General features: G+C 48.9%; 1 protein-coding gene across 1 annotated transcript; it reads left to right on the top strand.

Annotated features, from left to right (window-relative positions):
- The first annotated feature begins 16,773 nt into the window (after window positions 1-16,773).
- Window positions 16,774-56,150, top strand: DMBT1 (deleted in malignant brain tumors 1). Its single transcript, XM_036828173.1, is given in 27 exon segments — window positions 16,774-16,834; window positions 24,928-24,990; window positions 26,054-26,083; window positions 28,071-28,100; window positions 30,249-30,424; window positions 30,426-30,491; window positions 30,493-30,565; window positions 32,621-32,650; window positions 32,876-32,883; window positions 34,311-34,662; window positions 35,439-35,468; window positions 36,072-36,101; window positions 37,161-37,484; window positions 38,261-38,290; window positions 38,894-38,923; window positions 39,979-40,302; window positions 41,079-41,108; window positions 41,712-41,741; window positions 42,797-43,120; window positions 44,189-44,215; window positions 44,845-44,874; window positions 45,136-45,286; window positions 47,309-47,517; window positions 48,377-48,561; window positions 52,870-53,258; window positions 53,841-54,112; window positions 55,607-56,150. Coding segments are annotated over 27 exon segments (3,405 nt in total). The 3' UTR covers window positions 55,708-56,150.
- The last annotated feature ends 15,124 nt before the right edge of the window (window positions 56,151-71,274 follow it).

The raw sequence follows: 71,274 nt of genomic DNA, 5'->3' as shown, positions 1-71,274 counted from the left end.
TCATATATTTAAACTTATTTTAAACATCTTCTTTTATGATTTGTGCTTACCATCCTTTTTGTTTGCATTTTTTTCCAGTCCTGCCTTCGATCAGATTGATGAAATTTTTTCATGTTCCCTTTTCCTCCTTTGCTGATGTGGAAGCTATAAATTCTGCATTTCTTATTTTATTCCTACCCCTAAATTTCTAAACTTAATACATAATTCTAACTTTTTTTAGAAAAATATAAAGGTATTCAGTTTCTACCATCTACCATCTTAATGTAATAGCTATTGGCATTTTGTTACCTTCTGTTCAGTGTATTTATTATGTTTAAATGTGTCTTCAGGCAGTGCTGTTGTCATAGCTCACTACACCTATGTGCAGACTTATGAATACTTTATTGTGGATGTCTATTGTCTTGAGTGTTTTGTCTTTGATTCTTTTGAGGGTAGCTTTCTTTTTGCTTTGGGAAACTGCTTCATCCACTGGAGCAGGAGTTGCCATGTTCTCAGAGACTCCAGCAACTGACCTTTGCTGATTGGCTCAGGGGTGAGCACTGAACTTAAATTAGGCCAATCAGAGTCCTTCCCTGATTTTTTTGAATTGGAACAGAAAAAAGAGGGCCTGTCCTTTCTAGTCACAGACACTGTGATGGCTTGTGTATGGCACAAGCACTGCCAGCACGATTCCTACAATCCAGAAGTGGCCCAATTAGAACAAGGAAAGGAACCATGAAATATTCTAGGTGGTAGGAGAAATTCATATAACATGTGGACCTGAGAAAAGACGCCATCTATAATGCACAAAATGAATTTAAAAAAAATTCTGAATGACAGGTTTAATTTAATATCCAGCTGAATCTCCTTTTCTTCTTTGCCTGTGTTTGTGCCTGTACACCTGTGCACACATGCTTATTCAGGGCAAGGGTGCTTCTCAGCCAGGCTGACATGGGCCATTCCATCCCATTCCTGTTTCTGCTGGTCTCAGAGGAAGGCAGAGAGAACCTTGCCCTAGCAGGACTGGGACAAAGGGACACTTCCTTATTTTGGACAGTGTTTAACAACTTTTATTCTCATGACTCTTGTGTTTTATTTCCCACAAAATGAGATGGCTGAGAGTAGTGGAGACTTGTTTTTTGAATTTTTTCAAAGCAAGAAATTTTCGCCATCTGGGGTTGGTTCAAAGAGATAGTCTAACCTGAAGACTGTGGTGTGGATATGTTGGCTTCTCAGTGAAACACTTCTTGTCCAAAGATCCCCAGATATTACACATATGTGTTCTGTGATGAACACGGTGTGGCCGGCAAGCCCTAGCCCGGTGCCCTGACAGAGGCCCCTGAAATGCACAACCTGAAGCTTTGAGCATTAGTTCCTGAGCTCATGATGACAGTTGGCGGCAACACTGTGGACACCGCGCAAGGCGAAGAAAAACAGAGTGGGGCAGGAATAGGAAGGCTGTGAAAGAGCCACGTGGGGAGAGACGCCTCTTCCAGGCACAGGGCAACAGGACAATAATCAGGCTGGAGACAGGCAGGTACCAGTGGGGTGGGTGGTCTCAGGCCTGGCTCTGTGGCAGGACCACGCTTGAATTCTGAGATGGGGCTGCCCAGACATGGAGTCAGGTGGTGAGAGGGAGAGGGTGAAGGCCCCGAAAGCCAGCAGGCAAAGGGGAGGCTAGGAAACCCACTGTCTGGCTCCGGAAGAGCAGGTCAAAAAGAAAGGGAGACAGACTAGGAAGAGGTCAGAGAAGATTGAGGCCCCGCAATGTGGAAGGACAGGCCGTGGGCGCTGACTGAGGTGACGGAGGGGAGTTGGGAAGTCTGTGTTGGCAGTGGGCACAGGAAGCTGTCCCCCACTCCTGTGCAACCTTTGCCGTAGTCACCGCCACACAAAGAGCACTCAGATGATCTGCCCCTTGTCCTGGGGCTTCTGGGGCATGGCGGGGGCTGCGGGGGCTTCTCACTGCTAGGGCGGCTCAGTCCTTCTGGAACACACTTACCTGAGCGGCCCCTGCACAGCTCGGAAGCTGGGTGAGATGCTTCCCTTTTCCCCACAGTGGCTTTGTGCGGCCTGTCCTTCCCATCACACACGTCCCCCAGCTGAACCGTCTGGAGGGCAAACAGCTCTGTCCAGCCTGCAGCAGCCCCTTCCGAGGGGGGGGACTTCCCAGAGGCAGGGTGACCAGTGGGAAGCAGGAGGGGTTGGACCCACTCCCTTGAATTTGGATGTGTGCTTTGACTTCCCTGGAACCCTGTTTTCTCATCTCTAGAACAGGGGCAGGAGAAGAATTGGATGTGAACGTTCGCTGAGGTCCCTGCTAGTTCTGGGATCCTGCGACTTAAGGGGACCTGGAACTGCAGGTGGGCGGTTTCCAAACAGGGAAGCCAAGGGGTCCTGAAAACTTAGGCGAAGGAGCCGTGCCTTCCCATGGGTTTAAGGCTGGGTGCTCCTGCTCTCCGGTTATAAGGATGACTGATTTGCCTTTTGAATTTCCGTTTCTCAGCCAAAATGGAAAGAACAGTTTAACTAACCTAGAAAAGTAAAGTAAACTAAACCTTTGAGCAAGCTGATGCTTCAGAAGCCTGATTTACCCCCAAATCACTAGCAAATGATTTTTCAATGTACAAGTAGGGTCCTGATGGATTCCTTTAAATGGCCAGTTTCCCTACTTTCCATACAAATAAAGTTCCATTCACACAATGTTACTCATGAAGTTTCAAGGACATTTCTTCTGTGTAAAGAAAATATACTTAAAATCCTTCTGGGGCCATTTTGGGTCTCATAAATCCTTTACGGGAATAGGTGGGAGTCTGTGTTATGATAGGAAGCCATTCATTTTATTATTTTGTAACTTATTTTAAAAATCATACTTGTCCTTTAGAAATTTGCTTGTGTAACTGATACACTGAAAAACCGCAGTCCGTGGTGTAATCGAAACACAAATTTATTTTTTGTTTTTGTCCCTTAAAAATTTAGTATCACCCCCTGTTGCAGAAAGAAAACTTAGGCTGGTGTTCTTCAGAAGCGCTGGAGAGCACTGTGGTTGCTTTAAATCACAAACCAGAGCTTCGGGGCTGCCAGCCTGGGGCCCTGGGCACTAAGCCCAGGGGCTTGGACACTAGGGTCACCCACCACTGAGTAAGCCAGCTGGCCTGGGCAGGATGCAGGTCAAGCAAGACTTGCTTCTACAAAGTTATAGTGATGGATGGGCGAGGAGGATGAGGATTAACCTAGTATCAGTCAAGCAAAGGGCGGGGATGAGAGGTGGAGTGGGGTGGTGGGGACTTGAGACCACCCAGGAAGAACCTGGGGCCTCGGTACCACCCTAGAAGGCAGGAGAATCCCTGAGGAATGATGGGTGTTGGCCTTCTCATCAGCACTGGTGAATGGGGTACTTCCTTGGCGGTCCAGTGTTTAAGAGTTCAAGCTTCCACTGCTGGGGCCCGGGTTCAATCCCTGGTCGGGGAACCAAGATCCTGGAACAAGCTGTGCGGCACAGCCAAAAAAAAAATTGGTGAATGGGAGGCTTGTGGCAGGATTTGATTGGATTAAGAAAAATTAATGTGGTGTTTATTCCATCTGAAAATTGTGGAGCAGTGTTCACCATGGCTTGTGATAAAGATACAAACGTATTCTTCTTCTTAAAAAACATTTATTTGGAAGAGGCATTTATACAAATGTAAAGTGAAAGAGTTTATTTTCATATATTTTGCCCTTTTTCATAAAATGAAACATTTTACCTTTTTTTAAAAAAAAGTTGCACTTTTTCTTCCATTACAAAATTGTATATGACCTGGAAATTAAATTTTGATAGCTTGTTGCAGCAATTTGTCAATGAGACTGTTTTAAATCTAAGCACAAATGGTAACTCATGACTCAAATTACAGCTTATTTCAACTCCCTCTGGCTGCTGTTCTGTCAATACATTAGAATTTTCTAAAGCGGTTCGTGATCAGATACTTACAAGATCTGGGGACACATCTCCCAGAAATGTCAAGGATTTTGACAGCATCCACAAGGTCCAGCTGAAGCCCTAAACTGTTCTAAGTCTCCTTGCATCCCTCGAATCCATGGAAGCTGGCTTCACAGGCCACCTGGTGCATTCACCTACCAGACACAGCACAGGTGGCCTGTGTACTGCTGGTGATTTCATTTTTACCTTTTAAATAAAAAATATTTACGCAAATAATAATTCAAAACACCCAGTGATTTTCTAGCTATAAAAAAAGTGAATACATAATGTAGATGAAGATTTGAATTTACACATGCCTAGGCAGTGCCAGGTACCATCTCACAAATCTTTCCCTATTTGATATCTGACTCTTATCTGTTCCCCAGATTCAAGCTTTTAAAGGAATTAGAGTTCATCTAAGCTTTTTTCTTAAAGTCAAAATCTTCTATGGTCTCTAAGGTCTTAGAGAGGCCGAAAAGTTTCCATCTGTTATTTTCTGATGAGCCAGTGATTTTTCTGTCCAGCTGGATTGTACGTTTCTTCAGGCAGGGATTATTTTATTCTTCCTGGTAGTTTTCCAGACTCCTGCACAATATGACGGGTATGGCTGTGCTCGATAAATGTGTGTGTGCCTCCATGCCTCCCGACACAGACACACTGTCATTTCTTGTTCTATTGTCTGTCTTTATAAAAGACGCATCCCACCACTCTCCTCCTCAAAACCCTGCCGGTGAATTAAATGCAGAGTCCTCCGTAAGCTGTCTGAAACCACATCCTTGCAGCCCAAAGCTCCTTTCTGCTGTTCTCAAATGAATCTGCCACTGGCCCAGTGTGAATTTCCTTCCGTGTTTGCAGCCAGGAGGTCCTGCTCAGAGCTGGCTTCTCTCAGTTCCCACACCCTGGTGTATATCAGAATCATCTGGGAAATTTAAGCAGCAAGAGCTCCAGGTCCAACCCCAAACTTAGTGTATCAGACTCTCGAGGGCATGGGACCCAGGCATCTGTATTTTAAACCGATGCCCCTGATACCCCTGATGATTCCATTCCCCCCATTCCACCCCAACCCCCGCCAGAAGAGCTCAGTGGCCTCTGATTTTGGAATCAGTCTGGAGCAAACTCATCAGCTTCCCATTGCAGGTCGCCCTATTGAAAAACAAAAGGGAAATTTAATGAGCCCCTGCCCTGTGTAAGTTTCCACGGTTCTATGAGGACAGCTTCCAGGAGGACCTGGAGAAAGTTGCTCCGTCCCCCAGGGAGGGTCCTCCTCACCTTGGGCCACAGGACAAGGGAGGCAAGGTATTTCTGGTTCAACCAGGAAGCCAGCTTCAAAAATTCTGGCTCTCTTATCTCCACTTATCTCGAAGTTATCATTGCAGTTTGCTACTGGAGAGGCAGTGGTTATCAAGGAGTTGTAGGTTCTTAGTTTTATTAGAAATCTGTAAAGAGCAGGTGGAACGGAAAAGACCTTTGACCAGGGAGGGGTCGGGAGATTTAGGGAGGATACATAACCTTTAGGGGAATTGAGTAGATGACGTCTAAGCTCTCTTTTTTGTACTGCGAGGAACTATCAGAAAAAAATCTTTTCTAATCAAACTATTTTGTTGATTCACACATACACGTTTTGTGTTCGGTTTTTAACAGTTCTGAAATTGGGAATTGTCTCAGTTGAGACACTTTTACTGTACTGTTTCTTCCTTCTTCCTCTTCCAACATAGTTATTAACCCAGGACAAGACTTCTATATAATCCACGCCATATTATAATCAAGGACATTCTGTATATTTTAAGAGGGGGACACAGCCCTTCTCTCTCTGCTGAGTGTGGAGTGTTTTTCCCTTTTCCCTCCTTTCGAGGAGAGAAGAGGCAAAAGCTCTACTGGAGAATTCTTGAGAGAATAATAAGGTAAAGAGAAAAACCACCTCCAAGGGGGTTTGTCAGCTCAGGAAAGGCACTGAGGGCTCCTAGCAGTGAAGAGGAGGAGGAGAGGAGAAAGGGACAGGGGGTCCAGATTGCAGGGCTCCTTGCACGGGACTGAGATCCTTGTATGTCTGTTTGCATAGAAAAATGAAAGCCTCCTGGGAGTTTTGGGTGCTAGAAAATAGGGTAAGATGGAAGATTTTAATAAAGTCAAAGTCAAAATTCCTGATGGCCGTGAATTGACACGCAGGAGCTGCTTATCTCTAGGCTTCACAGGCCACCATAGCATTCTAAGTGTAATCTCTGCTCTGCTGGAGCTGAGGTTGGTGGGGAGGAGGTGGGTGCAGGAGCAGAGCTAGCTTCCTCGCCCTTCTCTTCATCACACCCATGGCACCCCAGGGATGTGGGAATATGATTTGAAAGCTGCCGTGTTTCACCCAGGTAATCTGTCCGTGAGACCATTTGGGAGACATTTTTTCAGGGCTTGGGAACAAGAAAACTAATGCCTCTAAGAACAAAGATGAGTTAAATTTTATACTGATCTTGTTTCCTTCTTTGCTTTGGCCGCTAGGAAGCTTAGAGCCACAATTCCAATTGCTCTCTAGCAACTAAGTTCCTTTGGTGGAGGACCTTACAGTATTTCTCAATTTTGTGTTGAAAATTTCCCCTGGCTTTGTTTTCTAAACTACCATTAGTTTTCATGGCCTTGTTAAACATTTCTCTCCTTGCTATTACACCATATGTGGCTTTGAAAATTGCATCAAACTGTTTTGGAGCAAGGCAGGTGCACACAAACTATGGGAGAAATATCACATCCCATCAGGGAATCTCAGCCAAGAACAGTATCATCAGGGAGCTTGTAGGATCTGAGTCAGGCAGTCGTGGGCTTGTGTCCTGAGTTCTCCCCACTCTGTTCACTTATTAAACTTGATCATGGGAGTAGGTACTTCACCTCTGCGAGCCTCAGTTTTCCTCATCTGTGAAGTGGGCTGAGTCTCACCTGAAGAGTGTATGTGAGGCTTTGTGGTTAAGTACAGGGTGCTGAGAGCATGACAGCTTTTGCAACTTGTCCTCAAGTGCTGTTTGAGATCTTGCTGGGTATGCAGTGCTGGCGGAGTAGAAGCTGTGGTTCCTGATTTCACAAGGAGGACCCAGATTGTGATACGCAGAATAATTAGGGCCCCGTCCAATGTTGCATGTGAGCCAGAGGAAGACAGGGAGTGAGTGGGGCCACTGACTCCATGAGTGTGGAGAGAAAAGGCTTCGTGGAGAGAGGCAAGAGGGGTTAATCCGGTTTTCTGAGAATGTGTGAGGCAACCCCAGAGGAGGAGAGAGAATTCTGAATAAGTCTTTTGGCTGAATGAGAAAGGGGTAAAGCCCTCCCTATGCCCTGGCACTTTCGGCAACAGGAAAGGGTTAGGCACCGGCTCACCTACCAGTCCAGAGCCCCTCTTCAGAGCCCAGGCCGCCAATGGCTCGGAAGTGACCCCAGAGGTGGTGCAGGTCATGCAGATCTCCCCCAACCTTGGGTAAAGCCAGGCTGGCACTCTTGGCCTGAGGTCAGCTCCCTCCTGGACTGGACTCCCTGGTGCTCAATTCTCAGCCGGATCAAAGGCTACGGCAAAAACGTGTTCGTTCCATTAAATCCACCCAGATGGTCGGTCAGGCATCTCCTGGGGGATACCGCCCATGCGTGTGTGAAGCACGCACACACACATACGCACATGTGCACTGGCTCTCTGAGTCTTGTGTTGTAACAAGGAAGAAGGAAACATGAACGAAACATTTCTAACTCAAGGAACTAGCTGAGACCCAGTGAGAGCTTTGTGGAGGCCATCAATCACGTTGCCTTCTTCGCTGGCCGTGCATAAGAACTCCATTATGGCTGTGCTGTTTTTAAGGCACTTTGTTTTCTTTGGTTTGGCTGAGTGTTGTGTGCTTGTCATTGCCCTGTCCCCATTTAAGACTCTTCTTTTGTTCCAATTTCCTTGGAGTTTTATAGTAGGTGTTGTGGTTTTCAACACCACCTGTCAAGGCCACAACGAAGACTAACTTGAGGGTTGTTGATGAACAAAGCAGTGGATTTGAACCACTGCCTCAACCTCAATGTGAACCAGCCCTCTGGAGCCGAGCGGCCGTGGCCACAGCTTCCTGGTCCCTGGGGCCACACCTGCCACCTGAGCTCACTTTGGGACTACAGTGGGCTCTTCAGCCAATGTGGGCAACAGATGATCCTCCTTTTTTAAATAAAAAGCTTTCCTCTTCGGTGATAAGGGTCCTTTGGGATGTTCTTCTTTTTCCACTTTGATTGCTGTTTGGAGCCACTGCCCTCTATCCTCAGAATCAGAATGAAAGGTTGGATACAGGCCTCATCTCCAAGACTGAGAGTGGTGGCTTGGGTCTGATGCCCTTCCCAGGGGTCTGATGGTGGTCCTGCTGGGCTCCTGCTAAGAGCTGGGCTCCCCTCATATTTCCCCTCCAACTCTGGGGCCCAGAGAAGTGTGAAGATCCACAGTATTGGGGATGGTCAGTCTGGGTTTGAATGTGGATCATTCATCACCAGTGTCACGCCCTCCTGTGATGCCCACATGGCTTTCCTCTTCTGCTTTGGTGTTGTTTCACTGGCTTGAAAGGCCCACACTCCCTGTTGAAGGAGAGAGAAGGATGTGATCCGAGAGTTCCAGATCCTGAGGGGAAAGGGCACGTGGTGTGGCTGAGGACCGGAAGGAAGGCCAGCCGGGCTGGCGGCCAGAGAGCAGGGGCCAGATGCGGGAGGGCGCGGGGGCCATGTCAACTCGTCCCAGCCAGGACACTGGTGTCAGTGGACGGATGCTCCAGCAATCATGGCTCTGGGATAGGAAGTAAGAAGTGGGGCTGTCCGGGGGAGACTGGACGGCCCCGGTCCCTCTCAGGCAGGCATGCTCCCCTGGCATCTGCCGCTGGCCCCCAGATGCTGGCGTGTGGACAGCGCCACTAGGATGAAGAGGGACTGATCTGTGGCAAAATGAGGCAACAGGTCTCTTCTCAGGAAGGATGGTCCTTGAATCTGATCTTCTGTCATCCCCGATTCTTTTTGTTTAAACATCTGTTAGTTTGTGAAACAATGGTGATGAAAACTGGGCTTTAAAAGCATCTTCATTTACCAAATAAAACATGGCAGGCTTGTGGGGACAAAAATGACCCCAAATAACGTTTATCTGAAAATTGATAGGGCTGTGAAAGCAAATGTCTGGGAACAGCAGGTCGGGGTCACGCTGAAGTGCAGAGTCCAGCAGCGCCTCGGTTCTTGGACCCCTTCTGCCCAGTGACCTTCCTTTATCCCATGGCCACACCAGACCTTAGCAACTTGCAGAACCTCAGCCGGATGTGCTGCTGCCAGACACCACTGCCGGCCACGAGCCTCCACCCTCCCTGTCCTCAGTGCCTCCACACGGATGATGACAGGTCCAGACCTCATTTCACAGGTGACCCCCAAGTTCATCTGCTCCACCCCCAGCCTTACTGCTCCTTTTCATCACGCCTTCCAGACCCCCACCCTTGGAACCTCCCAACATTTTCCCCGTCCCACCCTGGGTGGAGAGGACACCACAGTCCAGGGGTCTGGGCTGCTGTCATCTGTGGCTCAGTCTCGGCCACCCCTGCTGCTTGTCCTTCAGTGTAGTATCTTATCTTGGGGGCCCCTCTCCCATCCCCTCCAGGGCTGCATCGACTGAAGGTGCAGGTGGAGGTGACCAGAGGGAAGTTCGAAGAGGGAGGGGGAAGCAGGGACTGGGGAGAAAGGACTGGGGTGAGTGCGTGTCCCAGGTCCATGAAGCCGGGGGAACAGATGGAGTCCGTCAAGAGGGAAGACAAGAGGGGGGCAGAGCCCCCCAAAGCGTTCATCGTCCCCAGTGCCCACCCTTCCTCCTGGGCTCCCTGTCCCATGTGGTGCCTCTTTCACCTGGAAGCCCAGAGACTTGAAGTAGAACTGGTTTTCCTGGGCTCCCTCGTCCCCTTTGTCCCTACGCCCTTGCCATCCAGTCGGCCCCCAGCTTACATTCCTGACTTCAGCTACCATCATCTCTACAATCTCCTTCCCCACCACCACTGGCCCTGCTTTGTCCCTGCAGTTCAGGGCCCTGCTTTACTCACCTGCGCGTCCCTGGCTGGGCAAGTGAGCCCGCCGCGTAGGCAGCGTTCCCTGCAGGTTTGTGTAGTGCAGGGTGAGCCTCGGAGCCCCCGCAGGTTGCTGGGGCCCACCCTGCAGCCTGAGACTCTGCAGTTCTAACAGGTGCCCAGGTGATGCCGGTGCTGGTGGTCCAGGGACCACACTGTGAGCTCCAGTGGTTTAGTGCATCAAATGGCCGGACGAACCTGAGCTAGTACTTGAGGTATGGTCTGTTTCATCCAGAGGGAAGTGGGTTCTTCCTCATTCAGGCCCACCCCATGCCTGAGCAGCAATTAAGATGCCCTGAGACCGATTCACTTTTGGTGGCGCCTTTTCCCACTGCACTCCTATTATGTTTCCGGTCGATTCTAACGTTACAGTGGTTTTTACACATGTAAAAACCCACCACCCACCCCCACCATCCAGGACTGGTGCAGTTGATTTTTAGACTCAAAGACAAGTGTGATTTGGGTACATTTAATCATGGTTGGCTTGGCCGGTGGTTCAGTCTTTCTAGATTGTCATGCGTACGGGTGGCAACTTCTGTTTCTGTTTCATCCCTCCCTCTATGTTGTTGCCCAGTCATGTGTAAAGGTGTTGAAGGAGCTGGGGGTGAAGGATTCTCCTGCAACTCAGGAAACCCTTCAGTAGACCCATCATCAGCCCCTTTGGACCACAAGACTTCACCTAAAGTAACTGAACTCTAGTCCCTTAATTTAACAAGAAGACTGTCACATGCCACCCTTCTGAAGCAACTGAATCGAACTTGAAAAATTATGAAACGAACCAACTTGGCTGTGGCCCAAGTTCGCCCATGCTCTGGTTGGAGGTGGTCTATCTGAGTCTCCTGTGTCTCTTACTTACCAGGGACCCCATGTCGGGGATTTGGAAGGGCAGACAGGATGACAAGCATTTAGAGGAACCCAAAACGGTTCTTTATGCTGAGACTTCCAAAATGGGGTAATGACAGGCTCCATTATCTTGATAAGAGTTTCTTTTGGACACTATCCAGTTTCCTTGTTCTTATTCTTTGTTCCCCAAGCAAACTGCTGGCATATAATTTGATCTCTCAAGCAGAATAATTCTTTAGTCAAAGTATACTCCAATTGCAAATGAATGAATTGGTCTCCTGGCTCACCAATTCGTGTCTGGCGAGTGTAATTAATGTAACTGGATTTCCTAGAATCTGATCACACTGGAGCGAGTTGAACTTGAAAAGGCTAACACTCCATGATGCTGCCACCCCGTCTACAGCCCCGCCGGAAGCAGCCACCCCCACTGTCCCCCACTGCCCTGCGCTTCCTTCACTTTGCTGTTAGACCTTCACTCTTGAGGCTTCCCTGCTCAGTTGCAATAACCCCCTTGGAAGGGCAGTGCGCTGGGCTCCACCAACCTCATGTACCTTAAGGGAAAGTGTTAAGGAGTAAATAACTCCAGGGAGATGGTCACATCTCTGATGTTTTATTTTCCCACTTTGCTGTGAGCCTATTGGGCACTGCAATTTTGCCGATACCACTTCCAACCATGTTGGTCTAGATCTAGTGTTGCCTTTAAAGATATTCTCCTTTTACTCTTTCAGGGAGAAGCCACTTAACATCTTTTGTGGGGCATATGTCAAAAAATTCTGTGCTTGTTCTGATGACATCAGAGCCAGTTTTCCTTCTCTACCCATTCCTTTGAGTGTTTCTGAATAGCAAGGCATCCTTCGGTGGGGGGCACTTAGACACAAGGCCTGCCATTTGAATGGAAACACAGTCTTCTTGGGGGAAGGGGAAGGCTTTGGAGTCTAGTGGAAAAATACCAGGCTTTGGAGTTAGACTTCAGTTCAAGCTCTGGCTCTGCCACTTTCTAGCTGTGTGACTTTCATAAGTTACTTAACTTCTCTGAGCCTCAGATGAGGAATCTCTGAAGGAGTTATTGAGCCAGTGTGAGATTTTGACCACCCTATCCAAATAGCCCTCCCTACCACAGATACTTGCTAGTCTATCACCTTGTTCATTTCCTTCATAATTCTTATCCCAATCTGAAATGTTTCTCCCTATGTATTTCTCTCTTGCCTATTGTCTGTGTTGCCCTAGTTTATAAAGCCCAGGAAGGCAGGGGTCATGTCTATCTGGCTTTGAACTTCAGCCCTATTACCTACAGCAGTTCCTGGAACATCGTAGGTGCTCAGCACTTATTTGTTGACTGAACAGAGGTATGGATAACATAATCCTCAGCACGTTGTTGGCACCCAGTTAATGTAGAACTCACTCAAACCATCTGGGTAAAGAGCCCTGGTCCTCCTCTTCCGATCTGCCCACACTCATTCAGTCAACTCATTCTACACATATTTCCTGAGTACCTACTATGTGCTAAGTATTGTTCTAGATTCTGGGGATACAGCAGTAAACAAAACAGACACAAATTCCTGCCTCGTGAAGCTTAAGTTTTAGTGGGCAGACAGGCAAAAGAATAAAGAAGGAAAATATAAGGAGGCCAGATGGTGAGAAGGGCTGTGGAGGGGGTAGGGAGTGCTGGGGAGGGATGGTCAGGAAAGTCTGTCCGGAGGAGATGATATGTCAGAAAAGTCCTGAAGGAGGGGAGGGGTGAACTCACAGATCTCTGGGGGAGAAGTCTTCCAGGCAGAGAAAACAGCAAGTGCAAAGGTCCTGGGGCTGGATGATTGCCAGAGTGGGCTGCGGGGAGAGAGGTCATGGGGGTTGGTTGAGCGGGCCCTTGTAATCCATGGTGAGGGCTTTCCGCGTTGCTCTGAGAAAGATGAGAAGAATGTGGTGAGCCTTCTATTTTCAAGGGTCATTAGAGGGCTGTGTTTGTTGCTGGAAGATTCTGCAGTTGGACTGCACCCTGGTGAGCAGAGAGCTGTGTCAGGCCTCTACTCTCCATCCTTCTCATGGGAGGCAGTTTCTGCCGCCCTGGACACTGGCCTGGCTCTGCGTGTCACTTCCTGTCCCTGGATTGTCCCCTGCTCGAGGCTGTAGGTTACCCTGGAAGGCAGGGGCAGGGGGCGGTGCTGCTGTTGACAGCCACCTTCAACAACCAATGCCGACTGAACACCTGCTCGGCTTGAAGCTCCCAGTTACAGAGGAGCAGCAGGAAAGGATGAGACTCAGCTCGGTCCTCAGGCTGGGGGCTGGGTGGGTGGGGTGCGGGTCCCTGGTAACCTGGTTGGGAAGACAGGCTCTCTGAGGGCAAAGCTGAGTGATGTTGCAACATTGTGCGTATCACATACACAGTGCCCAGAGGGTTGTTACAATGGTAACAATGGCTAACAATTATGTCAGGCTACTCAGCGACAGTAATATTAGATTTTAGAGGTCAAGCTGACACCCTAAGGGGATCCATGGTCACACAGACCCCTGGGACCCAGTACCTGGAAGCATACGGTGATGCCTGAGAGGCCACAGCCCCCGATTCTTCCCACCTAGGTCTGTCCCAGGTCACGGGGCTCCCGGGCTCAGAGATCAGAGACCTCACAGGGTGGGAGGACCCAGGTGGCCTAAAGGGTGTAGAGCCAACCTCTGGGGAAAGGGGCTTAGATAACCCAAGTTGAGGGCCGGTGCCTGCTCTGCGGTGTCTACTTGGGACCCAGCTCAGTATCAGGGCAGAGCCTCTGGCAACCCCAGGAGGCTCGCTGGGCCTCCAGTTCCTGGTCTGGAAAGGGAGGGGCTGGCTTCCATCAGGGAACCCCCAGCTCTGCCACAGGCTGCCCTCTAGGAGGACAGGGGCTGGTGGCATTGGCTGAGCTCGCAGGGACTCCCCTGCCACACTCAGAGTGGTCCCGCTGATTTGTTAATGTTAATATTTGGAGCTTCCCCATGACTTTCAATTTAGGAAAGTGTTCTGCCTCTTAAAAAAAGCCGTGAGGGACCCCTATAGAGGATTCTCCCCAGTGAAGGCCATGCCTCCCGGGTTGAGGCCCAGCGCTTGGTTCTGCCTTCTGGAGTTTTCAAGAGCAGGTGGTCATCAGGACCATAATCACCTGAGGAAGGTCCTTGCGAAATGGGGTCTGAGGGCCGAGTCCTGGAGTTTTAATGAGCTTTTCCTTCTTCCTGCTGTTCTTTTTTAAACTCTCCTGGAATCATGCTTGGGCATATTATTTTGTCTTTTTTTTTTTAAATTTATTAATTAATTTATTTATTTTTGGCTGTGTTGGGTCTTCGTTTCTGTGCGAGGGCTTTCTCTAGTTGTGGCAAGCGGGGGCCACTCTTCATCGCAGTGCGCGGGCCTCTCACTATCGCGGCCTCTCTTGTTGCGGAGCACAGGCTCCAGATGCGCAGGCTCAGTAGTTGTGGCTCACGGGCCCAGTTGCTCCGTGGCATGTGGGATCTTCCCAGACCAGGGCTCGAACCCGTGTCCCCTGCATTGGCAGGCAGATTCTCAACCACTGCGCCACCAGGGAAGCCCCCTTTCCTGCTGTTCTTAATGTTAGGTTTCATTAGGAAATGGAGTTCTGTAGCTCTGGTCTTCTACCCAGACATGCTGTTGACATAGAAGCTTCTAACCAGTGGGCAGGGGAAAGGCTGGCCCTCTGAGAGGGGTGGGTCTCTCCAGTACCCTCCTCTCTACACAAGAGGAAGACCACTCTGAACGGGGTCTGATAAAAGGCCGTGGGACACAAAGGGCCTTGGGTCAGGGTGGGGTCCTGGTGATGAAGGACCCACACTGTTGTGGCAGGTGGCCTGCGGCCCCATTGTGCTCTTCCCGCACCTCCAGGACCCCACCTCCTTCCTGCTCCAGTGACATCGCCCATTTTCCCACCTGGACCCCTCTCCAGCTGGCTTTGAAATGACAGGTAGGTTCCCTCCTCTTCCTTCTTCCTGGTATCTTCTGAACAAAAAGCTCACAATCCCTTGTTGTGTTAGGATCTTTACGCTAACCACAGGGCGGAAAGGACAGGGTCATCACAGTGACAAAAATGAGGAAGTGGTGCTGTTCTTTCTGCTCTGAGCTGAGCTATTGATGGAGTTTCCTCCACAGTCTCCTGGCAGGATCCCTACCACCCACTCTACTCTCACGCAGTCCTGGAAGGTCACTCCTGTTCCGCATCTGGTCTTCCCACCCTTGTTTGCCCGATGACTCCTGCTTATATTTCAAGTCTCACTTCCTTAGAGAAACTGCTTCTGCCATCTGATTTACATGTTTTATTCCCTGTATTCTCCCATAGCAACTTGTATTAATACTCATGCCCTGTTGTAATTGTCACCATGCAAGTCTGTCTCTAAGACCAGACAGTGTGCTTCTGTGGGGGAGGGACACTTTGTACCCCCTCCTCCCTCGTGGATATTTTGTACTCCTTCCTCTATTTTTCTCTGCTGTGCTCAGGGCAGGCATTACGAATCAATCACAGCACTCTTTTTCGATGATCCCAAACTCAGCACTTCACAATCATTCTCAGCCCAGCACTTCAAGATCCGAACAATCATAACCCCCGTAAGAGGAATCACAGTGCTGTCCGGTCTGAGGCATTCCCTAGCAGATGTGTATCCTGGTTCTCTAGTCACCTGACTCTCATCAATTGTTGGACTGAAAGTAGGAGAATGAAAAAGAGTGGGGTTATCCTGCGGAAATTTGCCTATTCTCATCAAGGGGAGAGGAGGAACTTGGGAACGATGGGAAGAGCTATAGGATTAAAAAAGAAATCCAAGGTTGAAAGTAACTTTCATCTGGATGAAGCCAAATGCAGACATCCAGCCCTAAATCCCGCTTGGTGGCTGATACAAGGCATGGGCTCCTGGTATCCTTCCAGAATGAAGCACCAGGAGACTAGGGGTTAACAGCTCGTGGCAAGGAAACCAAGGTGTCATCTCATAGCCTCCACATCTCAGCTGAAAGACGGGACATGGCTCACTCAGGCCACGATAACAGAGGCAAGTCCTACAAAGCCATATGCTTCTAACCAAGAGTTACCAACCACCAATAGAGTTTTGATAAAAAATAAACGACAGGAAACCTTCTTGGTAGATTGTCGGGGTAAAACCAGAGTCTGGTGATAAAGAAAGACTGTGGGTCCCAAAGCGATACCTACGTAAGAGAGGGATTGCAGGCAAGGCTGGGGGCAGGTGTGGTGGGTTTGCAAAGCTCCAAGGGTCAGACAATGTGAATGCCAAGGGCAAGAAATCAAAGACTGTGAATGGTTGGAGGTGGTTCAGTTTGAGGTCCCATGTTCTCAGCTCCTGGGTTATGGAATCCGTGTCAGAGGCAGAAGGTGACGGCTAAAGCTAGTATAAGCCCGTGGAATCCATGGGTATCACTCACGTCTTCTGCTCTCCAGTCATGTCTGCACTGACGCCATCCTCATTTCGCCAAGGCAAAGGGCCAACAGGAGACCGCCGTGCCAGGGCAAATCGTCCCCAAGAGATGCTTTTCCCCTTTGGCACCAGGTCCTGTATTTGCTCAGCAGTCCACATCCTGCTCTGCCCTGAATCTTGGAGCAGTCTTCCCACAAATTCATTCACATTCTCCAAGATTAAAATCAAGCCCATATTCAGGGAGCACTCGAGAGACTTAGAGGTTCACCTAGAAGGAAGTGGAAATTGCATCGCTAATGTCAGTGCTTTTGCAGTTGGGGAATAGCCAGACTCTTCATATGACAATCAATCTAACACACCTAAATTGTTCCCACAGATTAACCATCGATTGTTAGAAAAGTCACTTACTTCCTTTATCTTTACGGCAGCAGTAGCAATAGAGTACCCCAGAAGACACGCCTCCTTTTAGCTAGGAACTTATAAATATCAAGGCATTTTTATTCAAATTGAGAAGAACCCAGAAAAATGGGGATCTCCACAGTCATCCTTGAAATATGTCTTTTATGGGGTCAAGTTCTATCTACAGGTATTATATCTAATTGCTACATTTGTTAATTTCACTGCTCTAAATCCAAATCATGGCAAATTATATCTGTTTCTTGGTGCTAGACTTTCCATCTCAAGGGGAGTTTTCTATCAAGGGTGGGGGCAATTCTTTGCTGATCATTGTAATTGCAAGTATTTTTATTTTGTTTCTGGCTGAGAAATGCCGTGGTTGTAGTTAGAAAAAGTCAATCATTATGTCAGTGTCTACAGTGAGTCACTCAACTAAGGAAATGATTGATTGGTCTTAGAAAAATTCCTGAAATTAAGGAAAAGTGTGCACTATTAAGAGACCCTAAAACTTTGTCATCATTGGTTAAGCCCTCAGTTTGTGTACTGATGAAAATGGGCAGAAAAGATTGCCCTGGAAATGCTCATAATGTGACTTCTTTCTGCAGGTGTGTCTGGCTTGTTAATTAATATTTACCGAGCAGAATCAGATCAAGTGGCTGAGCACAGATAAGATCATGAAGATTGCAAGTTTGTGTGTGTCACTACTTTAGAGAAATAATTTTTTTAATAAGATGCAGTTAAATTCTCTCTTTTTTAAAAATAATTAATTTATTTATTTTTGGCTGCATTGGGTCTTCGTTGCTGCGCACGGGCTTTCTCTAGCTGTGGTGAGCAGGGGTTATTCTTCGTTGGAGTGCGCAGTCTTCTCCTTGCGGTGGCTTCTCTTGTTGCGGAGCACGGGCTCTAGGCGCGTGGGCTTCAGTAGCTGTGGCACGTGGGCTCAGTAGTTGTGGTTCGCAGGCTCTAGAGTGCAGGCTAAGTAGTTGTGGCGCACAGGCTTAGTTGCTCCACGACACGTGGGATCTTCCCGGACCAGGGATTGAACCCGTATCCCCTGCATCGGCAGGCGGATTCTTAACCACTGCACCACCAGGGAAGTCCTAGAGAAATGATCTGAAGCTTAGTTAGTCAAGCATATCTTTGTGTTCTTAGAGTGTCGTGATAAAATGGACACGAAAGAGCCCTGGACAAATCAGTGAGACCTTGAATCTCAATGTCATTTTACTAAGATGCTAAGTGAACAGGACGATTAGCCAGTCTGTCTATTAGCTCTCTCTTTTTTTCTCTCTGTCTCTCTCTTTCTCTGTCTCTCTCTCTCTCTGTCTCTGACCAGGAACACGCTGACAGGTGACACCCACCTTCCCTTCTTGTCAGGAGGACCTCAGGGGGTACTGGCTCTGGACAATCTGGGGGCTGGAGTTTGTGCCTCCATCAAAATATTTGAAAATGGAAGGCAGTGTTCTTAGCTCCAGCTTTTATGAGTACGAAGTTAATCCCTGGACTTGCACTGGCTCTGAAAAGTGACAGGGGATTCATGTCAGCCCCTAAAGGACAGGGAGCGGATTGCCATGTCCTTATCTACAAAGGGGCTTAAGGCAGCCTCTATGCGTGGCTTGAGGGAACTTGTGGTTTGACATGATGTTATGTGCACATATATGCCCAGACACACACATACATGTGTGCCTGCATTTGTATTTTAGACGTAAGAATTAACCCTCTGCAAAGTGCTGGCTCTGTACCAGGCGCTCTGTGAGACAGGGTACCTATCTTCCCTTGTCTAAATCTGCTAACAAGTTAGGTATTCACATTGCAGATGAGGAAACTGAGGCTCAGAAAGGTTCTGTGTCCCGTCCAAAGTCAGCAGTTGTTGCAGGCGGTGGGCCGGGATTTGAACCAGAAGGAGGTCTGCTGGCATTCGGGTAGCGGGTAGCGGCTTTGGCCCATTAACCCCTGCTTTTCCTTGCAGAGAGCTGAGGAGTGCTGGAGCCCCCCGGGGGAGCTTTGTGCTGGGGGAACCCATGCAGCAGACACTCTTCTCAGTTCCGGTCTTTGCACAAATTCTTGAGAAAGAGTCAGTGAGCTCAGGTTTGTGCTGGGCTCTAGGATCCTGGCAATGTCTTTGGTTCTGCCATTTACCAGCTCTGGAGCCTCTGCAAGCCTCATTTTATTCACTGGTAAATTGGGGTTGTGTTCCAGCTTCACAGGGTTGTATAGCCCTGAGGTCACCCACGCGGTGTCTGGCACCTGGAAGGTGTGAGGGGGCCTGGGTGCCGTCCACTGTTACTCTCCTAGGCATTTTCCTCACATAACTTCCTAAATGCAAAGTGGTATCTTGGACTGGATCCTAGAAAAAGGAAAAACTGGTGAAATCCAAATAAAGTCTGGAGTTTAGTTAGTAGGAATGTACCATTGTTGATTTGGTAATTGTGACAAATGTACCTCAGTCATGTGAGATGTTAGCATGAGGGGAAATTGGGTAAGAGTATATGGGAACTCTCTGTATTTTCTGCAACTTTTCTATAACTCTGTAAAGTTATTGCGAAAGAATTTATTTTAACTCAACTTCCCTTGGTCCCATTTCTTCAAGGTCAATGTTTTGCAAAATAAGAAAGTAATAATTGCTTACAAACTAATTCCTAGCAAAGTGTTAATGCCTGTACTTCCCCTTTTCACAGTTTATCAGGGGTTTTGGCAATGATTAACGCCATGAAAAGAAGGAGGAAATGCAATGGAAGGACTTTAAGGCACTGTGAGATGTCCTTATGCCGGTGACATTGGACTGGGGGAGGCGCTTCTGTTATCACTTAAACAGACCCCACAGACGTCTAATTACTCCTTCGCCAGTTCTCTTGGCTGCAACTCATCTTTACTGTGCAAAATCCCCCCTGGGCATTATGTCACTCAGTCCAGGCTAGGTGTGGAATGTTACAGAAAGAAGATAAAGTCCAAGGCCATGCCCCTGGACCGAGTCCCAAAGCGTCACAGCCTGGCACCGGGACCCTGCGTTCCCGCCCGGCCATCCTCTCCAGCCTCCTGTGTCTCCAGACCCCGACCTGGGTTTCAGTTCCCACTTGTTCCCTGCTGTTTTCCACCCCATGATTTTATTTGTTCCACCTGTTTTCCAGGATACTTGGTAGCGGGATGTCTACAGTACAAAGCAACCTGTCCTGCCCACCTCAGGCCCGGCAGTAATGCTGCCTCTTGCCATGGTGACTGCGCTCATGCTGTTCCCTCCACCTGGAACGCAGTCTTATTCTTCCCCTCCTCCCTCCCCTCCCCTGGCTAAATCTAGCCGCTATTTTTAAATACGATGGACACTGTCCCATCCAGGAACCCTGACATGTACTCTCAACACACACACACACACACGCACACACACACACACACACGCACGCACGCACACACACACACACACACACACATGCAGTGTGTCACCCTATGGTTACCACTCTTATTCTCCCATAACATCTTAACTCTTACACTAGATCATCTGTGGATTTTTCTAGAGATCCTGCCGTGCCGGGAGTCCCTGGAGGGCAGGGACCACATCTTGCTCACTTAGTACAACACAGTGCATCACCAAGAGCCTAACAAAGGCTCCCGCTGATGGTAATGGAAGGGCAGGCGAGAGGGTGCTTGTGCCCTGAGACATCCCCTCTGTGCCCTGTGCCAGGTCCCGTGAAGTATTTCTCTTCCCTTATGTATAGTTTATGGGGAGCCAGACACCGTATCAGGAACAATACTGACCACAGCCTCTCCATTACTAAATATTATTATTTCACAATGTCTTGCTTTCTGACAAGTTGAAGTGGAATCTCAGTGTTTTCACTTGAATTTTGGGAAGCAGTGGAGCTGAGCTGTCAGCACACTTGCTCTGGGGTCAGTGCACTCGACTTCCGCCATCAGTTTCACTCTGTCTCACCTGTGTGACCTCTGACAAGTTGTTTTCCTTCCCTAAGCCTTGGATTTCTCTTTTATAGAATAGATGGTGTAATAATTCTACCATAAAGGATATTGTGAAGATAAAATGAGATACTACAGGTAGAGCACTTAGCTTAATGCCGGAATGTCCTAATTGCTAAAAGATATGAGCATCTCCTCCCCTTCCTAACTCTCCCCTCCCTACCTCTCCCCTCTCCCTTCCTTCTTTTTCTCTCCTCTTCCTCCCTCTCTGTTTTATCCTTAGCTTCATTTTTTCCTGATCTTCTTTCTCTTTTTCATCCTTGTTCTTTTCTTTTAGGCTACAACCCCAATTCCCTGCGAACCTAAAAGAATCTGCCTCCTACCTTACCTACCACCTCATTTCATGCCTTCAGCCTCAAACCACAGCTTTTAATGCATAGTTAGTGTGGGAAATGTAGGAGCTAGAGAAAAACAGAGAGAAGGTGAAAACTCTCATCGTCCTATCACCCGAGATTGCCTTTGTTAAAATATGTATTTCTTTCAAATTATGTGTGTATGTAGTGATATCATTTTTTCTGGCCGCACTGTGTGGCATGAGGGATCTTAGTTCCCCGACCAGGGACCGAACCTGTGTCCCCTGCAGTGGAAGCTTGGAGTCTGAGCCACTGGACCACCAGGGAAGTCCCTAAGTGATATCTTTTCATATACAGTTTTTCTATAGTTTATATTCTGAACATTTTAACATGCAATCATGATTTTTGGAGAAAAGTTTTTTCAGGTTTTCTCCTTTTTTTTTTTTTTTTAAAATTTCAGCTTTATTGAGATACAATTGACCAAGAAATTTATAGGATATTTAAAGAGTACCTCGTGGTGATTTGATATGTATATGCATTGTGAAAAGATTCTCCCCCACCTAGTTAATGAACATATCCATCTCCTCACATTTTTATATTTTATTTTGGTGAGAGCATTTAAGTTCTACTCTCTTAACAAATTCCAATTGTACAGTAAATACAGAGTTATCAACTATAGTCCCCATATTTTACATTAGATCCTGAGAACTTATTCATGGTATCAGTGAAAGTTTGTACCCTTTTACCAACCTCTCCCTATTTCTTCCACCCCCTTTCAGGTTCTTTCTGTAATTATAATGGCTAATACTGTGAAGATCATGTTTGCTCATGCATCTTTGTCCACATTAAGTAAATTATGATTTCCTTTGGCTAGGTTCTTAGAAGTGGAATTACTAAGTCAAAGAGTTGATCATTTTAAGACTTTTAAAACATATTGATAAATTATTTTCTAGCAATATACCAATTCTTTCTCCAATCAGTAAAAAAACAAGAGTGGCAATTTTCTACACCTTCACTGGATCTGAATATTATCAGTCAAAAATCTTGGCTGAATTGTTGGGTGAAAAATGGTGTACAGTTCTTTTAATTTGCATTTCTTTGCTTACAGTGAAGGTGAATGTTTTTAAGCCATTTACATTCCTTTTCCTTGAAGTGTCTGTTTATATCCTTTATCCATTTATTTTGTGCGTGTGAAAGCTAGTATCATCTTTGTTGATTTATATAAACTCTCTCTATAATTTGGATGTTAATACTTTGTCCATTACATTGATGACAAATATTTTCCCAGTTTGTTGTTTGCCTTTTAATTCTGATTTTCTTCCACACAAATATTTTATATTTTTACAAGATTAAATTTATTGCTATTTTCCTTTGTGATTTCCTGTTGATTTAACACCTAGAAATTTCACAGAAATCAGATAAACATTTAATGAGTTTCCTGTTTTGGTGTGTTTTTAAAAAAATCTAGTTCTTCTGTTCTGAAAATTATTTTGCTTTCTGGTGTGAAATAGGTATCTAAAATAATTTTTAAATTATTTAAATTTTTAAACTTTGTTTTAATTTTATAGCTTTATTTTGAATATTTTGGAGCTAATAATAATTTTTTGAATGCTGACTACATGGCAAACACTATATTAAGCACGTGATATATTTTTCTGATTTTGTCTTCACAATAACCTTGTGAAGTAGGTTAGTGTAACTACCTTTTTGCAGATACGGAAACTAGGACTGAGTGAGAATTAATGACTTGCCCAAGTTTAGAGACCAAATAAGCAGCAGAGCTAGAATTTGAACCTAAGTCGCCTGTCTCCCAGGTTCATAGGTGGACAAGACCTCCCAGCCCCACTCTCACTGCCCCTATGCCCCATCAGTATTTTTTTCTTTTTCAAGAACTTCTCAGTCATTTTTAGCCTATTTATTTTTCCTGATAAACTTCAGAATCATTTTTTAAGGAACCAATCAATCCAAGAAAAACCTTTGGATGGAAATTATATCAAACCTATGCATTAGTTCAGAATGACTGATTTTCCTATATTCAGTCCTTCCATCCAGAAACCCGATTCATCTCTTCATCTGCCAGGAGACAGCCAAGAAGCTTCACATAGAGTTTGTAGTTTTATTCTCATGAGTTTATTTCGAAAGGAAAGTTTACTCATAATGTCTTTACTTCCTCGGAGCCCATTTTCACCCACATCTTCCCCTCTGCCTGACGCACATCCTCTTGGACGTCCAGGTCCCATTCCAGGAAATCTCGCGTGATCTTCTGCCGGACTCCCGGACGTCCAGCAATCGGAGCCCTCAGTCCCCTGTCCTGTAATTGCTTACCTGCAGGTCTCGACAACTAGAGCCAATTACCAGAGGCGGCATCGTGTAATCTCAACATTCCCCCTGCCTACTGGAGTCTAGCGCGCAGGAGGTGCCAGTAAATGATTGTGGAATGAATTATTCGCTCTCACTGTGTGGAAACGCTCTTGCTGCAGGACAGCGAGCGGTTTTCAAACCTTAGTGTGTATCAGAATCACCTCGAACGCCTGTTAAAAACACATATTGTTGGGCACCACCTCCAGGGTAAATGCTTAAGTCTGGGGGAGGCCTAAAAATGTGCATTTTGTACAAATTCCCGCATGCTGGCTGGTGCTGCTGATTCATGGAACCGTTTTAAGAGCCGTTGTTCTAAAGGAACCCTTTTCTAACGTGACTGGGTCCGGTAGTTGGTTGGTTTTTCAAAAATGTTGTTTAAAATGGGGAAATCATAAAATAGGATACAGACACATTTTAAATGTTTCATTTTATCTTAAAACATATAAACACACTTTGATTTGCCAATTTGTTGCTGTAGGCTTCTCTCTCAGTAGGGATCTTCTGCAATTCTGCAATGTCTTTCTTATATAAACTACGCCCATCTGGCATTATCTATAATTTCTAATTTTAGTTTCTCTAAAGTAGAGCATGAAATGAAAGACATTTGCGAAGCAGTATGAGGGCAGAAGTTCTGTTGCTTTACATATCCTTCTACTTTTTGCTGTTTAACCCACTTGCTTTCTTTTAGCAACTTGATTTTATTTTATTTCCAAAGCATTCAGCCTTATTTTTTTTAAAAGACATCTTTCTTTTTGTACCCATATTTGATCAATTTACTTAATATTTAATTTAATCTAATGCCAGGTACAACCAGCATAAACAGGTTCAGGACTCACACCTGCCTTTAATCGATCACACAGCTTGGTTGGAGTGAAAGATGCCAAGTGTACTAGATATTAGCGTACCAGCCCTAGTGTTCAGTAGGTTTACAGAGAGGATGGAGAGCCTCAGTGGATCTGGCTAGGGGGTTACATATAGGGTAGTTAAGACAACTTCTTGTCTACTGCCACCTATGGGATGCCTTTCATCTAGAGTAGCCGGATATTGTAAATAACAATACAATGCACCCAGTTAAATTCGAATTTCAGATAAATTTTTTTCTTAAGTATACATATATCCCATGTAATATTGTGGACATACTTATATTAAAGCAGTATTCATTGTTTATCTGAAATTCAAATTTAACTGGGCATCCTGTGTTTCATCTGGCAACTCGACTTCCACCCTGTTTTTTCCTGATGTATGTCTATGTCTTCTTCTAAGCCTTGTTGAAATCTCCTCTCCTCTCTGGATTCCTCCTGCCCTTCTCCCAAGCCTAGGAATTGCTTCTTTTGAGATTCCCATTCCCGTTCCACTGTGTTCCTCATTGGCCAAGATGGAGAGTCACCGGTTAGCAAGTCTGGCTGCCAGGTGGCCTCTGAGCTCCAGAGGACTACACCTTACCCTCTGTGATGGATCCCTACTGTCCTGTGTCCCCTGTGCGGTCAGAGACTGGTCCATATTCCCTGAGTGAATCAATTAATGAATGATGGGTCCAGCTACCCTCCAAGGCAAAGAGTAATGCAACGTTCTCCCCTGCTTGAATTAGCGGGTGGGAGGGTGGGTCCGGATTTAATTCTTGTTTTCGGAAGACCTCTCATTTGGCTATTTTTCCTTGTATTTTCAGCAACATCAACAGTGAGCGACACCAGAGAAACTGCTTTTCGGGAGACACAGACACTCAGCTCTGGTAACTCTATCACACTCGGGAGCTGGGCGATTGTGGTGCCCAAGGCCACCCCCAAGAACTCAGGAGGGACTGCTGCAGAGAGTCCTGCTGGGTTTTAGATGTAGGACAGGTCCTCTGAGGGGGTCCACTTGGACCCTTAGCTCCTTCCTTGTGAGGTTCCATACTGACCATAAGATAGGCCCCAAGTTTCCATGCAAGTCTCTCTCCAGCCACACTTCTTTCCTAAGGTCTCTGTCCCCCAGACTGCCCCACTGGGTGTCCAGCAGGGGTTACAGACAGCAGGGCAGCAGGGGCAGACAGGGACAGCAGCTTCTAACTGAGCCTCTCTGGATAGAATCACATTTCTCTTCTTTTCTAGAATTGTTAACAGGTCTTGGGGAAATAATGAATACCCCTGCCTCAGTCAATGCTTTAAAGGCTAACTTCTTCTGCTTCCTAATTCCTCTTTTATTCTAGTCCTGTGCACGCATGAGCATACCTGTCTGTGCAAAACCGCAGACCATGATTTGGGCCCAATAATACAAACGTTAAAAATATATATACTGGAAGGCAGAATAGTGAAATGGTTAAGAGCAACTGTCTGAGTACAAATCCTGCCCCTGTCACTTACTAGTCAGTTGATTTGGGTCACCTACCCGAGCCTCAGTTTCCCTATGGGGTTGTATGAGGATTAACTAAGATGACACATATAAAACTCTTGAATATGACCCCAGGTCCCCAGGTTAGAAAATGTACAAAATCTTCTGCCATGATTAAGCTTTTAAAAATCAGCACCCTTGGGTGTGTGAAGGAGGAGAAGAGACGACACAAGTGTGGACTTTTGAGGCATTTTAGAAGCAAGCCTAGACCTCTCGTTGCACTAGAGCCTGAAGAAAACTTTTCGATTTGAATTAAGTTTCAAAAACAGATTCCAGATTTGTTGCTGTTGAGTTACATGCAGTTGTTACATCTTTAGTTCAGAGTCAACTGTAAGAAAAGCAATGGCTCAAAGGTGGATTTCTTGGTTAGGGTTCCCTGTGCATGAAACATGCGTGCGTCTGATTTTTCTTTTATTCCTTTATAGTTTCTGAATCAGATCTTCCCAGAACACGTGGTAAGTACTTTGAAAACAGCATCCTGTATTTGGTTTAAAATTTATTTATCCTTCTATACAGTTATTTATATCAAAAAGAATAAACACTGCCTCACTGGACTTTAATGAATGGTATGAGGGTTGCATAAGAATATGATTTGTGTCCTGTATGGAAATACAAGGGCAAGAGAAACTTCTTTCAGCTACAGCATAAATGGACCATGTGGTTATACAATTAGGTTCTTCTTCAGTTTTAATTTGCCTTTGCCTCAAACTTCAGTGCACATCAGAATCAACTAGGATATTTGGCAGAATGCAGGTCCTTAGAGTTCACCTCCCCACTCCAGACACTCGGATTTGGCTGGTATGGGGTGGGGCTCAGGAATCTGCATTTTTATATAACCGAAAGTAAGGATGGTCTGCAGACCACACGTTGAGCAAGCATGCTGCATGGCCCAGGACTGAATTAAGTTTTCATGTTTACAATGTAATTATGGGACTTTGCTAAAAATTTCCAAAGCAAGCGACAGAAGATACGTGTATATATTTGAAGGGCTACCTTTTTAAACTTATTTTTTCTTAATGTCTGTGTTTTGCTTAATGTCAAGTAAATGCAGGCTTTTAACATTTTCCCAAATGGTTATTGGCTACATCGTAAGTCTGACTTGTTGATGTAAAGACTTTTCCATAAGTGAATTGCTGACATTGAACTTTTACACATCTTTCACAACGGCTTCGACATCCGTGCCACCTCGTTTGGCCAGAAGAGGTCCTACCAGGATCCTTCTAAACAGGAGAAGTCCCTGCAGGGACTCAGGGTCTAATGGAAAGATAGACATTAATCTCTGAGCACACAGTTACGACCACAGCTGTGATAGGTGCTGCAGCAAGAGGTCCAGAGCAAGAGAGCCATGCTCAAGCCATCAGAGAGAGCAGCCCCGAGGAAGTCACAGGTGAACTGAGGTCCGGGGCTGATGGTGGAGTTAGCCAGACAGAGGAGAAAGGAAGAGTGTTTTTCTGTTAGTCATTGGCACTGTTGCCAGGAACTTGAGGGAATAGGTACAGACTTAGGTTGACAGTAGCCGCCCTCCCCCTGCAGTCAGATACTCCCCCCTCCCCATGCTTAGCCATCCTTATATCGTGTAGCTTACCAGCGTAGTGTGCTGATGGGAGGTTATCTCTAGGTCCCATTCCCCAAACTGTGCCTTTGATACATTTTCTGAAGCTCTAGAAAAAAATGGCTTCTGATCAACAAAGTTTGGAAGTGTCACCTGCCATTGGTGGTAGAACACCGTTTGTCTTTTGGGGCAACTGGCTGAAGAGCAGGTGTGTGGGCAACTGCAGTCAGACTCGGTTCTTGTCTGCTTTCTGCTGCAGCCAGACTCAGTTCTTGTCTGCTTTCTAAGTCGTCGTCTAAATCTGCGTGGAGATGATGGAGGCAAATTCAGAGACGTATCCATGAGCACATCTCCCGGATGCTCATCCTTGGTCACGTCTCAAACTGACACATCAAGCAATGAGCAGTCGGGCACAGTCTCCACTTTGTGCCACGCTGCCCCTCCGTGCCGTCCCCTTAGGCCGGACATCCTCCCCTTCGTCTGTGGAGAGGGCTCAGACAAGGCGCCCATCCACGAAATCCTTAAACTTCACTGAGATAGATGCATTCTGTATGGCAGAAAAGATAGTACCTGAGAGCATGAAATAAGCTGGGTGCCTCCCGAGCATAGATCACATCCTGGGGCTATAACTAGTGTTAGAGGGCCTGGTAAGGAGACATGTACTTTATTACATCTAATATTACTGAACACCCCATATCCGACCCACTTGTTTTAAAGGTCTATTGCAAAACCCCAAACACTTTCAGCAAGAATGCTGCAGGCACAGAAACCCAACATTGAACCACAGCACCCTGTGGCATTGTTGTGAGGTGAACTTCAAGCCAGTTTCTGTGACTGTAGATCATTTACAAACAGCAGAATCGCCTAAGATGAATTTGATTTCTTTCTAGATCCGTGGCTTCTCCACACCACAGATGATGGTAAGATATTTTTTCTTTATTTGTCTTCCCCGGGGTTTTGCTTGCTGGCTGGGTCGGCCAGGGTTACTTGAGGCTGAGTGCAGTCTTGGCCACAGAGCAAGTGCCTGCCCTTTAGAATGCAGGGATGGAGCGGGAGGGGTCAAGGGGTTCAGAGATACTTTGCGTGTCCCAGACACATACTCAGCCAGTTTCATCTGTCATTCTCCTTCCTTCTTCTCTCTACCTCTCAGTTATTCATTGCATGAGATTACCTTCAGCTTGGTGTCAAGAGAGAGAGGTGAAAAAAAAATCAGTGCCTCTTCTCACCATGAATGTCAGTTCTATCAAAGATAGCTAACATCTCCCAAGCATTTGCTTTGTACCCTGCACAAAATTATTTTCATACACCAAATGAGTTAATATATAAAAAAGCATTTAAAAGACTGGCTGGCACAAAATAAGTGCTCAACTAATGCACATAGTAAGTGCTATTATCATGAAATCTCTCCAACAACACTTTGAGGTAAGTAGTATAATCACCTTCCTTGTGCAGATGGGGAAACCGGGGCATTGTAAGGTAACTTGTCAAGTTCTGTGTCTAAGGTCACATAGTGGGTCAGTGGCCGGGCAGAGATCTGATCCCAGAACAGGTGCCTTTGCCTCTGTCCAGGATTCTTTCTAAATGTGTCATCTCTTCTCCTCTGCTCAGTGAGAATACGCACACTTTGCACCAAATTTGATACGTCAGGGTCCTTTGTGTGCTCACTTGGGGCAGCTGATCCTGCCATTGGGTCTTAGCTGTTTTGAGGCCAATCCCTGCCCTTTCAGAGCATGCCCTGAGAGTCCAGATGTGGCCTGGGAGGGACTTGAGGGACAGATTTCTGGTGACTGACCTCCAGCAAGGCACAGGCCGAGGCTGAGATCTCTTCTGCAGGGACCTTTCACAGGAGTGACCAGAAGGGGACAGCAGGAGGGGCTAAGGGAGTCCAGAATGCACCTTGGGAAAACCCAACAGATAGTCCATTTGGCCTTTCCTCCCTCTTTCCCTGACCCCTACCCTGACAACAACAATGGGCGCCACCTGCCCCTTTCTCTTCCATCCCATGCTAACCTCTCTGATCACTCCCCGACCAAAAATTTCTCATAACCTCAGACTAACCACTGACAAGGCTCCTGTTGTCAGGACGCTGCTGGATCCCTCAAAACCTGCTGCCTGTTCTCCTTGTGTCATCAGCGTGGGTGATTCTGCAGGATCATGTCAGGCAGGAACACGGTGCCCACTGACTCCCCAGTCACGGTCATCCTTCTGGTGAGAATCAGGCTCTCTAAGCCCCTCACAGGAGGCTCAAAAGGTAGGATGAGGCCCACTCTTGGACATGTGCCATCTTGGGCTTGACCCTGATGGGAGTGCAGAGTACATCAAGGCATTTGGAACAGAAACGTGACTTGCACATGTCTGTACTTTATATAAAGATAAAACTTGAGGTGGTCTGGGGGAGACAGATGCATCAGCTCAGCACAGGAACTGGCACAGAGTAGGCACCTCAGGAATGCTGGTTGAATCAGTGGGTGTGGATGGATTCGAGACGGGAAGGGCAGGGGCAGGGAGATGAACAGGCAGGCCCCTGGGGAAGGCCAGGTTCAAGAGAAGGAAGACCTAACCTCGCAAAATGGCGGTGGAGTAACAACGGAAAGACGACCTTGGTGACAGGCTGGGTATAAGGGGTGGGGAGAAGGAGGAATCAAATATTATGCCCACATTTCCAACGCAGTTAACGTGGAACGTGATGACACTGCTCGTTCAGATGGAGGAAAGAGCCTGTGTTCAGTGTGGGACGGGGTCGGCCGGGGCAGGGGATGGGATCTAGGAGCCCATTTGAAAACGCTGGTCCAGAGCTTGGGGCTGGGCTGGTCAGGGCTGGTCAGGCCTGGAGAGATGGAATTGGGGGTCTCCTTCCTGGAAAGCTCTCAGAGTACATGAGGCCCCCCAGGTGGGGAAGAGAAGAGGGCTGAGACGGCGCTGGGGGAGCCGCCATGTATAAGGTCCTGAGAGAGGACAAACGTCGGTCCAGGAGAGGGGACAGAGGAGGGAGGGCAGAGGGTGCCGGCTGGTGAAAGCCGGGGCGGCAGAGAGCGTGACGGCAAGGGCTTTCCACCGTGTCCACGCAGGGTGGCCGGGCAATGGAGGTGACCGGTGTCAGGGCCAGGTGGAGCTCCTGTACCAAGGCTGCTGGGACACCGTGTGTGACGACAGCTGGGACGCCCGGGATGCAGACGTTGTTTGCCCACAGCTCGGCTGCGGCCATTCACTGCCGGCCCCGGGTGGGACCCAGTGGGACCCACCCTGGTCAGGGCTCAGGGGACGTTCTCGTGGGCACCGTGCACTGCTTGGGAAGGGAGCAACCCCTGCCCCGCCCAGTTGCCCCACAGCGGGTGGTGCGACCGTGAACGTGGCCACGGGGAGCATGCTGGAGTCGGGCGCTCAGGTAGCGCAGACGTCACTGGCACTGTCACCTGTGCCACCCTGAAGACAGGGCTCCCGAGGTCCTCAGTGTCGTGACACATACCCGGAACACTCTGCAGTTTACCTGCTCTACTCTTATTTGATGTTAGGGGGCAGGTGTCACTGTCCCTTCTCACAGATAAAGAAATGGAGGTTCAGAGAGGGCAGGCGACTTGCCTGAGCTTGCTGGTGCCATCCCCCGGGGCGCATGATCCTGTGAACAGCATCGCAACCATCCCTGGCCTGGGATGACCAAACACCTTCCTAAGTGGTACCTTCTCATCCTTTTAAATGCGAGGAAGAAGGATTGGGGAGTTTTGGTCTTTAAAACTTAAATCTATACCAAAAGCAAACTAAGCAGTAACCAATATGTTCTCTTTATCGGTGATTAAATGACAAATGAAGGATATTTACAGCCTCAGTGAAGAAGAGAAATCCTCCCTGACTTAACCCGGAAAATCCCAACATTTCTCCTTTATGCTCAGAGTGCTGGTGGGTCTTCTAGCACCAATGGGTCCTTTAATCCACAAAGAAGCCTCTAAGGATGCCACCCATCTTGTGTGCCCCAAAGGGGAGCTTCTAGTCAAATAATCCATCTTTAGAGCAACCTCTGGCATTTACTGTGTGGACTGCTGTGTGTACATGCATGTCACTGTGCACAGGATGCGACCATGACAGTGCAGCTGTCACATGAGAATGTGTTCCCCAAGAGAGCGTGTCTGTCCGAGCAGTCACTTTGGAGGAGGTTATTTTGACATTTGGGGCTGCATCTTTGGAAACTGCCTTTCCTCCTAGTTGGGACCACATTCAGGAATATCTCAGTGATGGTAGGTATTGTCATTTGAGACTACGTTTGAGCCATAGAAATAGGCAGTTGGTATTTGAAGTTTAATCTTGTGGATAGATTTGGGCAGTTCATCAAAGGGTGATATTTTGGATGGATATTGTGGAAGCATAGGAGGTGGTGAATGTCTGGAACCAAGAATGTCCCTGGTGGCCTCCAGCATTGAATGAGGGCTGACAGAGTGACAGAGAGATGGGTTCTGCTTCACAAGGAAGACAGCCTTTGGGTAGTGGGCAGGGCTTCCAGATCTTTGCATCCAGCCCCTTTTCTGAGCCAAGGTGCAGAGGGTCAGCCCTCCCGGAGGAGAGCCAACATCAAATGACCTTTCCTTCTCTCCACTCTGTAGCTTTGTTTGTCACAGAGGAACCCTCAACAGCAAGTGCAGCAGAAGGTAAAGTTTGTTATGTGGGATCCCTGTGGGCTCATTACCTTACTGCACCCAGAGGTCCATCTCTGATCCAGAAGAGGGGCAGAAGGTGTAAGAGATGGGGGTGCTCAGCTTTCAAGGGTGGGGACTTCTGAACAAGGCCTCAGGCCTGAAAAGGTATCTCTTCCATGGACCTTGACTCTGAGAGAGGGGAGGAATCAACCTGCAGAGGCATCTCCAAGGAGCTCCAAGATGGAGCTTGGTGTTCTGTCTCCAAGAGGGTCTTATTGCCCATGCTCAGAGCCCACCATGTGGTCCTCACCAATGCATGCTGACCGCTGGTCAGGCTAGGGTCTTGGGTCTCTGGCTGCACAGCCTGCAGAGGCAGCTGCATACCTGTTGAGGGGGCCACCTTGTCTGTGCCCTTTCCTGAGCCCATATGAGGCCACACTGATTTCTTTTCACTATACGGGAACCATGACCTTTCAGCCTGTGGACATCAGAGGTCCCGTAAACCCCCCTGGGGGTACCCCAAGTAGGAGAGCTGGGAGGTCAGCCAGTAGAGCCTGAGGTTCTGGCAGCCTGGGCTTGGGGAAGGAAAGTCTCTGTTCTTTTCCCTGTGATGAAGGTTAACTCATGGCCATGTTCAAAGTGACCCCCTTCCCGGGGAACTGTGGCCATTAGAAATGGTGTGAGTCTGGAACCTGCCTTAGACGTGTGACCTCAAGAGAGACATGAAGCGGTGTCCTTGTGTCGTCCTCATCCCCCTTTGCCCCTGTTGTGCCCCTTCTGTGCAAGGTGTCTGATCTGCCTTCTCTCTCTCCCAGCTTCCCGGCCCCAGTCCACGCTCCTGCCGGGTGAGTCCTGCTGACTCTTGACTCCGGGGTGTCCCCCCCCTCCCCGCTCACCTCCACAGACTCCAAGCAGGAGCCCCAGGTGGGGCGAGTGGACGTTTTCCACCTCTCAGCACCTGCCCTGGTCACCCTAGAGCGAGCAGACGCTTCCAGAGGAGCCATAGCACAAGGATCCTCGGGTCTGGCTCTGCGATTTCAGGACATTGTGGCTACACAGTGTCTCCCCAGAGCTTTGGGTGACAGGGAGGCCTGTCCTGGGCTCATTTCTGCTCGAAAGCATTGTCTAGACCGAGAGTTATGTGTGCGGGGAGAACAGGGCTATTTCAGGTCCCCCACCCCCCGCGGAGTCCAAAAGGGATACTTTCCCTAGAGAGCACTCAGTCAGGAGAGCGAGCAAATTGCCCTTGTGGAGTGAGGCGCCTCATCGCCATGCCGAGGACATTTGAGGGCATGATCTGGCTCACGGCAAGCCTTCAGCAAAGGCCTCTTCCTCCCCCAGGCAGTGGAGATTCTCAGACCCTCCTTTCCCTGATGTGAGTGACAGGGCACTAGACCGACCTTGACTCTAGACACCTTCTTTCTAATCCTGCTGTGTCTTCCCTTCAGGTTGGTGGACTTCCGCAACTCCTGCCTATGGTAAGCATCACGTGGATCCTGCCGTAACGCTCCAGTCATCAGGCCTGGGTGCAGTTCCTGACTCTTGGTTGGAGCCTCTGAGCTCACCACCTCATCTAATGTGGAGGGTTCCTTTAGCGTGCCAGAGTTATGGAGAACCTTCACCTCCCAGTTGTGGCATACATGACTGAGAATGCTTTTGTTGCCAAGTGATAGGATCCCAACTCACACTCTCTTGAGTTGGGGGTGGGAGAGGGGGCCGCAATGACTTCTATAGCTAAGAGGTGGTCTTCAGGTAGAGCAGGATCCAGAAGTTCCAGTAGAGCTTTTCCCCTGCACTTTTCTTACCTCTATTGTCTTATGTTTATGGACTTCACTGTCAGCTTGCTTCCTGCCAAGGGGCAGTTGTCAGCCAGAGGTCTACAGCCCAGGAGGCGAGAGAGTCTGGTTTTTTTTGTAGCTCTTCAGCGGACAAGCCCTGGAAGGACTCTGAACAGCCTGCTACCAATAGATGCCTTCTCCCTAATCATGTCCATGTGCTCTGATGATTTTCAGCGGGTGCATGGCTTGTTCAAGAGTGAGCTTAAGTTTGGGGTTTGAAAATGCCATGAGTGAGTGCTCAGTGAAAAGTAGTTTTCAGAATACACTTGGGCCTGATGGAGTGGGTTCCCATGTGGGAGTGAACATCTGAAGGTGGCTGCTTGGCGGGGTCTGGGAAGCTGTCTCTGGTGGTCTCCTGCTGCAGGGGCTCAAGTTCATCCCAGTGGTCCCTGGGGACTCAGGCTGCGGGCTTCCCCTCTTCCCACCTCCATCCCAAGGCTGGGATCAGCCACTGAATGCTGGGCCTTGTGGGGAACCCATCAGAGAACATGCGTCGCTCAGTCCACAGCCAAGGGTCCTATCAAACAGCCCCGTGAGGATAAATGATGATGGCCAGGCTCAGTCAGGTCCTCCGGAACGAAAACATTAGCTTGATCTCAGAAGTCTTTCCCTGGAAGGATTCTGAACCTCATTGAGTCCTCCGGACCTCTTCCTCCGGAAGACACAGGAGAGTGCATTTTCCCGTCTCCTTCCAGGAACTGAATCAGGTTTGGCCCTGAGGCTGGTGAATGGAGGTGACAGGTGTCAGGGCCGCGTGGAGGTCCTGTACCGAGGCTCCTGGGGCACCGTGTGTGACGACGGCTGGGACACCAACGACGCCAACGTGGTCTGCAGGCAGCTGGGCTGTGGCTGGGCCACGTCGGCCCCAGGAAATGCCCGGTACGGTCAGGGCTCAGGGCCCATCATCCTGGACGACGTGGGCTGCTCGGGGCACGAGAGCTACCTGTGGAGCTGCCCTCACAGTGGCTGGAACACACACAACTGTGGACACAGCGAGGACGCCAGTGTCGTCTGCTCAGGTTGGTCTCAAATAAGCTGCGTGTCCCTCTCTGGGGGTGCCGTTTCCTTCTGACATTCTGAATCACTTCTAAGCATGTTTACATTTCTCGCTTCCTTAAATCACCCTGTCTCTCTGCTAAGAATTAGTGTGAGCTTTCTGACCAGCTGCCAGGCATGTAGCTGGTGAATTAGAACAAAGAACCAAACTGAAAGTGACTTGAAGCCATTTTCTCCATGCCACAGTGCAAGCCAGAGGCAAAAGAGGCTAGTTCTGTCAGGAGGTCTGTGAATGGAGGTCATGGCCTAGCATTGCAGGTGGCCCAGGGTTTGGTTCCTGAGCCCTGGACGGTAGCCCCTCCAGGGAACCGGGATGCACTGTCTGGGCACCAGGTCTGCCGTGTGCAGGGCAGTGGCCCCTGTGTGGCCTGCCGGGCACAGCCTTGTCATCACCTACGGTCGGGCCTGACAGATCACACATGGGATTTGAATTTCGAACTGGACCCCTCAGTCTTGCTGCCTCAGTGGGCCCATAAAAGCTGTGAGGCTGATGACTGGTTTGGGTCCACTCGGTCATGTAGACACAGAGCTAATCACCTTGACATTGGAAATAAGGGATGCTGGGCTGCCTGGACCTGTCAGGAGGAGCATTTTTGGGGGGTGAGGATGGCAGAGGTCCCACCCTGCGTGGCAGGGCACAGGCATGGACCGAGCGTCTCACCTGCTCAGCGTCGTCCCCCTTTGCCCGTGTCGTGCCCCTTCTGTGCAAGGTGTCTGATCTGCCTTCTCTCTCTCCCAGGTGACAGGCCCCAGTCCACGCTCCTGCCAGGTGAGTCCTGCTGCCTCTTGACTCCGGGGTGTCCCCTCCCTCCCCACTCACCGCCACAGGCTCTAGCCAGGAGCCCCAGGTGGGGCGAGTGGACGTTTTCCACCTCTCAGCACCTGCCCTGGTCACCCTAGAGCGAGCAGACGCTTCCAGAGGAGCCATAGCACAAGGATCCTCGGGTCTGGCTCTGCGATTTCAGGACATTGTGGCTACACAGTGTCTCCCCAGAGCTTTGGGTGACAGGGAGGCCTGTCCTGGGCTCATTTCTGCTCAAAAGCATTGTCTAGACCGAGAGTTATGTGTGCGGGGAGAACAGGGCTATTTCAGGTCCCCCACCCCCCGCGGAGTCCAAAAGGGCTACTTTCCCCAGAGAGCACTCAGTCAGGAGAGCGAGCAAATTGCTCTTGTGGAGTGAGGCGCCTCATCGCCATGCCGAGGACATTTGAGGGCATGATCTGGCTCACGGCAAGCCTTCAGCAAAGGCCTCTTCCTCCCCCAGGCAGTGGAGATTCTCAGACCCTCCTTTCCCCGATGTGAGTGACAGGGCACTAGACCGACCTTGACTCTAGACACCTTCTTTCTAATCCTGCTGTGTCTTCCCTTCAGGTTGGTGGACTTCCGCAACTCCTGCCTATGGTAAGCATCACGTGGATCCTGCCGTAACGCTCCAGTCATCAGGCCTGGGTGCAGTTCCTGACTCTTGGTTGGAGCCTCTGAGCTCACCACCTCATCTAATGTGGAGGGTTCCTTTCACGTGCCAGAGTTATGGAGAACCTTCACCTCCCAGTTGTGGCATACATGACTGAGAATGCTTTTGTTGCCAAGTGATAGGATCCCAACTCACACTCTCTTGAGTTGGGGGTGGGAGAGGGGGCCGCAGTGACTTCCATAGCTAAGAGGTGGTCGGTCTTCAGGTAGAGCTGGATCCAGAAGTTTCAGTAGAGCTTTTCCCCTGCAGTTTTCTTACCTCTATTGTCTTATGTTTATGGACTTCACTGTCAGCTTGCTTCCTGCCAAGGGGCAGTTGTCAGCCACAGGTCTACAGCCCAGGAGGCGAGAGAGTCTGGTTTTTTTTGTAGCTCTTCAGCGGACAAGCCCTGGAAGGACTCTGAACAGCCTGCTACCAATAGATGCCTTCTCCCTAATCATGTCCATGTGCTCTGATGATTTTCAGCGGGTGCATGGCTTGTTCAAGAGTCAGCTTAAGTTTGGGGTTTGAAAATGCCATGAGTGAGTGCTCAGTGAAAAGTAGTCTTCAGAATACACTTGGGCCTGATGGAGTGGGTTCCCATGTGGGAGTGAACATCTGTAGGTGGCTGCTTGGCGGGGTCTGGGAAGCTGTCTCTGGTGGTCTCCTGCTGCAGGGGCTCAAGTTCATCCCAGTGGTCCCTGGGGACTCAGGCTGCGGGCTTCCCCTCTTCCCACCTCCATCCCAAGGCTGGGATCAGCCACTGAATGCTGGGCCTTGTGGGGAACCCATCAGAGAACATGCGTCGCTCAGTCCACAGCCAAGGGTCCTATCAAACAGCCCCGTGAGGATAAATGATGATGGCCAGGCTCAGTCAGGTCCTCCGGAAGGAAAACATTAGCTTGATCTCAGAACTCTTTCCCTGGAAGGATTCTGAATCTCGTTGAGTCCTCCGGACCTCTTCCTCCGGAAGACACAGGAGAGTGCATTTTCCCGTCTCCTTCCAGGAACTGAATCAGGTTTGGCCCTGAGGCTGGTGAATGGAGGTGACAGGTGTCAGGGCCGCGTGGAGGTCCTGTACCGAGGCTCCTGGGGCACCGTGTGTGACGACGGCTGGGACACCAACGACGCCAACGTGGTCTGCAGGCAGCTGGGCTGTGGCTGGGCCACGTCGGCCCCAGGAAATGCCCGGTACGGTCAGGGCTCAGGGCCCATCATCCTGGACGACGTGGGCTGCTCGGGGCACGAGAGCTACCTGTGGAGCTGCCCTCACAGTGGCTGGAACACACACAACTGTGGACACAGCGAGGACGCCAGTGTCGTCTGCTCAGGTTGGTCTCAAATAAGCTGCGTGTCCCTCTCTGGGGGTGCCGTTTCCTTCTGACATTCTGAATCACTTCTAAGCATGTTTACATTTCTCGCTTCCTTAAATCACCCTGTCTCTCTGCTAAGAATTAGTGTGAGCTTTCTGACCAGCTGCCAGGCATGTAGCTGGTGAATTAGAACAAAGAACCAAACTGAAAGTGACTTGAAGCCATTTTCTCCATGCCACAGTGCAAGCCAGAGGCAAAAGAGGCTAGTTCTGTCAGGAGGTCTGTGAATGGAGGTCATGGCCTAGCATTGCAGGTGGCCCAGGGTTTGGTTCCTGAGCCCTGGACGGTAGCCCCTCCAGGGAACCGGGATGCACTGTCTGGGCACCAGGTCTGCCGTGTGCAGGGCAGTGGCCCCTGTGTGGCCTGCCGGGCACAGCCTTGTCATCACCTACGGTCGGGCCTGACAGATCACACATGGGATTTGAATTTCGAACTGGACCCCTCAGTCTTGCTGCCTCAGTGGGCCCATAAAAGCTGTGAGGCTGATGACTGGTTTGGGTCCACTCGGTCATGTAGACACAGAGCTAATCACCTTGACTTTGGAAATAAGGGATGCTGGGCTGCCTGGACCTGTCAGGAGGAGCATTTTTGGGGGGTGAGGATGGCAGAGGTCCCACCCTGCGTGGCAGGGCACAGGCATGGACCGAGCGTCTCACCTGCTCAGCGTCGTCCCCCTTTGCCCATGTAGTGCCCCTTCTGTGCAAGGTGTCTGATCTGCCTTCTCTCTCTCCCAGGTGACAGGCCCCAGTCCACGCTCCTGCCAGGTGAGTCCTGCTGCCTCTTGACTCCGGGGTGTCCCCTCCCTCCCCACTCACCGCCACAGGCTCCAGCCAGGAGCCCCAGGTGGGGCGAGTGGACGTTTTCCACCTCTCAGTACCTGCTCTGGTCACCCTAGAGCGAGCAGACGCTTCCAGAGGAGCCCTAGCACAAGGATCCTCGGGTCTGGCTCTGCGATTTCAGGACATTGTGGCTACACAGTGTCTCCCCAGAGCTTTGGGTGACAGGGAGGCCTGTCCTGGGCTCATTTCTGCTCGAAAGCATTGTCTAGACCGAGAGTTATGTGTGCGGGGAGAACAGGGCTGTTTCAGGTCCCCCACCCCCCGCGGAGTCCAAAAGGGCTACTTTCCCCAGAGAGCACTCAGTCAGGAGAGCGAGCAAATTGCTCTTGTGGAGTGAGGCGCCTCATCGCCATGCCGAGGACATTTGAGGGCATGATCTGGCTCACGGCAAGCCTTCAGCAAAGGCCTCTTCCTCCCCCAGGCAGTGGAGATTCTCAGACCCTCCTTTCCCCGATGTGAGTGACAGGGCACTAGACCGACCTTGACTCTAGACACCTTCTTTCTAATCCTGCTGTGTCTTCCCTTCAGGTTGGTGGACTTCCGCAACTCCTGCCTATGGTAAGCATCACGTGGATCCTGCCGTAACGCTCCAGTCATCAGGCCTGGGTGCAGTTCCTGACTCTTGGTTGGAGCCTCTGAGCTCACCACCTCATCTAATGTGGAGGGTTCCTTTAGCGTGCCAGAGTTATGGAGAACCTTCACCTCCCAGTTGTGGCATACATGACTGAGAATGCTTTTGTTGCCAAGTGATAGGATCCCAACTCACACTCTCTTGAGTTGGGGGTGGGAGAGGGGGCCGCAATGACTTCTATAGCTAAGAGGTGGTCTTCAGGTAGAGCAGGATCCAGAAGTTCCAGTAGAGCTTTTCCCCTGCACTTTTCTTACCTCTATTGTCTTATGTTTATGGACTTCACTGTCAGCTTGCTTCCTGCCAAGGGGCAGTTGTCAGCCAGAGGTCTACAGCCCAGGAGGCGAGAGAGTCTGGTTTTTTTTGTAGCTCTTCAGCGGACAAGCCCTGGAAGGACTCTGAACAGCCTGCTACCAATAGATGCCTTCTCCCTAATCATGTCCATGTGCTCTGATGATTTTCAGCGGGTGCATGGCTTGTTCAAGAGTCAGCTTAAGTTTGGGGTTTGAAAATGCCATGAGTGAGTGCTCAGTGAAAAGTAGTCTTCAGAATACACTTGGGCCTGATGGAGTGGGTTCCCATGTGGGAGTGAACATCTGTAGGTGGCTGCTTGGCGGGGTCTGGGAAGCTGTCTCTGGTGGTCTCCTGCTGCAGGGGCTCAAGTTCATCCCAGTGGTCCCTGGGGACTCAGGCTGCGGGCTTCCCCTCTTCCCACCTCCATCCCAAGGCTGGGATCAGCCACTGAATGCTGGGCCTTGTGGGGAACCCATCAGAGAACATGCGTCGCTCAGTCCACAGCCAAGGGTCCTATCAAACAGCCCCGTGAGGATAAATGATGATGGCCAGGCTCAGTCAGGTCCTCCGGAAGGAAAACATTAGCTTGATCTCAGAACTCTTTCCCTGGAAGGATTCTGAATCTCGTTGAGTCCTCCGGACCTCTTCCTCCGGAAGACACAGGAGAGTGCATTTTCCCGTCTCCTTCCAGGAACTGAATCAGGTTTGGCCCTGAGGCTGGTGAATGGAGGTGACAGGTGTCAGGGCCGCGTGGAGGTCCTGTACCGAGGCTCCTGGGGCACCGTGTGTGACGACGGCTGGGACACCAACGACGCCAACGTGGTCTGCAGGCAGCTGGGCTGTGGCTGGGCCACGTCGGCCCCAGGAAATGCCCGGTACGGTCAGGGCTCAGGGCCCATCATCCTGGACGACGTGGGCTGCTCGGGGCACGAGAGCTACCTGTGGAGCTGCCCTCACAGTGGCTGGAACACACACAACTGTGGACACAGCGAGGACGCCAGTGTCGTCTGCTCAGGTTGGTCTCAAATAAGCTGCGTGTCCCTCTCTGGGGGTGCCGTTTCCTTCTGACATTCTGAATCACTTCTAAGCATGTTTACATTTCTCGCTTCCTTAAATCACCCTGTCTCTCTGCTAAGAATTAGTGTGAGCTTTCTGACCAGCTGCCAGGCATGTAGCTGGTGAATTAGAACAAAGAACCAAACTGAAAGTGACTTGAAGCCATTTTCTCCATGCCACAGTGCAAGCCAGAGGCAAAAGAGGCTAGTTCTGTCAGGAGGTCTGTGAATGGAAGTCAGGGCCTAGGACTGCAGGTGGCCCAGTGTTTGGCTCCTGAGCCCTGGACGGTAGCCCCTCCAGGGAACTGGGATGCACTGTCTGGGCACCGGGTCTGCCGTGTGCAGGGCACTGGTCCCTGGGTGTCCTGCCGGGCACAGCCTTGTCATCACCTACGGTCGGGCCTGACAGATCACACATGGGATTTGAACTTCGAACTGGACCCCTCAGTCTTGCTTCCTCAGTGGGCCCATAAAAGCTGTGAGGCTGATGACTGGTTTGGGTCCACTCGGTCATCTAGACACAGAGCTAATCACCTTGACTTTGGAAATAAGGGATGCTGGGCTGCCTGGACCTGTCAGGAGGAGCATTTTTGGGGGGTGAGGATGGCAGAGGTCCCACCCTGCGTGGCAGGGCACAGGCATGGACCGAGCGTCTCACCTGCTCAGCGTCGTCCCCCTTTGCCCATGTAGTGCCCCTTCTGTGCAAGGTGTCTGATCTGCCTTCTCTCTCTCCCAGGTGACAGGCCCCAGTCCACGCTCCTGCCAGGTGAGTCCTGCTGCCTCTTGACTCCGGGGTGTCCCCTCCCTCCCCACTCACCGCCACAGGCTCCAGCCAGGAGCCCCAGGTGGGGCGAGTGGACGTTTTCCACCTCTCAGTACCTGCTCTGGTCACCCTAGAGCGAGCAGACGCTTCCAGAGGAGCCCTAGCACAAGGATCCTCGGGTCTGGCTCTGCGATTTCAGGACATTGTGGCTACACAGTGTCTCCCCAGAGCTTTGGGTGACAGGGAGGCCTGTCCTGGGCTCATTTCTGCTCGAAAGCATTGTCTAGACCGAGAGTTATGTGTGCGGGGAGAACAGGGCTGTTTCAGGTCCCCCACCCCCCGCGGAGTCCAAAAGGGCTACTTTCCCCAGAGAGCACTCAGTCAGGAGAGCGAGCAAATTGCTCTTGTGGAGTGAGGCGCCTCATCGCCATGCCGAGGACATTTGAGGGCATGATCTGGCTCACGGCAAGCCTTCAGCAAAGGCCTCTTCCTCCCCCAGGCAGTGGAGATTCTCAGACCCTCCTTTCCCCGATGTGAGTGACAGGGCACTAGACCGACCTTGACTCTAGACACCTTCTTTCTAATCCTGCTGTGTCTTCCCTTCAGGTTGGTGGACTTCCGCAACTCCTGCCTATGGTAAGCATCACGTGGATCCTGCCGTAACGCTCCAGTCATCAGGCCTGGGTGCAGTTCCTGACTCTTGGTTGGAGCCTCTGAGCTCACCACCTCATCTAATGTGGAGGGTTCCTTTAGCGTGCCAGAGTTATGGAGAACCTTCACCTCCCAGTTGTGGCATACATGACTGAGAATGCTTTTGTTGCCAAGTGATAGGATCCCAACTCACACTCTCTTGAGTTGGGGGTGGGAGAGGGGGCCGCAATGACTTCTATAGCTAAGAGGTGGTCTTCAGGTAGAGCAGGATCCAGAAGTTCCAGTAGAGCTTTTCCCCTGCACTTTTCTTACCTCTATTGTCTTATGTTTATGGACTTCACTGTCAGCTTGCTTCCTGCCAAGGGGCAGTTGTCAGCCAGAGGTCTACAGCCCAGGAGGCGAGAGAGTCTGGTTTTTTTTGTAGCTCTTCAGCGGACAAGCCCTGGAAGGACTCTGAACAGCCTGCTACCAATAGATGCCTTCTCCCTAATCATGTCCATGTGCTCTGATGATTTTCAGCGGGTGCATGGCTTGTTCAAGAGTCAGCTTAAGTTTGGGGTTTGAAAATGCCATGAGTGAGTGCTCAGTGAAAAGTAGTCTTCAGAATACACTTGGGCCTGATGGAGTGGGTTCCCATGTGGGAGTGAACATCTGTAGGTGGCTGCTTGGCGGGGTCTGGGAAGCTGTCTCTGGTGGTCTCCTGCTGCAGGGGCTCAAGTTCATCCCAGTGGTCCCTGGGGACTCAGGCTGCGGGCTTCCCCTCTTCCCACCTCCATCCCAAGGCTGGGATCAGCCACTGAATGCTGGGCCTTGTGGGGAACCCATCAGAGAACATGCGTCGCTCAGTCCACAGCCAAGGGTCCTATCAAACAGCCCCGTGAGGATAAATGATGATGGCCAGGCTCAGTCAGGTCCTCCGGAAGGAAAACATTAGCTTGATCTCAGAAGTCTTTCCCTGGAAGGATTCTGAACCTCGTTGAGTCCTCCGGACCTCTTCCTCCGGAAGACACAGGAGAGTGCATTTTCCCGTCTCCTTCCAGGAACTGAATCAGGTTTGGCCCTGAGGCTGGTGAATGGAAGTGACAGGTGTCAGGGCCGCGTGGAGGTCCTGTACCGAGGCTCCTGGGGCACCGTGTGTGACGACAGCTGGGACACCAACGACGCCAACGTGGTCTGCAGACAGCTGGGCTGTGGCCGGGCCACGTCGGCCCCAGGAAATGCCCGGTACGGTCAGGGCTCTGGGCCCATCATCCTGGACGACGTGGGCTGCTCGGGGCACGAGAGCTACCTGTGGAGCTGCCCTCACCGTGGCTGGAACACACACAACTGTGGACACAGTGAGGACGCCAGTGTCGTCTGCTCAGGTTGGTCTCAAATAAGCTGGGTGTCCCTCTCTGGGGGTGTGGTTTCCTTCTGACCCTCTGATCCCCTCTCAAAGCATTTTCTACATTTCTCGCCTCCTTAAATCACGTTGTCTCTCTGCTAAGAATTAGTGTGAGCTTTCTGACAAGCTACCAGGCATGTAGCTGGTGAATTAGAACAAAGAACCAAACTGAAAGTGACTTGAAGCCATTTTCTCCATGCCACAGTGCAAGCCAGAGGCAAAAGAGGCTAGTTCTGTCAGGAGGTCTGTGAATGGAGGTCATGGCCTAGGACTGCAGGTGGCCCAGGGTTTGGTTGCTGAGCCCTGGACGGTAGCCCCTCCAGGGAAGTGGGATGCACTGTCTGGGCACCAGGTCTGCCGTGTGCAGGGCAGTGGCCCCTGTGTGGCCTGCCGGGCACAGCCTTGTCATCACCTACGGTCGGGCCTGACAGATCACACATGGGATTTGAACTTCGAACTGGACCCCTCAGTCTTGCTGCCTCAGTGGGCCCATAAAAGCTGTGAGGCTGATGTAGGGCTGCCTGGACCCCTCGGTCTGGCTGCCTGTAGAGCAGTTCCCACAGCTGTTGGAACTCCCACAACTGTGGGCACCACGAGGCCGCCAGTGTCATCTGCTCAGCTTGGCTTCCAAGTCATTGAGCTTCTATTTTACTGTGGTCTTCTCCCGAAAAGGGGTCTTGGTGCTGAGCTCCTCTCACACTGAACTTCCCTGAAAGATGGGCAGTTTCCCTGAAGGCATCACCCGTGTACCTTGGTCCCTGAATTTCTTGGGTCTGGTGTAGCACCTTCCTTACTGGACCACCAGGGCAGAGAAGGGTGAATACAAGTTGTAACAACAAATTCCGCAAAAACCTTTTTTATTGTGGAGACTGATTGGTAGATGAGTTTGAGGTTTTCTACTCAGCTCTCCTGGGCATCTCCCAGGCCGCCCTTCTCACGCCCTGGAGGGTAGGGGCCAGGCACTCAGCATCTCTCTCTCAGGAACCTGATGGGTTTGTTGCAGCACATACTGGGTGCTGAGGCTGATCATGTTTCCTCTTTCTTGCAGCTGCACAGATCAGTTCTACTACCCCAGGTGAGTCCCTGCAGCCCACCCCAAGACTCCTCTCTGGAATCCTACCCTCTCAGGTGTCCAGAAATAGAAGGAGGAGAGCATACCCCTCCTAGGGACTGATTTCCCTCTGAGGACTCTGGAATCCGTTTCAGTGACCAGCTGAATCGCCAAGACCATGGCTGTCACTCCTCTTGGACTGGAGGGCCCCTCTGGTCTCCTGTCACCTCCTGCTGCCCGTGTTCATTCAGAGAGACTGTGGAAGAAAAAGATTGTTTCCTCTGGTCATTTTGGATGAAAATAACTGTCCCAGTCATCCCATGGACAACTGTGACCGTGTTAGAAGCATGACTGAGTAGCAGTCTTACAAACGTGTGTCTGTTAAAGAATCCTTCATGTTGAGAGCAATCCCCCAAATGATCTTCTTGCTGATCTCACAGAGGCAGCTCCACCACAGTCCCAGCCCATGACGCTGGGATTGGCTCTTTTCCATCCTCTCCTCTAGGCTGTGTGGTCCCTGAGGGCAAGGCCTGTATCCAGCATTCACTGTGAACCCAGGGTTGGCACATTTCCAGGCACAGAGCCAGCAAGGACTAAACAGTTGTGTCAAGGGTACCAGGAAACTGATCATTATGTTTTCTCTTTGTCAACAGATCCTGTTTACAACCTCACCCGCCCAGCCAGTAAGTTCTGAGCTCCCTGACAAGTCCCCTTTCCCTTCTCCTCGGTAACAGTGACACTGGGGAGGGACGAGGAGAATGACGAGGAGATGGTTGCCCTGAGTCCATCCTCTGTGGAGGGGCACCCCACTGACCATCAGTGTGTAGTTTGGGTCTAGGCACCTCCTGGTGGGTTTCTGTCTTGGGAATTGTTTAAAAACTCTCCCCCAGGTGACTGTGCAGTGTGCACTGTAGGTCATCAGTGTTTCCATTTTATCCCAACAGCAAATTATACCTGCGGAGGCTTCCTGTCCCAATCTTCAGGGAGCTTCTTCAGCCCATTCTACCCTGGGAACTATCCAAACAACGCCAAGTGTGTGTGGGACATTGAAGTTCAAAACAACTACCGTGTGACTGTGGTCTTCAGAGATGTCCAGTAAGTGTGTGTGAGGGACCTTGCAGACACTGTAGAAGGGGATAAATGGCACCTAGCACTTCAAAAGAGATGTTGGCCCCGTTGACATTTTTTCTTATGGGTTCCATTTTCGACTGAGCACAGAGGTGGCACCAGGACCAGAGCCCTGGTTTCAAGTTGCACCTATGTCACTAATTTCCTGTGTGACCATGGGAAATCACTTAATTCACCTTAGCCTCAAGAGAGGAGAATAAAATAACTGCTCTCCTACCCTTGCTGGTTACTGGGAGGGTCACAAGAGAGAAATATATGAAAATACTTGGACGATGTTATCCAGTGGGAGGGATTATAGTTAGGAGTACTAATAATTATTACTATTACAATAATTATTATAATAGTAATAATAATAATAACAATAATAATTGTTAGGAGTAATAAGAAGAAGAATCCTATTAACAACCACACCAGTTTTTCTGAACCCTTTTCGCTCTACTCTCTCCTTTTTTTGGGTGAGTTTCGGGCAGAGGAGGAGAAATCCCTGCAGCAGAGGTTAGGTTATCTGTTCCTCATCCAATGAAGAGTGGGAATCCTTGTTTCAAGTGGAGGAGACTTCATCAGCACGACAGTGATACATGATTGGTTCAAGGAGGGGGGTGACCACAGCGAGTCACCAGTAGTTTCTAGAGTCCTGGGAAGGGGGTACCGTAATTTCTCCTCTAACAGCCACCACTGAACAAAATAGTTTTCTCTCTTGATTCCTGGTTGCAGTGGTCTTGGGAGTCTCTGCCTTGGAAATTTGTGTGGGGTTTTGTGAAAGGTACAATATTATTTTAATTTCTTCATCGTTACAATTCGTACTGGATTGTGGGGACTGTATGAAATCCTTTGGAGAAAGGTTGACCGTGACTGGTTCTGAGTCAGCATCTTAATAACAACGACCACCATTTGTGACATTTTATGAAGCACTTTTCCATATATTAACATTGTTTGAGCCTCACGACAGCTTTCTTCAGTATACATGGGTAGGGAGATTTCACCTTTGTAAATAAGAAACCTGAGCTGCAGAGAGGCTATTTGACTTGCCCAGTATTTTTTTGTTCAATTATTTGTTTCTATCCCTATGAATTCATGGATTTTAAAAAATTCTATGGGAAACTGGGGTCTTTTTGATCAAAGAAAAAGTCTAAGGTAGGATGTGATCCTTTCTCACGTGATGCAAAAGGCTGTCAGGAGAGGGGCTGTAGATCTCATATGTGTGACCCCAAAAGGCAGGGCTAGAACCATGTATGGAGGTCATGGGAAGATGAATCTCCGCCCGATTTAAGAAAGTCTCAAAAACTGGTGGTTACCAGTGGGGAGAGGGATTGGAGGAGGGACAGTACAGGGGGAGGGGATTAAGAGGTAGAAACTGTTATGTATAAAATAAGCTACAAGGATACATTGTATCAATACAACGCAGGGAACATAGCCAATATTTTATAATAACTATAAATGGAGTATAACCTTTAAACATTGTGAATCACTATATTGTACACCCGTAACTTGTATAATATTGTACATCAACTATACTTCAATAAAAAAAGGAAATCTAGGGCTTCCCTGGTGGCGCAGTGGTTGGGAGTCTGCCTGCCGGTGCGGGGGACACGGGCTCGAGTCCTGGTCTGGGAAGATCCCACATGCCGCGGAGAGACTGGGCCCGTGAGCCACAATTACTGAGCCTGCGCGTCTGGAGCCTGTGCTCCGCAACGGGAGAGGCCGTGATGGTGGGAGGCCCGCGCACCGCGATGAAGAGTGGCCCCCGCTCGCCGCGGCTAGAGAAAGCCCTCGCACAGAAACGAAGACCCAACACAGCCAGAAATTAATAAATAAATAAATAAGTTTATTAAAAAAAAAAAAAAAAAAAAAAAAAAGGAAATCTATTACTTTCAATTAATTTTGTCAGAGTTTCTGTCTTAGAGGTGTGATGCCTGTCACGGAGATGTGACCCCCTGCATCAAATCCTGGTTAAAAGTGAAGCCAGAACTGTGTGTTGTGTCTCTGCAGGCTTGAAGGCGGCTGTAACTACGATTATATTGAAGTGTTTGACGGCCCTTACCACAGTTCCCCTCTGCTCGCCCGGGTTTGTGATGGGGCAAGGGGCTCCTTCACCTCGTCGTCCAACTTCATGTCCATTCGCTTCATCAGCGATGGCAGCGTCACGAAGAGAGGGTTCCAGGCTGAATACTACTCCAGACTTTTCAATGGGAGCACAAGTAAGTCCCCGTCCGTCTGGGTGGGGCCCCTCAGAGTGACTTCTGCTGCTCAGCCTTCCCGTGGCTGTGAAATGAGAAATGATGGCCGCCTTTTCAGGTCACCAAGGCTCTATCTGGTGCAGAAAGGGGCCAAGAGCAGTGGGTCTTGGGACTCTGGCTCCCAGACATGGCCGATGGGTGGCACGTTGGCCTTTCCGTGGTCAGCAGAGATGAAGTAGAAGGGCAAGGTGATGCTTTCAACAGATAGTGAGATGTCAGTGCCAAGGGCAGAGGGGATCACCTGGCTTGAGGCCTTGTGGCCTTCCCAGCGTGTGGGACACTGTGACCTTGTCCTGAGACCTAGCACATTCGGCTGCTGCCTGAAGATGATCTGAGCTGGTCACTCAGCCACGTCCAGCAGAGGCTGATGGCCACGGTTTGAGCTGTTAAGTGGACTGATGTACAGATTGGCCAGGGGCCGGGCGTGCTGAGGTACTGGCTCCCTTTGAGGTCAGGATTTTAAGCACCGACCTGCCCCTTAGCTAAAGGACCTATGTTTAGGTCCATAGCTAAGGATGTTGATTTTCCGACATCCCCGCAATTCCACCCGAGCGTTACTTCACTATATGGATAAGCGGCAACTTGGCAAAATATGTTGCTGGTTTCACACCCTGCCTTCACTTCTCCATCAGAGGAATCCTAGCCCCTGTGCCCTCGAGGGGTCTCACGAGAGTGAAACTGCCTTGAGCCCCAGGGCACCTGGCGTGGTGGTGAGCCGTGTCCGCAGGCAGACCATCTGCCAGCCATCTCAATCTCTGCACCTTTCTGTGGGCTTGGGGGGGCGCTGACACTGACCGCACTGTCTACCCTTGGCCCCCAGAGCTGCTTTGCCTGCAGAATCACATGCGAGCCAGCGTGAGCGTGGGCTACCTCCTGTCCCTGGGCTACTCTGCCAGAGACCTTGTCATTCCCGGCTGGAACAGGAACTACCAGTGTCAGCCCCAGATTGCTTCGAGCCAGGTGACCTTCACAGTTCCCTACTCCGGCTGTGGCACCATCCAGCAGGTAAGCCTGGAGCTTCTCCCTCTCCCTCCTGCTGAGCCAGCTTTCTTACAGTGCCCTGCGCTGTGCTTTGTGAATTCCGGGGACCCAGAAAACATGAGTATGGTATAACCAGAATGTAATCGGGCTGAAGATATAAATCCGTCCCTTGGTGCCATGGCGTAGCTGCAGCCATGTCCAAATAGAAGGAAGGAAAGTCAGTGGGGAGGAGGTTTTCCCACATTGTCCACCAGAGAGGGTGCCTGGCAGGCTGCTATCACTTTGGCAAGAGCGATAGCAGCTCCCAGGGGCAGCTCCAGGTTCTGAAGGGCCTGGAGCTTCTACAGGTTGGTGCTGGGGTGGGCAAGAGAGACAGGTGCCTCATTCATGGAAAGAATGCAAGCATATCTTAGTTTTAGAAATCTTACAAAAACACATGGCTGTGCCAGTGCATTGCTGAGCCCCGGAAGAGCCTGGGCAGGGGGGCCCTGAAGCTTAAGTTTCATTAGCTTCACAGTGAATTGGCCTCTGCAGCTATCATTTGTTGAGCTGTCTCCACCTGGGGTGACCAGTTGTCTCGGTTGACCTGGGACTTTGCAGATTTTAGTATGGAGAAGTCTCATGTCCCAGGAAACTCCTTAATCCCGTCACCCTACAAGTGGCAGACACTGAGATTAGTCTGTGTCAAACTCCCCCAAATCCCCACCAAGATGATGCAAGTCTCCCCTCATTGTCATCCTACTTGAAAAACAGGGAGACTGGGCTTTGAGGCGTCAAGCAGGTTGCTTAAAGCTACTTAGCCAGGAAGCGGTAGGGCCAACGCCAGACTCTGAGAATCTCAAAAATGTGGCACTGAGTGAAAGAAGCCAGGCATGCAAGATTACCCACCCTGTGATGTCATTTCTATGAAATTTGTGTACGATAGTGAGCCGACCTGGCGGGAGGGCACTGCCTGCAAAGGGGCAGGATGGAGCTGTTTGAATTAATGAGAGTGTTGAGTCTTTTACTGTCAAACCCCACCGAATGGTAAACTTAGAGTTGTTGCATTTAATTTTATGTAAATTCATTTTAAATTCTGCACTCTAAGTTCTGAATTTTTGGCTGACACCTAAGTAATCACTTCAAGATTTTGTCTGTCAGGGAACAGACACAGCGCAAATACTTTTATTAGGTTTAGGACAGCAGTAAATATACAGCACAAAATGCTCAACTACGTACAATGTGTGTGACACACGCGATCAGAGGCTTTGCCCGTCACCAAAGACGTACCGTACATTTGCCGCGTGCCAAGCTAGGTGCTATGAGGGTACTGTTCATTATCTGGCAAGGTCACAAGGAACCGTGAGAGAGGGAGGGGACACTCGTTTAGCTAACCAGATGGGCCTGTCAGCCACAGGTGGGTGCCCGGGCCCGAGGGTCTGCAGTTGCCACTGTGGCCCCCCAGCTCCCATTGGACAGTCCCTACAGACACCAGATCTCCTTCTGATAGGAGCTGAGTGGGTCAGGGAGGCTTATATGCAGAGAAGGGTACAGATGAGTCACGCCCTGCAAACGTTCTAGCGGACCTGGATTTTACATTTCGCCCTGTCAACCAGTCGTGTTGGATTCTGGTTTGTCCTGAGTTCAGTCAGTGGGAATCAGTCTACCAAAGGTGACCACCCCTCCCAGTTCCAAATATGCAGCCTGGAGCCTCTGACATCTGAGCCATCCTATCTGTGTCCCTTCATCTCCAGTAGGAGCTGCCAAAGCCACGGGCCAGCCCTGGTCTTCTACTCTGGCTGGTGGTGGGCAGCACAGGCTACATTCTGATTCCTCTGCTTGTCTACATACCTGTTCCCCTAGCAAACCGTGCCTCCAGGGCAGGCCGACGTTTCATTCACCTGTGCAACTGCCAGTGCCCCTGGCGTGGAGCCTAAGCCTTTGTAATCAGATTATTAAGGGCTAGCATGAGTGCCAGGCACTGAACTAAGAGTTCCACAAGACTTTCAAAATTCTCGAGACAACTTCTATTCCCATTTAATTGTGAGGAAACAGAAGCTTGCAGAGGTTAAGCCACTTGCCCAAGGCCACATGATCACGAACTGTGGAGCCGGGATTCAAAGGCAGGACGGTATGATGCGTAGCTGGGACTTTCTGCATCTCCTCCAGGTGCCCCGTTTAGTGGGCGTCTGACAAACGTTGGCTCGTGTGTCTGAATAGGCGAGGTCTCCCCACCACAGGAGTGGGATGCCAGGCGGAAGAGGCCGAGTCTCTGTGGGATAGCCGTTGACATGTCTGCCAGACTCCCACTCCATCCCAAGTGCCTTGCACACTGAGCAGACGTCTAATAATGAATTTTAATTTAAAATCAGAACAACTTCTGATGATCAAGAAATAAACCTGCACCCCACTTTCATTGTTTGGCGTGCATTCAGAATCTAGCTTGACCATGGAAACCACAGGCAAATGTGGATTCAAGAACACTTTCATGTGAATGTACAGAGTTCAATTGAAGGCACCTCAGCTTGTCTTTGAAGGAGTAACAAGGTGGCAACATTTATATGGTTTATTGCGATAACCACTGGCACTCCAATATAAAGCCCCCCCCCCCTTTTTTAAGAAAATATAAAAGCAGAAAACACAGTGTACTTCCCATGAAGGAATGGAGGCGTAGAGCCCATCCTAGGCCCTTTGCCAGACATGAGTCCAAAGTGCGGGCTCTGGCGTCCCCTGCAGGCCAGAGCCTCCCTCTGACGGGAGAAAAGGGAAACCCACGGTCAGAGAGTAGACAAGGGTCCCAGGGTGGCAAGACCACTTTAGATAGTTGTTAAACTTTCCTCTTTTCACATGTCTTTCTGGAAGGGACAAACTCAGAGCTGAATTTTGCAACTTCAGACATGAAGTGAAAGCCTCTCCAACACACGCTGCTCTAAAGAATAATTATATTTAGGTTGTACAAGTGCTGGCTTCAGAAGGGAACTTGTCTAATCTCCCAAATGGCCAGGAATGAACTTTTGCTCCTGACAGCGCATATGACTAAATGTCACTCAATGACAAACTTGCTATTCTTTTTTTTTTTTTAAGAGTAAGGTTGTCTTACATTTTAGGGCTTCTATTGAGGCCACTATGGTGTTATTTTTGTGCCTGTCCTTGCAGAGGCACCCACGGCTGGTGGGAACTCGTACCAGGCAAGGACAAGTTTGCTTATGACCATCACAGCATGTGGGAGGGAAAGAGTGCGCCACGCCCAGTCTCCAACTGGAGATGCTGCTCTTGTGCTCACCTCACCTGCGGCCAGATGATCATGACCATGGGGCTTCCAGGGGCATTTGCTCACCTGTGTCCTCTTGGCCATTTGGGCTGGTTGCTCCTGGCACCACCCTTCTTTCATCACAAGTACTTTTGCTGGACTTCTGTCCCCTGGACCTTTCCTCCATTCCATGGATCTTTATTGATGCTACTGATGCTATAGTTAACACTACACCAAGCCCTGGGAAGAGAGAGATGCTTAGACATCACCCTTTCCTTGAAATGTTTACAGACCACCAGGTGTGAGACTCTTGTCTCTGGAAAGGTCACTCTTATGAGACGTTAGGCACATCAAACAGCATAGAGACCAACATTCTTATGAATTTGCTGCTTCATGAAAGGCACAGCAGGAAATGGTCCTGTGGTTTGGGGAGTGGAGAAGCAAAGCGTGACAGGAAGTGCTCCAGCATTGCCATGGCCCCCATTCCAACCCCCCCACACACACACATACCACCACCTTGTTGTCCATATGAGCCTCTGGGGAATTTCCTGCCCCAAAGGTCAGAGACCTGCCGCAGCCATAACTCTGGATCTCTGTTGCTTCAGGCTCCGGCAGCTTCAGACACCAAACTGCAATAACTACTGACCCATCCGAACAGCACAGTGAAAACGAATCCCACTAGCCCCTCCCACGACTGCCTCCCCTGATTTCTCCCAGCAAGAGCGAGAATGAAATAGAACAAGCCAGAAGGGCCCTGAGCCATGGAGACCAAACTCTGCTTAGTGATACAGCAGGGGTAGGGGGTCATCCAGACGCCCCCATCTTTCCATAAGCAGCAGCTCCTGGGAGGCACCAACACACTGTGGTCCCCATCACATGGCAGAGGAAAGGGGATGTGTGAAAGGAGGGAGTCTTGCTGGTGAAGTGTATCCATCCCAGGTAATAGTAGCCATGGTGATAGGCATGTGCCATCTCTGTGTGGTTCTGGGAGGGTTTTGAAATCTTGCAGCGTCACTTCAGTCTCATTCTCACCCAAACCAGCAACGAGATTCCCTTAGTAGGTGACGTTTGCCTGACTCTGCTCGCCTGCCTGTCTCTCCCAGGTGGATAATGATACCATCACCTACTCCAACTTCCTCAAAGCAGCTGTTTCGAGTGGCATCATCAAGAGGAGGAAGGACCTCCTCATTCACATCAGCTGCAAAATGCTCCAGAACACCTGGGTTAACACGATGTACATTGCTAATGACACCCTCGAGATCAAGAACATACAATACAGCAATTTTGACGTGAACATTTCCTTTTATACATCCCCTTCATTCTTATATCCCGTGACCAGCAGCCCATACTATGTGGACCTGAACCAGGATTTGTACCTTCAGGCTGAAATCCTCCATTCTAACGCCTCCCTGGCCTTATTTGTGGACACCTGTGTGGCGTCACCAGATCCCAATGACTTTACATCTTTGACTTATGATCTCATCCGGAGTGGGTAAGGAGTGTCTTCATGGGGTGGACTTCAGCCTTTACCTGATAACTCACACACAACCAGCCCAGAGCTCAAGGGAGGCAGATTGGGCTCCCAGTAGCTCAAGCTTAACCAGCCAGGCTGTCCTCTCTGGGCATCTGGAGAACTGAGTGGCCATCCAGCAGGTTAGCTATAAAGTAAAATTAGACCAAGTGACTGAACTCCAGGCAAGCCTTAATATTAAAAAGACATGCCTGTAGTGGGAAAACGTTGTTTCTGAAGCAGATGGAGGTTGAGATGCCAGCTCTGCCCCGTCCCAGCTGCATCACTCTGGACAGGCAATAGCACCTCTCTGAACCAGTTTCTGCAGCCATCAAATGAGCGTAGTGGAGCCCATATCACAGCCTGTTGGAAGGATTAACCAAGGAGGAGATGGGGTGCCGCACAAAGAGCATGCCCAGCAGGTGGTCCACAAGGAATGTTGTGAAGGCAGCAGGCGGTCCCCTGACCGCCACCCTCTGAGGAGGACGCCCAGCCCATGGGGTGGGTGGTGTGAGGAAGGCAGCGCCTTGCTGAGAGCTGACGGTGACTCCTCTCCTCCTGCAGGTGTGTGAAGGATGAAACCTACCAATCCTACCAGCAGCCCTCACCCAACGTCCTCCGCTTCAAGTTCAGTTCCTTCCACTTCCTGAGCCGCTTCCCTTCCGTGTACCTGCAGTGCAAGATGGTCGTGTGCAGGGCGTACGATGCCTCGTCCCGCTGCAGCAGAGGCTGCATCGTGAGGGCCAAGAGGGGCGTGGGCTCCTACCAGGAGAAGGTGGATGTCGCCCTGGGACCCATCCTGCTGCAGGTCCCGCACGCTGAGAAGAGGAGCCTGGGTAGGTGGCCATCTTCCCACCCCGCCATCTGCCGGGGCCCAGGCCCGTGAACCACGGGGACTTGGGATGCTTCCGTGGGTGTCCCGTTTCCCCTCGAATAGGGCTCCTGTGCTACCGTGCGCGATATGAAGTGGAGCTAGACCTGGTTCTCACCTTCTTCCGAGAGCTTCTGGTCCGTGGGGGATGCACGTGTAGGGTTTGGTCAAGACAGTTCTAATGTGGGACACAGAACACCTGACACTTTTACCCTCTGGGTTCTGAATACCTAACCTCACACTCCTCATCTATAAAACAAAAACGTTAATACTTACCTCTTAGGACTGTTGAGAGGGTTACACAAAATACTATTAGTTCCACTGCTCTGGCCCCTGCCTGGTATAAGTCACCGGCTACAAAGAACGGTGATTTTGTTACTATCGTTATTGTCACCAATGTTAACATTAATCATCACGTTATTACTTATAATGATGATGACAAACTGTAGCCCTGGAGTAGTGCGATCAGGGTCTGGGCAGGGCCGTGCAGATCCAGGCAGGACTGGTTTATTCTCACGGCTCCCAGGGGTTGATCCTGGAAAAGCCGTTTCATTTTCCCCACCTAGAACGGGGAGCAGATTTCCCACTGTGCTGTTCTGTTGTGCGTGTGGGCGAGGAAATGTTTGCCGAGGGGTTCCCATGATTTCTGGTGCAGGCCGGGCCAGGTCAACAAGTGTGGTGGCATTGGTGACAGGGGCAGATGTGGGGCAGCACTAGTCACAAATCCTCCAGCAGTCACAGGGCTTCACCCCACAGAGGCTCTTTGACAGCTCGCTCCCCTCAGGGCCCAGATTCAGGCGCTCCCCTGGGAGTCTGGCTGCTTCCAGGCTCTTCCCTCCCATATTCAACATTCCAGGCATCTTTGGAAGACCTATTATGTGCCAGGAGACAGAGAACTAAATACATCAAAATCCTTGCCCTGAGGAGCTTCCATTCCAGCAGGAGGGGACACAGTGCAGTCATAAGTCCCCTGCATGGTACCCACCATGGGGGCTGGAGCTACAAGAGAGAAGGAAGGCAGGGCAGGGGGAGGGGCAAAGGCGGCCGATGGGGACGCTGTTCATGTCTCTCCTTTTCCTTCTCTTCCTACCGACACTGCGGTAGCTTAAGGCCGGTGTCCCTCTTGCTGGGACCTTTGTACCCATTTCCCAAATGGGCTCAAATGCCCCAACTCACTCTCCTCCCATCCATCGGGAGCCTTCAGCCAGATATATTATGCCAAAGCCCAGCTCTGACTTCCTGTTCACAAACCTTCTTTGCTCCTGTTGGCTGACAAGACACCGTGAAGTCTGCCAGGGCTGACACTCAGCTGCTCTTTGGGGTCTGACCTCAGTTCCTGAAGGCACTCTTTTCTCTCCCTTCTTTTCCCCGCCCACCAAAACAGTTCTGATTGCCATCACCCTGCCCTGGGACCCCCCATCCTTACTTCTCTCTACTTCTCTCCCTCTCCTTTCGCAGGACCGGCCAGAGGTTGAACCTGGAAGAGAGGCCATGCGCAGGGGAGCTACCACAGTGCCACCATCCTTGCTGGGGTCTTCCTGGTCGTGCTCTTGGCCGTAGCAGCCTTCGCACTGGGGAGGAGCACCCGTTGGTGTCCGTTGGCCTGCTCTGAGCTCTAGGATGTGAAGCAGGGAACCACACGCGATGCTCGGACGCAGGGCCCCCCGCTCCTGAGCCCGTACGAGGAGGGGAGAACCAGTGTCCAGAGCTTGGCACCCAGAGCACCCAACTCTGGCCCAGGCGCACAGTGGTGGGTGGAGGTGGGGGTGAGAAAGATGGGAGCAGGGTTTCCCAGAAACACAGACTTGGTGCCGGGACAAAGCGTCAGGCAAGCAGGTGCTGGAACCTAAAATCCCACGTGAAGCAGTGAGCCGCACACTAGGAGCGGCAGCGCTTGTTGTAGATAGAATTTCTTTTCTGACTTTTTATGAACCAGCTTCTTTGGCCTGTAGTGTATATCTTAGCCTTTTCTTATTATAGGACAAGCCAAATAAAGAACTTTTTTCAAAGCAAGTGTCGGTTTGGTCACTGTTCCCAGCGCCACATCTAAGCACTGATCCCCTCATGTGAGGTAGACAGGTAACGTGGGCTCCCACAAGGAGTGAGAAAGGCCACGGGGCCCTGCCCTGTCGTGGCCCTGAGGCGGAGGAGAGTGTGCAGTGAGCAGTGGACAGGTGGGGGTGAGACAGCTTCACCGCATCCCCCACGCACAGCCCCTCGGGGTCTTCACGGGCAAGGCGGCTGTGCTGGGCGGGCAGCCAGGCCCACATCAACCTGCCCCCCCTCCCTGGACCCATTACAGCCTCTGTACGCAGGGCATGGGAGGCAAAGTTGGGCACATTCCCTTCTTGTACGTGTCCTTGACGGAGCAGGTAGTTGTAGGAGGGCTGAGGTTGGCCCGAGGGGCCAGGGGTAGTGTCGAGCTTGGGGTGTGGGCTGAGAGGGTGAAATGTCAGGAGCTCATGGGGGAAACAGGACAGAAAACTCTCGACAGAGACCTGCGGTGACCCTTGACGTGTCCGCTCCCTCCCACATGGCCTCCTGTGAGGTGTGAAATGTGGAGTAGACTTGGTGGAGGGTCAGGAAGTACAGGAAGTTGGAGCCTTTAACATCTGTGTGAAATCATCTCCCGCTAGGTTGACAGGGGACCTGCTTGACACCGCTGCATGCGGTTGGCCATCTGACCACTCAAACCTCCGTCCCCTGTCCTTTGGCCACTGGAGCCTCATTTATATCACCCTTGTTTGGGAGGGGACCACTCACCCTTATCTTCCTAGGACCTTCTTGGTTTGGCACTGCTGCCGCTTGTCCTGAGAACCCCCTCTGTTCCCCGACTAACCGGGAGGGTTGGTCAACCTAAACTTTGGGCGGCAGGGCTAGCGGGGAGCCGGGGTCTAGGTTCCCATGACAACCACGAGATGTAGCAGACAGGATGGAGAAGCGGGCGGGAGACCAGGCCAAAGTGCAGCAGCCAAGCTGGCTGCTACCTGCCTTGATCCCCCGGACACAGGATTTGGGAGACTGCCCTTAGCTCAGGTTAGTGTCTGGTCATATTTTTTTGGTCTCTAGGGACCAAGAACAGATGGGTGAGAAGACCTCAGGTTTTACTCAGGACTGGATCAAGACCCTGAGTTACAAAAGCATATGGGCCTTCATGATGTGTGTGTGTGTGTGTGTGTGTGTGTGTGTGTGTGTGTGTGTGTGCACATCCGGGGTGGACTGATACGTCTTCCAGCACCATGTGAGGAGCTGTGGCCAGCACCACTCATGTTCACTCTCCCGTGGTGTGAGCACAGTGACATCTCTGCTGCGGGAGAAGTGGAAAAGAGAAAGTGTCTAGTGGGGAAGGGTCCCTGGTGGCTGAGTCACAGGACCCCGCTCTAACAGGATGTTTCGTTTCAGGAAGAGATTCCTGGAAGGGAGGGTAGTCCTGCTTTGACTTCTCTGTGGAGGGAAGGTCTAGCTCAGAGAGAGAAGAAGCCATTTGGGAGTTGTCTGCCCTTTTCAGGAGGACCAGCTGGAAACTGCAAACGGGCTGCCTCCGCAAAGCCGCGGGCACTGAGCCCACCCCAGGGCTGCGCTTTGCGGGAACGCAGAGCAGTCAGATGAGGCCCAGGGCTTTTCCTTGGACTTGTTCTCAGTTTGTAACTGCATCTGTAATGTGCCTGACTCTTTTCTCTAACACAGGGAAGCAGACTGACGTCATCCCTGGAGACAAAGGCTGCTGAACTGGAATTAGGTTTGGCTTGTAGTGGTTGGGGGACAAAAGCTTATCGTTACCCTCTTAGGGTTTTATATGGCAGGGCTGTGGCTTCAGTTGACAGAAGACAACTCAACAGGAGGAAAGCATACAAGTTTATTTAATGCAAGTTTTACGTGACATGGGGAGAGACTTCATAAGAAATGAAAACCCCCCAAATTGGGAAACCTACTTGCTTTTATATGTGTTTCAACAAAGAGAAACAATGGTGGAAAAGTAATTACACTATGTGAGGAAGACAAGATAATTAGAATTATTTTATCAAGGTCTCTGTGTATAGAATTCTCTGGACTCAACTTTATGTCCTGATGATAAGAATGTTATTTCCTTCTGGCATAAGGAGGATGCATTTCAATGGCAACTTATCTCCTGCTTTTAAGAAAAAGAAAGAAGGTCAGAGTGCACGTGAGTGTGTTGTTGTTTTGGATTTGTCTTTTTTCAAGTGTCTTTAAGTCAACACAGTCAATATGCCATATCAACATACTTTCTGGTGGCAAGTTCTGAATTCCTTCAGGGTAAACACGAAAACAGGTTCAAGATTTTAAATAGGCTCAATTGTTTTAAAGCTAAGTCATTTCAAACTTTAGAATCACTCAGGAGCCTCTCCGGTTGACCTGGTGCAGGGCAGTGATTGACAGTCCTCCTGTCCCCAGCTGTGATTCTTACAGAGTTGACTTACCAGTCACTTTGAGAAATGTTCCTTTGCCTTTGGGTAAAAACCTCCCTGAAATTCAGCACACGACTATATGGATAACATAGGGAAAAACCAAAAGCTCACATGGGTTCAAATAGAAGAGCAATGTTTCTAAGATCTGGAAACACTGATGACACAAAAATGGCCAGTAGGTTGAAGCTCAGGAGTCAACTGAGAACTAGGAGCCGCCGTGTCCTCCACTGACATGACCCGCTGGGAGGGCCAGGAGCCGGCCAACCACACGGGGACTGGCGTGCACCCACCCACCCAACGACCACCAGCTAAGGGAGGCTGATGAAGATCTTCTGCTGGACCTGGGGCCCCGCTGTGGGAGACGGAAGGTGGACACACAATTCAACAAAATTGAATAGCTGGGGCTTCCCTGGTGGCGCAGTGGTTGAGAATCTGCCTGCCAATGTAGGGCACACGGGTTCGAGCCCTGGTCTGGGAAGATCCCACATGCCGCGGAGCAACTGGGCCCGTGAGCCACAACTACTGAGCCTGCGCGTCTGGAGCCTGTGCTCCGCAACAAGAGAGGCCGCAATAGTGAGAGGCCCGTGCACCGCGATGAAGAGTGCCCCCCCCTTGCCACAACTAGAGAAAGCCCTTGCACAGAAACGAAGACCCAACACAGCCAAAAATAATAAATAAATAAATAAAAATTAAAAAAAAAATTGAAAAGCTATTAATGTTGTAACAAAACGCTTAGAAACTAGTCATTGAAGGAAACAAGTTTAAGTTCATAACTCACAACAAGAAAGAACATCCAGCAAAACATATAATTTATAACTGAGACGTCAGGAGCAAGCCTAGTAAAGTCAAGAACACTACAGAATGACTGTCATCAAGTTTAGTCAACATTGTATTGGAGGCTTTCCTCCTGTATAGCCAATATAGCCTTTCCTCTAAAGAAGAGTGAGGTGGAGCAGGTCTGCTCAGCTTGGGGGGCTCAAACAGAAGACAGCTCTTGTTCTTGAGTCTTTAAGGAGCCTTAGAAGCACTTTCTGTCCTTGGATTCATGAGGCCTTAAATGAGTGAGGATGTTTCCTGCTGCGTGTGACTGAAACCCCACCTCAAATGCCTCAACAACAAGGATGGGGATGACTCCTGGGGCTGGAAGAGTGGAGGCTTTGGAGGTGAGGTTGCCCAGGGGCTCTGGACCGGCAGCCCCGCCCTCCTCTTGCCTTGTGACTTGGCTTCACTCTCAGTTGGGAGGAAGCGGAGAGCAGACCTCTCCCACCTCCCCCTGCGGCCAGACCTTTCCTATCACTTCAGTGGCCCATCTGGGGGACACGCTCATTCCTGCACCATCACCAACCGGGACGGGGAGCCTCCTGGTGACACTCACACCACCTCTTCCACCACTGAGGCCAGTTCTCGGAGCTGGGTCTGAGGTCAACCTCTCCCAAAGCCCATGGGACATTCAGGGGGGAAGAGAAACTGAATAAACCTGTGGTTCTCTGTCAACGAGGAGGGAATCCATGCTGGGGAGGCAGTTTACAAAATGCCCAAGAGACCCTTGAACTCTTCCGTGAGAATAAAGCCTGGGCGCTCAGCAGGAGGTGACGCCCATCTAGAAAGAGAGTAGATGGAAAGTTCTGATGGGGTGGAAGGCACGTAGGGGGCCTGTGAGCCAGGTGGAGACAACTAGTACATCTCATGGAGAAGGAGAGAAAAGACGTGCCGTGGAGCATTCCACAGGGAAGGAGCTTAGAGGGGGGAGACCAGGCTTGTTTAGGGCCCCTCAGAAACCAGGTGTGACCTTTGGGGACAGAATCCGAGGGGCAAAAATCCTCAAAAACGGCTGTTAACCCATAAATTCCCTCCAGAGGACGTTGTGATTTTAGGAACCTTGAATTTCCCTGGAGAAGGGACCGTGCTTTCTTTTTCTCCCCAGGCAGCCACAGCCGTGCTTGGACACTGCTGGGAGGACAGCCGGCCTGACACTTTGGAGCTGAAAGCAGATGCTTGGGCTGGGATGTAAGATGAGGAACTGCCTTTTCCCCAGGGTTCCCGTGTTGGCTCAATTCTTGCATTTATATCCACTGAGGAGCTCCTTTGTCCTCTCCACAGACCAGGGCTGGGTAGTATTCTGAGTAAAGGTGACTGTGAGGGGTAACAGGGAAAGATTAGGAAAGGGAGATTCTAGATGGAAGGAGAACTGTGAGGAAATATTGTATTTTATATTAGTAATAACCAGGGAGCTTAACGACTGCAGCAGAATTCTCATTGTATCCTGAGAGGGAGAAACGGTCCAGTGTGTTTCCTCCCCCATTCATCAGCCAGGAGAGCTTGAGTGACCAGATGGCTCAAGGCAGCTTCCCTGGGTTCTGCTTGGGGTGGAATGTTTCTCCACACTGTGAACCCATTAGGGCCTCTATGAACAGAGATAGGGATTGGAAAGGACAGGAAGTTTCTACAATCCATGAGAAAAAGATGAGTGATGCAATAGTTATAGAAAACTGGCCCAAAGATACGTATGAACTGGCATTTCACCAAAGAGCTGCAGTTGCATTAGAAACATAAAAAGAGACCAACTCCCCCGGCAATTGGAGAAATAACAATTTTAAAAATTAGATATGAATTATAGGATTTTTGATCCACAAGAAATTTTGAAAGATTTGGTAAAATCCAGAGCTGTTTATTTTTCAGGAAACTGGACTCTCATGTTTCTGTTTGGTTTGTAATTGCTAATACTCTTTCGAAGGCAGTTGGGCTGCCATTTCCCTTTATGGCTGAATGACTTCTATTGTATGGACAGACCACGTTTCATTTACCCATTCATCAGTGGTTGGACATTTGGGTTGTTTCCACACTTTGTCTCTTACAATAATCCTGCTACGAATATTCATGCATAATTTTCTGTGTGGACATACATTTTCATTTCTCGGGTAAATAACTAGTGGAAAGCTGGGCCATATGGAAACTCCTGTGGAATCTGGTGAGAACCTGCTAGACTGTCTTCCACAGGAAGTTTTCCTGGGTTCTTATAACTGTGACACTCCTTGGACCGAGCCATGTGGTATTGGTGTCATAAATACAGAAGGAATTCCGACGTGTGTACCCATGTCATCCTTGTGGAGACACCACACACGGGCTGGTATGTACTACAGCTGCCCCACCAATGCTGACCCACACCTGCAGCAGACTGGGGGCTGTTTATGTGCCTTTGCCCCGAGTGACAAAGGAGGGCTCCTAGAGAGACCAGGCAGCCAGGAGGTCAGACCTCATCCCGCTTCTGCCACTGTCACCCTGTGATGTTGGGCAAGTCCTTTGATCTCTCTAGGTCTCAGTTCCCATCCTGTCCAAAGTGTTGTGAGGCTTCTGCAAGTTACTAGAGGTGAAAGTGCTGTCACTTAACCCCAGGCAGTAGGTGCTCCCCAGACAAAAGTTCCATGTGGCCAACTTGTCACCCTTCATCCAGGACCACAGAAAGAGGAGAGGAAGAGAAGAAACTGGCCATTATTTCCCAGTCTGGGTGAGAAAGGACACAGAAGTGTCTGAGAAAGACAAGGGGTAAGTAGCAGGCAGCCTCCCTCCCTCTAGAGAACCCGAGGCTCCTGCAGCCCTGCTGGCCAGGCCTCCAGAGGGAGGGAGGAGATCAGGTGTCAGAGGCTGTGTCTATATAGCCCCAGGCCTCCAGAGGGAGGGAGGAGATCAGGTGTCAGAGGCTGTGTCTATATAGCCCCAGGCCTCCAGAGGGAGGGAGGAGATCAGGTGTCAGAGGCTGTGTCTATATAGCCCCAGGCCTCCAGGGCCAGGCTCATTCCTGAGGCTGCTGCCAGGCCTGCTAAGACGAAGCTGTCCAGCGCCATCCCTTGGGCCTTGCTGCTCAGCACAGGTAAAGCCTGGCCCCGAGCCCCTTGCTCCTGGGCCTCTCTCTCTGCTTCCTGTTCAACCTAGAGATTCTATGCAGTTTGCTTGTTGCCAGCGAAGAGAGTCTGCAAGATACTCTCCTCCAACCAGATGTCTCCCTCACCCTGGGCTGGAGGAGGAGGGGTCCAACAGGATGGCCATGACCCTGGGCTGAGGCCACCTTGATTTTTAAACATTTTCTGGGCTCCCCTGTCTTTGTTCTGAGATGTTTTCTTGGGTCTCCCTGCCTCCCCCCTCCCTCCTGCCTTAAGCCAATGTCCCTGGGATGTACTGCGGGGCAGCCAGGGCTCAGCCCAGACCTGGATGAGGTGAACCAGACGTGCTTTCGCTTTGGAGGCGTTCTTGGAGCTGTGACCGTGTGGGTGCTGGAGGGGGGGACCCTGGCTGGACCTGAGCTGGAGGGCGTGACTAAGGGGGAAACGGGGGCCCCTGCGGAAGCCCCCGGACAGGTGGGCGTACTCTGCACCTGCCCCCGGGGATTGAGACGTGGCAGCAACACAAGTTCAGGAACGAACAGCAGGAAGAGCAGCTCCCAGCAGGGGCTGAGGATGTCCTGACAGGGAGAGCCTGGCCCTGCCGCTGGGACTGCCCTTGACCACAGGAGGGAGAGCAACGCTGATTCCCGATGCTGGGAGGGAAAAAGAAGCCGTCATTTCTCCAGGGAGACCTCTGTCTTCTTCTCCCTCATTCTGTATCTCTGTCTCATTCTGTCCTTCCCCCTTCTGTCCCCCTTTCTGCTCCAGCTCCCCTTTGCACCCCTCCTCAATCTGTTTCCCTGCCCTCACCCTGTGGTTCCTCCCCTGCTCACCTTTGCCCCTCGCACTTCAGGTCAGGGGCTGCACCCATCCCTAGGCTCTCCCCTCCCCTCTCCTCTCCTCCCCTCTCCTCTCCTTCAGGCAATGTGGGTCGGGACTAGGAGCTGTAGGTGGTGGCAAGTGGAAGGACAGGGTTATGCACAGATGAGCACAGATGAGCACAGGTGAGCACAGGTGAGCACAGGTGAGCACAGGTGAGCACAGATATGCACAGGTGAGCACAGATGAGCACAGGTGAGCACAGATATGCACAGGTGAGCACAGGTGAGCACAGATATGCACAGGTGAGCACAGGTGAGCACAGATGAGCACAGGTGAGCACAGGTGAGCACAGATATGCACAGGTGAGCACAGGTGAGCACAGATCCCTGTCAGCGCCCAACCCAGGCTCCTGTGAGGAGGACCTTCCTGTCTGCCTGGTCCAGCGGGGGCACCATTCTGATGGGACATTTTGTGGGCAGCTTGTAGGTAGAAATGCGTCCATCAGAGCCCTTCCTGCAAATGCTGTGTCTCAAGTGCCTTCAGTTCAAATCATCAATATGCCAAGATGGCATGTTTCAGGGTGACGTGTCTTGAACTCCTACAAGGGGCTGCATGTTCCCTCTGCTTCAAAGCCGGGACCTCAGATTCTAGATCAGAGGGGTTCACTGTAGATGTGGGTCCAGTCTAGAGATGCCACCTGAAGTGACGGGAATAATTTCTGGTTCTGCACTTGACACCTGCTTTCAGGCAAACCTTCATTTATATTTTCCAGAGCTGATGTGATGGACACCCCAGGGTGGGGAGGTTTCTTTTGTGCCCCCCAATCCAATGCCACCTCAGGGCCCAGGAAGGGCAGCTGGAGATGGACTCCCAGTGTTCAGGTTGACATTTATGGTCAAATAGTTTCCAGAGCATTTGTTGATTTCTATTTACTGAGGAAAGAAGTATCTAGTTGGGAAAGGAAGTGGTTGTCATAGGATGTTGACAGTGGCAGGTAATGTACTGGAGAGGCTCCCTGGGCTGGGCACTGAGCCATGTATGTGTGGATTATCCTCCAGAACCCAAGGAGGCTGTACTATTAAATTCCCATTTTACAGATGAATGGACTGAGGCTTAGGGAGAGTAAATAACTTGTGTAAAGCCATCCAGCTATCATGCCCACAGGGCTGTGACCAGGGCCATCTGATTCCTGAGCTGTGCTGTGCCCACTCGTCACACTGTGAGGATAAACCTTAGGGCACATCAACAGTGGAAGCCATGTGATTGCCGTCAGAACATCACAACAATCCATGAAAGTTGTGATATATAATATCCCATCCCTCCCAAAATGTGATGAATTTGAAATATTCATATCAAATGAGATATTTAATGCACAAGTCAATAATAAGGATAAAAATTAAAATAGTTACTAAAAAATAGTGGAAAAAAGTCCACTAAGAAGATACAACAATCACAAATTGCACACTTAACATAACTACAAAGCAACAACTGATCGTGGTAGAAGGAGAAATGAATGCGGTGGGTGATTTTACCACAAAGTGTGAATATTTAAAATTTTGATCTAAAAGATGAATATGGGACTCGTATCCTAGAAATCATGAACTATCTTTTCAAGGATGTGTTGAACATTCACAAAAATTAATCGTGTCATAGATTAATTTTTAAATCCAGTAATTAAAGATGTCATATAGACCATGTTTATAACTTCAAGGCAATTAAATAGTAAATAGTAAAATAAAAGTATTAAATTATTTGTAAACTTGAAAATGAACTCCAAAATAAAATAATTCTTGAGAGGGAAGTAAAATGGTAATAGAAATTATTAAATGTTTAGAATATAATGAGGATGAATGTAGCTGACATCAAATTTTGTTAGATGCAGCTATTTGGCATTTAAAGGCAAACATAGAACCTTAAAATACATTTATTTAAAACACAAAATTAAAAAGTGAGTTGTGTTAAACTTTTACTTAAGTAAATCTAAGGAAATAGAATAGAGAGCACCAACAAAACCAAAATCTGTTTTATTTTTTAAGCTAGTAAAAAAGAAGAACCTCTAGGAAGACTGACCAGGAACAAAGAGTGGAGTATGGGGACCTTATACTATGAACAAAAATTACAGATGATATTTTTAAAATAAAGTGAATATATAAACAACTGTATACTAAATAATGTAAAACATTAGAAAAAAATAGTTTTGAAGAAAATATAAACCAGAAAATACAAGTTTGTCCAAGAAGAAATAAAAATGTTGACAAACAAATAATCATTTAACATGGAGTAAATAATCAGAAGTTTTCTACTCCCAAAGACCCTAAGTTCAGATAGTTTTACCAAAAAAAATAAAACTAAACTCTTCAAAAATCCTTATCTTATTTAAAATATCTTAGAGAAGGTGAAAGGTCTACCGGCTCATTTAGCAACTTTAGAAAAATATGATATAACTATAATCTGATAACATAAGGAGCAAGGACAATTCAGGAAGGAAACTAATTTATTAACTTAGATGCAAACATAAGATAAAATAGGATAGAATGTTAAGAAATCAAATTTAGCAATGTAAAAAATAATCATGAAAATATAGGATTTATTCCAAGTATACAAGGATAATTAAAATATCAGAAAATCTATGAAGGGTAGCAGAATAGGCCACCCCAAATATGCCCCTTTGGCATAAGGATTATTTTGAGCTGGTTATTTCTGATAAATTGTGGATGCAGGAGAAGGTACCCTTCTGTAAGGGAAATCTACATTCATAAAGGAAATTTCCATTAGAAAGAGTATTTGTAAGGGAGGAGAGCTACTCCCAGAGATCACTTTTTTTTCACCTGAGATTTACCTGCCTGGAAGGGCAAGAACTTTTGTTTCCCATACATTTTCTCTTCCCACCTGTCCTTGAATTGCCTTCTCTTCACCTACAATTCCTATCCTTTTCCTTAGCTCAGGATGGCTTATAAGTCCCAATCATCTGGCCACATTTTGAGTCCCATATCTTTATGGGGCTCCATAAATACATCCATAATTAAATTTGTTCCCCCCCCCCCCAGTGGTTAATCTGTCTTATGTCAGTTTAATTCTTAGAGCAGGCACAGAATCTAGAAAGGGTAAAGATGGAAATTTTTCCTCTCCCACACTATGTGCACAGACAGCTGGGATGTAGGGGCAAGTGAAAAACAGGTGTATGAGTCCTTTCTTCCTTCAGCTATTAGAGGAATAGTTTCTACTGTTATAATATTTACCATGTGATGCTTATAAACCTGGTACTCATTAGGATGAAAATAAAATTAACTAACATTTCTCCCCCCCCCTCATATTTCAAGTCCTTGAATACCACCATGATTTTGAAACCAAGAATGCCATATGTCTCTTTAAAAGCAATAGTGTTTCAGGTTTAAATGGAAAATTTTCTCCCCTAAACAGGAAAGAATATCTTATACCCTCTATTTCAAAAATTGCTAAAATAACACCTGATATGGGTGACGAGTTGAATTGTCAAAAGCTGTGATGGAAAGGATGTCAGGGTAATGTATGGCTTAGAAGCTAAAAGCTATACTATTCACCAGTAAGAGCGCTTACTAAACGGTAAGTAATGAACCTAATTGGAATGTCTAGAATATTCACTGGTGCAGTAGGGTACTTTTGTGGATTTTAAATCTTTTGTGCTTAATCTCTCAGGAGGCAATTACCACAGAATACAAAAGAAAAAGAGAGATGCAATCAGAGCATGATTTAATCTATCGAGGAATTTGGGTATTTGCCCTAAAAATCAAGTCTTTTGAACTTCCTGGGTTTTTTCATATGGAGAATTCTGAGTTTGTACCAAAGATGAGCAATAATTACTCAAACTGATATTGAGCCTCTTTTATTCAATGTGAATATGAAAATGTAGCTCAGGGTAGCAGTATGGGAGCCATTGTTCTAATGGTGTCACAGTTTCCATGATTTGATTTTTCCAGTCAAAATAGTTTAAGAATCGTTTCACGTAAGAATTGTTTTACGTAAACCTTTAGGATGGATGTTTCCAAGCATTATATTTTGCATATTTCCCTCTGATTAGTCTTGATATTTATCAGGTTGTCTTTTCTGACAGCTTTGCTGGCTTTTGGAGACTGATGAAACACTGAACTGAAGTAGCAGACATGCATATTGTAGGGGAAGAAAAATTTTCTTCAGCTTTCTTAGGATCCCTGGATGGGTCTAAAAATTAAACTGACAGATTAACAGGAGAAAAGCATATACATTTTATTGAATTTTTACATGGGGGGCTTCAACCAGATTGAACCCAATAATAATAATAGAGATTCAGATATTATAAACTCTCAGCTGATATGAAGTAGTTACCAAGCCTCATGCTGAATTAACTGTTCTTAGTGTTTCCCACACATTACCTCATTTAATCCTCCAACATCCCTGTGAGGGAGATACATTATTGCTCCCATTTACAGGTGAGGAACCTGGAGCTGAGAGATGTCTGGAACTTGACAGAGATCCCGCAGCTCACCTCATAATGGAACAAGGACTTGCACCCAGGTGTGCCTGTCGCCATAGCCCATGTGGTCCTTGAACTCTCAGCATCTCCTTCAGGGCAGACTCTGAAGGCCTTTTTGTTGAAACTGGAGATTCATGGTGCGGAGAGGAAGATAAACTTGGATAGGTGGGGCTCCATGGTATTAACATTTTTGAATATTTGTCTCATTCTTTAACTAGTTTATAAGCTTGTTGAGGGTGGAGTCCAAGTCTTCCTTTTCATCGCCACCTGGGGGTTTTATGTGGTCCCTCTACCCATGCACCCTGCCTTACTCCATCTCACTAGTTCCTCCCGCCTCTTTCTCCCTTCTTTCTCCCTTTTTCAAGAGGAAATTGAAAATTCCTCTCACTTCCCCATGCAGAAGACTTAACCATTCTTTTGTTTTGTTTGGGGGGCTCCTCAAGTATCCCGTTCTAGCTCAAAATGGATTATAAGGTATTTTTCCCCAAGAAAGACAATTTACCCTAAGATACATCCTGGTACCATCTCTTAAGGAAAATAAATGTCACCTTATTACAATGATGTAATGATTTATCGAGTACAGAAGGTGTGCTAGGCACTAGGGCTGCCAGAATGATTAAGTTGAACCTAGGCACTGGGGTCATACAAATGGCTCATCACCCAGCGGGTTATACATGACGAAAGATGAAACAGGGAAGATGGAGGGAGCAAAGTCAGATTGCTATGGGATCCCAGAGGCGGGCAACAGACCTAGTCTAGGGGTGAACTATAGCAGGAAGCACCCAGTGTCTCTTCAGGAAATGCAGCTGAAGGTCTGGCCATGTCCAAAGTGCTAGCCAGATGTTTCACCCCAGAATCTTCCAGCTCATTTGGTCACCTTCTTCAGATACCATCCTCATAAATGAGCCCTCTCGGACTCCACAGGGCTCCTGTGAGTCTCAGGCAAGAACAGATTAAAATCTGTATGGTTCTAAGAATGGAAAAGATGATGAGGTCTGTTTCCATAAGTAATTCAAAATAAAACTGTAAGTGTAAGGAAGTCCAAAGAAGTTCTGACTTTTTCCAGTAATGACGACATTAAGCTTATGTGAAAATCAACTATCAGATTCTTTTTTCCTCTGAAATATCTATCATCTATCATCTATCTATCTATCTATCTATCTGTCTATCTATCTATCTATCTACCTATCATCTATCTATCTGTCATCTATCTCTTTTTGCCTCTGTATATTGAATAACCAATACTGGACTTTTGGGAAAAATTTAATCTATCACTTGTCCCACAAGGCTACTTTGTATCAGAGTTCTCAAGGAATAAAGAATTGTTACATATTTCAGGTTAAATTACTCCTTACCAGAAGTCTCTTTGGGCTGATGCCCAAAGGCTTTCTAAGTTCCACCATAGTTCCTTAAAAAGTAAAAATAGAGTTACCATGTGATCCAGCAATCCCGCTCCTGGGCGTATATCTGGAAAAGATGAAAACTCTAACTCAAAAAGATACATGCACCCCAAGGTTCATAGCAGTGTTATTTATAATAAGATATGGAAGCAACCTAGGTGTCCATCGATGGAGAAATGGATAAAGAAGATGTGGTACAAATATATAATGGAATACTACTGAGCTAAAAAGAAGAATGAAATATTACCATTGCAGCAACATGAATGGACCTAGAAATGATCATACTAAGTGAAGTCAGTCAGACAGAGAAAGACAAATATCATATGATATCACTTATATGTGGAATCTAAAAAAAAAATGATACAAATGTACTTATTTACAAAACAGAAACAGACTCCCAGACATAGAAAACAAATTTATGGTCACCAAAGGGGAAGCGGGGGGGGAGGGATAAATTGAGAACTTGGGTTTAACAGATACATACTACTATATATAAAATAGATAAACAAGGACCTACTGTATAGCACAGGGAACTATATTCAATATCTTCTAATAACCTATAATGGAAAAGAATCTGAAAAAGAGTATAAACATATATACACATATATATACATATATGTAAATATATAACTGAATCACTTTGCTGTACACCTGAAACACCATAAATCAACTATACTTCAATAAAATTTTTTTTAATTTAAAAAATAAAATTTTAATTAAATTCCACCATAGCCTAAGGCTCTTGCAGGGCTCTTTAGGTCACTTATCTTTTTATCAAATATTATCATCTGGGTGTGTTTATATAACTCCAGGTAAGCAGTTAGAAGGAATACATACTTCATTCAGAGATTTTTCAGAAACCTTTAATAATAAATAAAGCTAAGTTTATTTTCATATATACTTCCTAGAAGATGGCACACAGACACACAAACCTGTATGGTTAACTGTGGGTTATTTCTGGATGGCTCCAAGTAATTAATGTTTATTGTAATTAAAATGACACCATCAACAAGGTTGTTACTGACAACAGCTAGTAGAGCAACATCTTGCATTCTGTTAACACCTCCCCTGATTTATTCTCAGAGGTGACCACTGGACTCAGTGAAAATGTCTCCAGACCAGCACCACCTGGTGCTGTAACACAGTTCTTAGGTTGTGGCACTAAGCAGACGGTGAGCAATGCAAACTCCATCGCAAACAGCTAGTTAAATGAATCCCAGAACTGGACCTTGGTGATGCTTAGTTGATGAGCTCATTTAACTGCTGAGGAAGTTGAGTCCCAGAGAGCCTTGTGGTTTACCCACACTTCCCAGCTGCTTGGTGGCAGATCTCTAAGAAGAGCACTGGTCTCCTCACTTCTCATGCAAAGAACTTTCTACCACATTGCAGAGCTGATCGTGAGCAATGTTTAGGATCCAGCTAAATAGCTTTAAAATGTTTTCAAACCGGTTTGAGTTTTCAGATGTTGCTTTGATATTCACAATTTTATAGCTATTGAAGAAGTTATATCAACATTGGAAATAATATTTTCCTTCTCCCCAGTTTCCAACTTTGCCCCAGTTGAAAAGTTAGAGCATTCCTTTGGTTTATACTGATTCTTCCACTGATGACTTTGGAATGATGCTACATCTCCCTAAATCGCTGTCTTGGCAATAGCAGCTACTGATACAATACTTTCTCTTAACCTGTGGCTATGGCCAATGGAGTCCTCCTGGAAAATGGGAGAGGGTCGGCCTCCCGCCCATGACTCCCCCTCTGCTTGGAGGAGAGCTGTGGTTCTGAAAGAGCCAATTGCGAAAAATCCACGGAGAGGAACGATCTAGAAAGAATGCTGGCCTTGTCCCCAGAAGCTGTACCTGTGGACAAGCTCAGTGTCTTTCCAACTGTGTGCAGGGTTGCTGAGGACAGAGTGTGATTAACCAGGAGATCCTTCTGGGTTTCAGATGCAGACAAGAAACGAATGTGTCATCTTCTCAAACGCTGAAATATCTCCCAGATCTGCCACCTTGGGGCCGAGGCAGGGCCTTCATGGGAGTAGCAATAACTGACCGCAGGGACCTTGGACCCTCCTCCTGACACATCCAAAGGAATCGTGCCCGCTACAGCCTTGC

This window comes from Balaenoptera musculus, chromosome 16 (genome assembly GCF_009873245.2).
Source record: "Balaenoptera musculus isolate JJ_BM4_2016_0621 chromosome 16, mBalMus1.pri.v3, whole genome shotgun sequence".
NCBI lineage: Eukaryota > Metazoa > Chordata > Mammalia > Artiodactyla > Balaenopteridae > Balaenoptera > Balaenoptera musculus.
The sequence above is the reverse complement of the archived record's forward strand: the minus strand, read 5'-3'. Positions and strand labels throughout refer to the sequence as shown.